This window comes from Chionomys nivalis, chromosome 18 (assembly GCF_950005125.1).
Source record: "Chionomys nivalis chromosome 18, mChiNiv1.1, whole genome shotgun sequence".
Taxonomy (NCBI): Eukaryota; Metazoa; Chordata; class Mammalia; order Rodentia; family Cricetidae; genus Chionomys; species Chionomys nivalis.
The window spans coordinates 15920247-15991485 of record NC_080103.1 but is presented as its reverse complement, the minus strand read 5'-3'; the positions used below and the strand labels follow the sequence as shown (position 1 = coordinate 15991485).

General features: G+C 47.0%; 1 protein-coding gene across 1 annotated transcript; it reads left to right on the top strand.

The window, feature by feature from the left end:
- The first annotated feature begins 25211 nt into the window (after positions 1-25211).
- Atp1a1 (ATPase Na+/K+ transporting subunit alpha 1) lies at positions 25212-53965 on the top strand. Its single transcript, XM_057793092.1, has 23 exons — positions 25212-25472; positions 34596-34706; positions 35465-35524; positions 37162-37365; positions 37913-38026; positions 38319-38453; positions 38571-38688; positions 39120-39388; positions 39875-40073; positions 40750-40859; positions 42726-42860; positions 43357-43549; positions 44740-44915; positions 45901-46037; positions 46969-47119; positions 48085-48253; positions 48370-48524; positions 48968-49091; positions 50270-50415; positions 50533-50663; positions 51133-51234; positions 53168-53259; positions 53612-53965. The coding sequence occupies exons 1-23, from the start codon at positions 25461-25463 to the stop codon at positions 53638-53640; spliced, it is 3072 nt and encodes a 1023-aa protein (XP_057649075.1). The 5' UTR covers positions 25212-25460; the 3' UTR covers positions 53641-53965.
- Positions 53966-71239: the final 17274 nt, after the last annotated feature.

Below are 71239 nucleotides of genomic sequence, written 5' to 3'. Positions count from 1 at the left end.
AGATTGTTTAGGGAATGCAGGGATGTTTCAACCCACAAAAATCAACGTAACGTACCACATTAACAGAACGATGGAGAAGGAAATATTTCAAGATCTCAATTGAGGCAGGAAAAAATAACAAAAATGAACCCAATCTCATGATAAAAGCACTCAGTAAACTAAGAGCTGGAGGAGACTAAGTCAACATCAAAGAAGCCTTACATGAAAACTCACAGCAAACGTCGCACTCAGTAGCCAAAGACTGACTTTTTTCTCCTATGATCAGGGAAAAAAGTTAAAGTGACCATTACTTGCCATTTCTTTTTAGGATCGTCTGGAAATTCAAGAAATGAATCGAAAGGCATCCAGATTTAGAAGGAATAAATAGAATAATCCCCTTCCAGAGCATATAATCTCAGTAGAAAACCATGAAGATTGAGCCAGTATTAGCCCTAAGCTATGAATTCAACAAAACAGCAGGACACAAAGTCAACATACAAAAAAAAAGAGTTGCATGTCTGTATACTAACAGTGAATAATCTATAAAAAATTGCATGGCTGGCAAGATAGTTCAGTGCGTAAAGGCACTTGCTGCTAAGACTGATGCCTAAATTCAATCCCTGGAACCTGTATATTGGAGGGAGAGACCCAGTTCCCCTAAGTTGTTCTCAACCTCCACATGTGTGTCATTAAACATGCATCCACACACAATCACATATAGCACATTGCACATACACACAAAAAAATAAAGTGCTAAAAATTTTTAAAAAGAAATTAGAAAGATCAGTAGCGTCAGAAAGAATAAAGTATTTAGGAATTCACTTAACCTAGGAAGTAAAGCATACAGTTGAAAATCCTAAGAACTAAGTGGAAATACAACCAAGTTCATGAAGTGAAAGATTTGCTGTCCTTAGGATATCAGTATAACCCCCCCCCAGAAAAAAAAGAAAGAAAAAAAAAGATTCAGTAAACAGTTCCTAGCAAAGTCCCAAGAATTTTGTAGAAATAAGAAAATCCACCCAAAATACAGAAGGAACTTCAGAGTTCCCTGAATAGTCAAAGCACACTGGAGGTGCCGTCTTGATGGGGAAGGTGTGTCACAGGAGTGGCCCCTGGATAGTCAAAGCACCCTGGAGGTGCGGTCCTGTTGGGGAAGGTGTGTCTCTAGGAATGGGTTTGAGTCAAAAGACTCCTGTCATTCCCAGTTCCCTGCCTCTCAGCTACTGCTCCAGCACCATGACTGCCTGCCAGGCCCAGCACTTTAAATGGAACAAAGATGTACGTGTAAAACTTAAAACCTCGCAACTGGGGCCAGCAAGATAGCTGGATGGATAGATAGATAGATAGATAGATAGATAGATAGATAGATAGATAGATAGATAGATAGATAGATGATAAATGTAACTAAAAAATTAAACCATAGATACTTTAGAAGAAATAATGAATCAAAAGCTTTACAACATTAGGTGGAGCAATGATTTCCTAATGTGATCTAATAGGAAAATGAAGCTTCTTAGGGTAGAGAGATGACTCAGCAGTTAGGAACTCTGGTTGCTCTTACAGAAGATCTAGGTTTCATTCCCAGCACCCACATGCTGATCCATAACCTCTTCTAATCCCCATTCCAGGGAATCTAGGGTCCTCTTCTGGCCTCCTTGGGCACTACACAAGTACGCAGGCAAAACACTCATACACATAAAATAAAAATAAATATCTTTAATGAGATTTCTTGATTTTTTTTTTTGAGACAGGGTCTCATTATATAGCCCTGGATATCTTGGAACTCACTATGCAGACCAAGCTAACCTTGAACTAACGGAGATCTGTCTGTCTTTGACTTCCAAGTGCTGAGATTAAAGATGTGTAGCCACATCCAGCAAAGCAAGGATCCAGAGTTCATTGCCAAGGTGGGCTCCATGTGGCAAGGTGGTCCAAACTAGCCTTGGGCTACACAGGAAAGCTTTGTCTCCACAGAAGGAAGATGAGGGAAGGGCTTGAACAGAAGTTGTGGGCTTCGCAGTTGTTTGCTTGTTTGTTTGCCAATGTAACACAAGCTAGGGACAACCAGGAAGAGGAAACATCAATTAATATGTCTCCATCTGATTGGCCAGTGGGCAAGTCTGGAGGGCATCATTTTGATGAGTGATTGAGGTGGATGGGCCCAGCCCACTGTGAGTGATACCACTTCTGCACTATTGAGCCTGAGTTGTCTGAAAAAGCAGGCTGAGAAAGCCATTGGGAGCAAGCCAGTAACACGTTCTTCCATGGTCTGGACTCTGCTTTAGTTCTTCCTTCCATGTTCCTGCCCCAGCTTTTCTTCATGATAAACTGAGTTATAAGAAGAAATTAACCCTTTCCTCCCCAAAATGCTTTTGATCATAATGTTTATCACAGTGATGGAAAGCAAACTAGGGCATTTCTCCCCAAAATAGATGTGCTAATGGCCAGAAAACACATTAGGAATGCTCAACAACACTAACAAATAGGAAAACAGAGATCAATGAGATGGTGCCTGATATCCATTGTGATAGCTACTACGAGAAAAGCAAATAGCCAAACACTGTCGGCAAGAACGTAGAGAATACAGAAACCTTGTGCACAGCTTGTGGGTGTGCACAATGATATGACAAGGTGACAAACAATGTGGCAGTTTCCCCCAAATTAGAAATACGACCATCACACTATCCAGGAAAAGACGTCTCCTGACCTGCCCAAGCTTGTGCTGACCCCCACCCCTCCACACACACACATACACAATAAATGAATATAAGGCAATATAATGAAACCGCGGATCTGGACGCTGATAGTTGATTAGCATGGAGCATTTCACATTACGTGTATTTGACCACACTAAGAAAGACCGAGAGAGAGAAGAGTCCTATTCCCTCCAGCAACAGTTTTGAAAGTCTCTTCTGTCTGATATTAGCTGCATAATTTACACTTCATTCTTATTGCTTCAGAAAACAAATTGCACCAACTGACTGGCTTCTACAACCAATTTGCTATTATACATTGTGGAAGTTGGAAGCCCAGAAGTCTGCTGATTTGACAGTCATATTCCTTGTGGAGGTTCTGGGAAGAACCTGTTGCCTTACACTTTCCAGCTTCTAAAGGCTGGTGCCTTGCTTGGCTTCCAGTCTCTTTCTCCATCTTGGTCAGCCACAAAGTACCTTTTCTCTCTCCTTCACCCCTCAGTCTGTCTGTCTCCCCATCCTTCCCTTTCAATCCCTGACCCCTTTGTTTTTGTTTTCCTGTCTCTTTCTCTTTGTTTGACTCTCCTGCCTCTCTCTTCTTGGGTTCTTTAATAAATAAATTTGATCAGCCTTAATGATCTAGGATTATCCTATACCTGAGGAATCCTTTGATTAATCACATCATTGTAATCATTCTGGCACATAAAGTAGCAAATTCTTAGATACTGGGTCTCTGGAACCTCTCGGACAATAGCCATCCTACTAAACCACTGCAGCTCTGTCGCAGTTCCTCTTTGCACTGTATACCCTGTGACTACTTGTGGTTTAATGTTTTGTTAAAACATAGTAAGAATCTAAGCCGGGCGGTGGTGGCGCACGCCTTTAATCCCAGCACTTGGGAGGCAGAGGCAGGCGGATCTCTGTGAGTTCGAGACCAGCCTGGTCTACAAGAGCTAGTTCCAGGACAGGAACCAAAAGCTACAGAGAAACCCTGTCTCGAAAAATCAAAAAAAAAAAAAAAATAGTAAGAATCCCCCCCCCGCACCCCACCACCCATGTCTTTCCCAGTGGCCACAACCATTGTTTAAAATGCCAAGCTTTAGGATTTGTCTTTATCCTGGTCATCCCACTCCGTATGCCTAAAGATGTCTCAGGGATAGTGATAGGGCATTGTGGGGACTCACTGTAAGGTAGTAATAGATGCTTCAGGAACGCTCACGGTGGGCCAAGGACCTGGCAGTTTCTGTAGATACGCAGTGTTTCTGTGTTCTCCGTTACTCTACACAGAACAGGATGTATCTCACAGTTTGGTGAAGGACCTTAGTTCTTACATGGGATCTACAGACCCGAGTAGTGGGATCCAGGAGTCTCAGTTCTCAGTCTTTAAAACTAGGATGCTGGTTTCACTAAATTCAAGCAACCTCTGCTTTCTAATGGGCAGAGTAACACTTGACACCACAGGGCAACATTGTTGCTCTCTTCTGCTGTAGCCTGGCCCTTGCCATGATCCTAAGGAGACACCAGAATGGCATATCCCCCCCCCCCCCCCCCCCCGTGACCATAGTTTATTTCTGGGTGATTGGACTTGGGGTATTTTTGCTCATTTATGTTTTCTTCATTGTTTTCATTTCCCCCCCCCCTGGTTCTCTGTGTGGGTTGGCTTTTCCTGATGAACACCAGGATATGTGTTTGATTACCAACTTGTCAAAGTACAGAATCACCTAAATCTAGGTGGGGAAAACCAAGAGGGAGCTTCTAGGTTGCATTAGATGGGGTGAAAAGATTCACCCCAAATGTGGGTTGCTCTATTTTATGGGCTGGGGTCCTGGACTGAATAAAAAGGAGAAAGCAAATGAGGTAGACGAGGTAGACTTGGCGCTCTGCTTCCTGCCTGCAGGTGCAGTGTGACGGGCTGCCTTGCGGCTCCCCACCATGATGGACTGCACCCTGGAACTGTGAGGACAGATACATCCTCCCTCCTTTTTCAGATACTTTTTCATGGCAATGATACAAGTTTTTCATCATAAAATTCACTGAGTTCATTGATCTTAGCGTATTGCTTTACCTATAAATGTATCAGTACAATCTAATTTAGGAGTACGGCTGCTTAGTCATTGAGCAAGCCTGTGCTGAACTTTTAAGAAACTGCCAAACTGTGGTGTTTTTTTCCCCAAAAGGGCCCCTTCATTTTACATCCATACCCACAATACACCTGTGTTTCAAGAGCGCTACATTGTTTTCAGTACATGTCTGTATGTGTCCGTGTCCGTGTCCGTATCCGTGTCCGTGTGTGTGTGTGTGTGTGTGTGTGTGTGTGTGCATGCGTGCATGTTGGCATGTGTGGAGTTCAGAGGTCATCTTCCTTAGCTGCCATCCACCTTGTTTTTTTTTTTTTTTTTAAACAGAGTCTCTCCCTTGGCCTGGAATTGGCTCCTCAAGCTAGTTAGTTCACCAGCCAGCCCCAGAGATCCTCCTGTCTCCTTCATCTAGCATTGGGACTACAAGCACATATGATCTGGGCATCAAATTCGAGACCTTGGGATTGCGTGACAAGAACTTTGACCATTTAAGACATTGTCCCAGACCTGCCCTTCCTATTTATCCTAGGGATTCTGGTTGGTATGAGCGGTTCTTCATTATGCATTGGTTTGCAGCTACCAATGGCTGATGAGAGCGAACATCTTTTCATGCCTTAATTGGCAAAATGCATTACTTTTATAACCATCCAAAGCAGGCTAGAGATGGAATTCAGTTGGTAATGCACCCATGTAGCGTGTGCAAAGCTCCCACATAAACACAGTTACAATGCTGCATCCATGCCTGTAACCCTAGCACTTGGGGAGTGAAGAAGAGAGGATCAGGAAGTCAAGATTAGCCTTGACTAAATAGGGAGTTTGAGTTTGTACATGAGATTCTGACTCAAAAACTAAAAAATAAAAATAAAAAACAATCGGCCCCAACACTACGAAATAAAAAGGGTTGGGTATCTATTATTGTATACAATCATCCCAATGCCTTTTGACCAACTGCAGTAAGTGAGGCTGCCTGTGTATGTGTTCCGCATTTCACTGATGCTGTCAAAGCCTTCAGCTAACTTCTGCAGTGGCCATATTGCACCAACAACTAAAATGAAATCTTCACCTAACTCACCATCCTGCAATCCTGTTCTCATTGACCACTGTGGAGCTGACCTTTCATTCTTAATTGAGGCATTGATTTTATTGTATCTAAGTGCTGGAGTTAGTGCTTAGCCCTACTGAATTTCACCCTGTCAGTTTAGACCCAACATTATCACCTGTAAAAATAATATGTCATCTCTTCTTACCCAGGTAATAAACTTATGTATGCCAGAAATATCCAAGAAATTTTTTAAAAATTACTTGTGTGTGTGTGTGTGTGTGTGTGTGTGTGTGTACTTTTGCATGTAAGTACCTTTAGAGGCCAGAAGAGGTCATCGGCTCTCCCAGAGCTGGAGTGGTTGTTGTGAACAGTCTAACACGGGTTTTGGGAGCCTGACTCAGGTCCTCCAGAAAAGCAGCAAGAACACTTAACCAATGAGCCATTTCTAGTCCCCAAGAGATAGATTTTTACATTTTCTTCCATTTCTGAATCAAAATGAAGTCATAATTTTTCATAAGTAACATAAGCACTCAATTATGATACATGAAAATCTGTTTGTTTGTTTTTTTAAAGTGTTTCAAAATTAAAACAAATGCTGGAGGTTCATACAACTCTAGTCTCATTTTTCAGCATAAGGACACTTTTTTTTTCTCGACACAGGGTTTCTCTGTAGCTTTGGAGTCTCTCCTGGAACTCGCTCTGTTGACCAGGCAGGCCTCAAATTCATAGAGATCTGTCTGCCTCTGCCTCCTGAGTGCTGGGACTAAAGGCATGTGCCACCACTGCCCGGCCAAGGACACATTTTTAATACATTGGAAATTGTTCCAGGCAGTCACCACCATTGACTTGGTCTCAGAGAAGAGCCACTTTTAATATTACTTTGTATTAATGAGGAAAGCAAGCATGTATACAGTGTCATTGAATTAAGACATGCCATTGTAGGACTTTTCTATCGCATTCTAAAAGTAGATTGCATTTAGTCTTTAACAGCTTCATACATGTACACAGTATATACCAATCATATCTATTCCTATCACCTTCCTCACATTTTGATTCTAACTTTACTCTCAAAGGGAAGTTTTTCTTGTAATTGTGGTAACTTATTGCCACTTTTACGCATAAATTTCTTTTTTAATTTTTTTGGGGGGTTTACTTATTTATGTGTATGGGTGTTTTGTCTGCATGTGTGTATGTGTACCATGTGCATGCAGTACCTGTGGAGACCAGAAGAGGTCATTATATCCCCCAGACTCTTGTTACAGATGGTTATGTACCATCATGTGGGTGCTGGGAACCAAATCCAGAGCTCCCTACAAGAACAAGTGCTCTTAACCACTAAGTTCATCAGCCTCATCTATATGAATTTCTTTGTCCATACTTCTTTCATAAGCTATCTCTTCCTTGAAGGCCCTGGAATCTTCTCAAACTGTTGCTATCATTTCTCAGCATATCCTTCTTTGTGTAGACTTGTTCTATGTTTGCTCTTTTTACCTGCTGTCTTGGTTTGCTTTTCTGTTGCAGCAATAAACACCATTACCAAAAGCATCATGGGGAAAGAAAGGGTTTATTTGACTTACAGTTTGTAATGCATCATCAAGGGACAGGAGCTCGACATAGGAATGTGGAGGCAGACACTAAAGAAGAGTCCATAGAGGATCACTGCTTACTGACTTGATCCTGGGCTCACATTCAGCCACCTATCTTACAAGGCCCAAGCAGGCCCGTCTCCCTAGAGATGGCACCACCCGCAGTGAGTTGGCTTTCCTACATCAGTTAGCCATACAAAAAAAAAAAAAAAGTCCCCAAAGACATGGCCACAGGCCAATCTGATGGAGACAATTCCTCAACTAAGACTCTCTAGTCCCAGGTATGTCAAGGTGACAACTAAACTTAATTATGACCCCTGCTCTCCTCAGCCCCTATGGTGTTCCCTGCTATAGCTCTAAGCCTAGTATATTTAAGTCTCCCAGCCCAGCTTGCCTGTGTTTGTTTAGGCAAATGTGCATTCAAAAGGGAATGTGTGTATGTCTGTTTTCAAATGTGTAAATCAAAAAGGAGCTATAAGTCCTGTTTGATTTCTTACTCAAACATTGTTTATGAAAGCTACCCATGTGCTGCCTGTAAATCTAATTTATATTTCTGCATGCTGAATTCTATTCCATCACACGCCAGGCGTGTTCATCTATATATACACTTTAGAACACATGCTCGCCTTGAGACATCATGTCTTGAACATCTCTGTACATTGACTATATTTACACATTCCTAGATGCCAGAGAAAATTCCCACAAAGAGGAATATTCAGCTTCTACCTATGACCAGATCCTCTGGGGGGATGCACACAAGGAGGAGATAGCTAAGTTAGAGGCTCATGCACATGTCACTTCTGTCAAATCTGCTGTGCCGCTCCCTCTGTAGGAGATCTTTCTGCCTTGCCACTCTTGGTCCTGGCTGGCTGCATGTGTTTTGCCAGGCTCATGAGGTAAAGCAGTCTCTCAGCAGTGCTCTGTGGCATTCCCCTGGGACTGCTAGTCAGGATGAACATCTCTTCAGAGGACACGTGACTTGTCTATTTGTGCCCATGTCTGTTTTGTATGTGGGGGGGGGATGCACATGTGGGAATCAGAAGTCAGCCCCAGATATCATTCTTCAGGTGATGTCCACCTTGCTTTTGCTGGAACAAGGTCTTGCAGTGGCTAGAACTTACTGATTAGGCCAGGATGGCTGGCCAGAAGATCACCTGGGTCCATCTTCCCTGTACTGGGGTTTCAATCACACACTGCCAGGCCCAACATTTTCACATATACTCTGCGGATCAAACTCGGCTCCTTGTGATAATACAGTATGCACTTTGCCGGTTGAGTTCACTCCTGTTCTTTGTAAGAATTCATTTTCTATCTTATTATTGCTGTTTGCCATAAATTCCCCGTGTGTGCTGCTGTGGGTACTTTGTAGCTTCCTAGCCTTGTAGCTGTCTCCCAGAGTGCCACCAGACATTTGTCACCATTCACTTGATCCAGGATGTCCTTCACTGGGTTCAAGTCTCTCATTTTTGGTTGTGAAATTCAACCATTTGTTTCCTGGAAGCTTGTGATTAGAGCTTTACTTAAAGATTTCTCTACCACCCCCGGGCAGACAGATAGCCCTATCTTTTCTTCTATTAGCTTTAGAGCGCTCCTTTTGTATTTTAACACCAATTCATCTTAAGGTTGTTTTGCTAAAAGATCAAGATAGTACTTCAACTGTTTGTTTTTTTCCCACACACACATAAAACTTTCTCCAAAGCATATTCCAAATAGCCTTTCTTCGTTATGGTTCCATTGCTGTGAAGAAACACCATGACCAAGGCAACTTATAAAGGAAGGCATTTATTTGGGGGCTTGCTTACAGTTTCAAAAGCTTGGCCCACGATCATCCTGGCAAGCAATGTGCAGCAGACAGGTAGGCATGGCGCTGGAGCTGACCGTGTACATCCTGATTCAGAAGCAGGAGACAGGGTGGGACTTAGGAAGGCTTTTGAAAGCTCATAGCCACCTCTAGTGTCATACCTCCTCCATCAAGGCCACGCCTACTCCAACACCTCGTAAGCTTTTTCAAAACTCTCCACCAACTGGGAACCAAACATTCAACTACGTGAGCCTATGAGGGCCATTCTTAGTCAAACCACCACACTCACCATCAACCATGTGCTTGGTGAGCTGTTCCTCACTGTTTTGTTAACCTCTTCCCTCGGGAAATGTACCAATGACAAACCAAAGTGCCATCCCACCAAAGTCTGACTTGGAGAGTTGATGACTTTATTTTTCCTAACAGAGCATGGGTGAGGGATTATTTATAGATCTATTAGTGACCGCAAAGTAGCCACATCACCACTCCTAACGTCAGTGATGGGTGACTTTCCCATAGCTGTCTACATGGAGTCACTCCCTTCCATTTTGGCCTGCCATAGGCTATGTACTCCCAAGACTACGAGACCATGTGCAGTTTGGGCAGAACCACATGCAGCTGGCTGGGAGGTCCCGGAAGGGAAGGCTGGAATCTCAGGTGACGATCCAATGAGCCACTCCAGCTCCTCCCACCTTTTCCTCCTATGGGGGAACATCTATAGTCAACAGACCTCATCTTGAACATCAGTGGTCAACACGCCTGATGTTGAACACTAAAGGTCAACAGACCTGTTCTTGAAGGTTTCTACACGTCACAGCTGACCCAACCAAGAGGACCCTGCTCTGTTGTGACGTCAGTGCTCGGCAGCACTAGCTTTTCGTGTGACTTTGGTTTGGCGATTCTCCACTGGTCTGTTTGTTCTGCACCTAAACTTTGCAACTGTAACTACGGCGTCATTCTCAAATGTCACATTCCCTTGAATGCCCCCATTCCTTTGTTCTTTCCTTTCAGAGTTTATTAGTCAGGAGCCTTTATTACTTCCATAGAAAACTTAAAATGAATTTATTGTAATTCCGCAAATTCCTGCCGAGAGATTTTGATTGGAATTGTAATGAAATCTATAAAACACCTAGGGAAAAATGCCACCAGAGTGATACTAAATTTCCCCAACCACTTACGTAGATCTTTTCTTCTTCCTTTGAATAAGTCAATGGAGTTTCAGTCCTGTATCTTGTTTTTATAATGCTACTAATTTAACATGTGTTGCCATTATAAATAATGTCTTTTGTATACACATGTTATATATGATCATACATGTATAACCTTATGAATGCCATGTGCTCGACTTAAACCTCTATGGCCTCTTCAGAGTTATATTAGAGGTGAGAACTTCAAGACATAAAGGATTCACTCCTTGTCTGTAGTCATTTTACCTATGCCGTGAACACATTCACTGTAGGTTTCTCGTGTGACCAGCGGCTCCAATGAAGCAAATCTTTACAAAGATACCTACCTGCACATTACACTTGACCTCGATTTTGCCATGATGTGACTCAATGCTATGTCCAGAAAAACAGGTAGAGAGCAATAGCCTGCAGGCCCACATGCTGGTGTCAGAAGACTTGAATGTGTTTCTCCCTTTGCCTTTGAGACAGCCCCTAATTCTACTGAGTGTCACCTTCTCCATCCCTAACATAGGGTAATAAGCCATCATTTTGTAGGGCTTGGCAAGGAGAGCCGGTCATGGTTGTTTGAATCTAAAAGCAACACATACTTAAATTAGCTACAATAAAGGGAAGAAAAGATTTGAGAACTCCCCAACTGTCCTCAATGATTGGAAATTATGGCCAGGCTTACTCTAGGCAAGGATATCAAGGACAATTAATGATGGTGTGTACAAAAATCATATCCAGTCATCAATCATGGCTAAAGAGTAAAGTTCCCATCTCTGTCGCTGAACTTTCTAGAACAGTCTAAGGAACTTTATTTTCTGGGACTCTGTTCTGGGTGAAGGAGGACGCTGCTGTGGGTGGTGAGACACTCTTCCTCTGCAAAGAGATAATTTCAGCAGAATCCCAAAGAGTAAAATGAAGTTAGCTGTACCGAGATGCAAACCGTATGCATATTAAAAGCGATATGCCCCTCTTATCCAAGAGGATCCGTTCCAAGACCCTCCGCGGATGCTTGCAACCCGGACAGCATCAAACCCCGGGTACATTCTTTTCTCCTGTAGGAAAATATTAATGATAAAATGTAACTTATAAAGCAGATATATAAAGAGATTACCAATAGTTAATAACAAAATAGAGCCTTAAAGCAATATCCTGTAATAAAAGTTATCTAAAGGAATGAATTGCTTATTTCTGAAATTTCCCATTTGATATTTTCCCATGATGACTGACCATGGGTAACTGAAATCTTAGAAAACGAAGAGGAGATTATTGCGGTTGAAATAAAAGGGTATCACTTTCCTTGCCAGCTTCCTCCTACTTTCCATAATGGAGGTGCCGGAATGAAGGCCCATTACAGAGTGTGGATTTATAAGTAGCAGGGTAGCATATGGCTTGCTGTGGGGGTCTCCCAGAAGCCTTCCTGGGGTCCCACAGCTGAAAGGGTGAAGGAAAGGCACTGGGATTAAGTCATGAGAGCCATGGTACCAAGAAAGGGACCGAGGAGATTTGAAGCACAGACAGCAACTCGCAGGAAAGACTCAAGGACGATATTGACTCCTTCCTCCAAGATGCCCTCCCTGACCACCTAGGAGCTTATCCACCTTGACCCCAGGGTACTCGGCATGCCATCCTGCTTTATGGTCGTCTTTGGGTTAAGTGATGTCGTCGTGCGTTTTTCTGCTCATTGGTGTTTGTGCTGTTGTCTCTCACCTCTGCGGGGCTGGAAACTGACCAGGGACCGACTCTGTCTTATTTCTGTACCTAGACCATAGCAGAGGGGACATTCAGTTTCTGTCATGGGGTAACAGCTTATAATTAGCGGCCTTCCTCTCTGCTGTGTCAAAACACCCAGGAAAGAAGGGCTTATTTGGGCTGTCAAGGGTGCAGCCCATGCGGAAGGCAGGTGATCACGTGGCTTCTCCAATCCGGAAGCTGAGAGAGCTGGCTCAGCTTGCTTCTAACCCTTTGTTTCTGCACCAGCCCTCTGAACCCAGGCCTCACTTAAGCCACTCTGGAAACTTCCTTACAGATGGGACCAGAGGTGTCTTATAGGTGATTCTAAAACCTACCAGGCAAAGAATTAAGATTAAGCACCACGTAGCAGTTTGTTTGTTTGTTTGGTTGGTTGGTTTTTTGTTTGTTTGTTTGTTTTTTGCTTCCTCTCACCTTAGAGTGACCTTCGTGGTGCAATTAAGGTCACAAGTTGGAGCCTGCTGTCAAACCCTTTGGTGGAAGAAACAATCTCTAGGTTAAGGGCTATCTACTTCCATCTGCCTGGAACTTTAGCCATAAGAAGTCCCTGCCGTGATTTAACACCCTGTGAATCCACACATTCCTGATTTATCTTTAGATAATTATCCCAGGCTAGGGTGAAGGCTGGGGAGAAATGTGAACCCGTGGCCTTGGAGGAAGGAGTAACCGCAGCAGGCCTCGGAGCTCTGAAGCCTGTTTATTGCACTGGTGGGAGGGGCCACGGGGACAGGTTCGTATGAAGAGACACGTGGTTGTTTTACTTTCATTACTGTCTCCTCTCCCAGTTATCATCATTTTTATTATAATTATTATTGACAGGGTCTTGAAGGCACCACGTAGTCCAAACTGGCCTTGAACTCACGACCCTCCCGCTTCAGCCTCTGGGGTGCTAGGATTATAGATCTATGACATTACAACAAGTTCTAGTTTTATCTTTTCAGGGAGAATAAAGAAAATGAATGCAGAAAGACGGCAGACAGCTAAGAAAAACTTTCGTAAAGAACTTTCAAGGAACCGAAACCCTAAACCCATCAATCGAACCAGTAGGGGGCGTTAAAGATAAAATCGCCACTGAGAAGTCGATGGGAAATTCAGTTACACCAATTATTTCGTGCTTGTTGCTTCCTTGTGAAGGAAGGAATGGACCTTTAAAATAAAATTGCCTTGGATTTTTTTTTCTTTCTTTCTTTCTTAATCTCATTCTCTGTGCTGGGTTTATTTCCATCTGTTGTCTGCATTTATTTTTAACTGCATTAGGTTTGGAAGTTCACTCCAATAATCCCAGGATTTGGGAGGCTGAGGCAAGTTTCCGACATGTCTGAGGCTAGCCTGGTTTCCAAAATGAGTTCCAGGCCACTGCGGGCTACATGGCAAGATCTTTTCCTAAACACTACTCCCCCGACCAGATAAAAGTACGCAAAAAGTCTTATATGATTTCCTCTCTTGCCTTTTTAAAAATCCACATTCTATTCCTTGGTTTATAAATATATAAAATGATGGTGTCAAAAATTGAATACTCTGGGACCACAAGTCTGTGCGTTTTAAACCATGTTTTATGATAGTCGGAAACGTTCACTATAATGTCTTCTATTTTTAGAAAGGATTGGAAACTAAAGGCAGAGAGAGGTCTTTATTTGTATTTCATTGTATTTAAAAATTATTATGATCGTTTGGGTCTATTACAGGTGGATTTTATTTGTTCTCGTTTGTAGCAGCAATTTCTCCACCATTTCTGAATTGTGCTCATTAAATCTCACCCTTAAAATTCAAAAAAAATGTTACTAAAACTACTCAGATAGTTTTGTGGGGAGAAAAATTGTGTTTAGCCGGGCGGTGGTGGCGCACGCCTTTAATCCCAGCACTTGGGAGGCAGAGGCAGGCGGATCTCTGTGAGTTCGAGACCAGCCTGGTCTACAAGAGCTAGTTCCAGGACAGGCTCCAAAACCACAGAGAAACCCTGTCTCAAAAAACCAAAAAAAAAAAAAAAAAAAATTGTGTTTAATCCATCTTTTGACATAGGTGGGGAATTGATTCTACCCTTCTATTTTAAAAGGGGCATACTGGGGCATTATAAAAATGCCCTGCTTATAATCACAGAAGAGAACAGAATAAGAATCTGAAAGAGAAACTGTGCTCCTGTGCTGACAGTGCAGATTTCTCAGGCCACTCGCACACTTGCAGAGACACTCTGTCTGGGTGGCCACCTCTGGAATGACTTCCTCTTTGCCCTGACTGTATCTCCAACACAGAAGAGCTTGGGCCCCCTCCTGTGACAATCCCCTAAGCTTAGCCAGGGGAGAAGAACCCTGAAATGGTTACCAGTTTTCAACAGTTTATCTGGCTGGGGCAATTTCAGACAGAAACGCTATTGCTGCCGAAGCAGCGTTCCCACGCGTCTAGATTACTAGATGCCAAAGTCAATGGCAGCATGCTCTTTTCTCTTTGTAGACGTCTTCAGAACAGAGACTGTGCCTATTCTTTTTCCAGGATTCCCAGACATATGTACTGGGGACTGCTCATGAAAATCCAATCCGCTTTGGGACTTTGTGGCCCTGAGTTCAGCCTTGGATTGTGGATATAGAAAGCAACAGTTCACTACTAATAGGTGAGATGAACTGTCCAACAAATGGATGGGGGGGAATCTGAATTTCGCCTTAGAAATCAAAATTAGCGGCTCATTTTCTTTCTTGTCTCATCCAAATTGCTCTTATTTGTCGAAATTTTTTAACATTAAAATATAACGCCAGGCAATGGTGACTCACACCTTTAATGCCAGCACTAGGGAGGTAGAGGCAGGTGGATCTCTTTAAATTCGAGGTCAGCCTGGTCTGCAGGAGCTAGTTCCAGGACAGGCTCCAAAGCTACACAGAGAAACTCTGTCTCAAAAAACAAAAACAAAAAAAATATACTTACTTAAACTACTTCCTCCCCCTCCCCCCCCCCCCGTCTTGTTTGTTGGTTGGTTGGTTTTTGCATGTAGCTCTTTTAATATTCGAAATACCAGCACCGCTATTTTCTTTGTTTGTCCCTGGCTCTTAATAAATAAAAATACATTAAAAAAAAAAAAGAAAAAGAAAAAGAAGTTACCTGGACCCACCCATGGAAATCTGGCTTTAAATGGTTCCAGATGGAACCGAGGTATCAGCATGTCGTGTTCAGTCTCCTCTGACAACTCTGATGCTCAGTTGGGTTTGAGAACTACCGATTTAAAACCGTGAATCTTTGCCTCTGTGACATATTTAGTAGCTGTGATTTATCTGATGCCAAGTCTTTGGTCAAGAATGCAACATCCAATTATAACACAGATCCCACGGGGAAGATCAGTTTTAGGATTTTCCATGTGGTTTCCAGAAATGTATTGTGGTGAGAAGTAAGTATTGTTGGGTATTTTGCATTTTTCCAATGTTTTAATGACCCCCCCAAAAGAAGTTCCTGGGAAACCTTGTTTTCTTGATGTTCATTGTGGGTGTGGGTAGCCCTTTTCCACAATCACAATATGGGTATCCTACAAAAACCAATCTTGTATTATTTGTGGGATATGGTAAGAAAACCATCCTTCAAACATCAAACAGGAATGGCCACATCGATGCTTGTGCTGAAACAGGGTGACTACATTGCTAAGAAACCAGCCCTGGTACTGGGGGTTCTGGAACTCATGGTTCCTTCAGTCTCCTCACACCTTGTCCATCAATTGGACCAACACTCAGCACCTCCCCCAGCCCTCCCATTTTCCAAAGTATATGATTTGATTTTTCTAGGCACTGGGCATGGGTCCCAGTGTGGGAAGATTGAGTCCTAGGCAATCCCAGACCAGAGAAGAAGCTGTTCTGCATCAAGGGAGAGGTTAGGCTAATGCATGCAACAGTAGCCAGAAACAGAGACTTAATTCTGTCCCTTTGGCAAGAGACAGGAGAGTAAAGAAAGATACAGCTAAAATGTGATTCTAACTCGGTCAGGACCCCTTTGGGGTTACATATCAGATGTTCTGCATATCAGATATTTACATTATGACTCATAACAGTAGCAACAATTGCAGCTCTGAAGTGGCAATGAAATAATTTCATGGTTGGGGTCAGCACAACATGAGGAGCTGTGTTAAAGGAGCATTAGGAAGGTTGAGAACCACTACTCTAGATGAATACTCAAGAGTCCAATTCATTTTAAGAAAGAAATTCATGGACTTAAAGACTTGAGGACAGGGGGAGGGAGAGATGGCTCAGAGGTTAAGAGCACTGACTTTCCTTCCAGAGGTCCTGAGTTCAATTCCCAGCAACCACATCGTGGCTCACAACCATCTGTAATGAGATCTGGTGCCCTCTTTTGGCATGTAGGCACACATGCAGCCAGAAGATTGTATACATAATAAATTAAATCTTAAAAAAAAAAAAGCTTGAGGACAGAATACTACGGATGAAGTAATATGGAGACATCTTTTAAAATTTAAGCAAGTGACCCTTGGTTGGATTAAGAAGGAGATCCGAGGCTTCAGGAACATCAGTGAGCCATCTGGGAGTTGGTACTGACCAGGCTAGGGTTCAAGCGCATCCCAGATCCACGTCGCCTCTCATCCCAGCTGCTGCCCTGAATATCCTCTTCAAGACACTCCTGTTGGCTCCTTCTGCAAAGGCAAGGCTCTGAAGAGCAGCTGAGCAAGGGCACTCAGCAGTGAGGGGCACCTCCCTGGAGCTGGGCCATGGGCCCAGGAGTCTTCCCAGGAAAGAAGCAGGGAAGGGACTCTTCCTGAATACATAGCTCACAGAGTTCTCACTGCCTCGGCCTCCCTAGTGTTAGTATTAAAGTCATGCCCCACCCTGGGTTTAATGATTTTATTCTCCAAATGTAGAAACCCTGCAAAGTATTTTTAACCTAATTTTACCTTGACATCAAGTTGAAAAGAAAAAGCTGCTTTATTGAATACGCTCCAGTTGAAAACTATAGTGTGTATGTATGGGTGTCTTAAGATAATAGCTCTATATGAATGAGAGAGAGAGAGAGAGAGAGAGAGAGAGAGAGAGAGAGAGAAGGGAGAGACAGTTCTAATTTTTTTTTTCTTTTTTTTTTTTTTTTTTTTGAGACAGTCTCTCTATGCAGCCCTGGTTCCCCTGGAGCTCACTATGTAGACCAGGCTGGCCTCAAACTCAGAGATCTGCCTGTCTCCAGTGCTGGGATTAAAAGTGTGTGCCACCACACCTGACTACCCTTTTTGCTGTATTTCCACTTTGTTTCGTATTTCTGAGATAGGATCTGGCTACTTAGCCCATGCTGGCCTTGAACTCACCCCTCCCTCCAGCCCCAGTAGCTACAGCTCTCCGGAGGAGAAATTCGGTTTTTGAGGTGGACTATATAAATACTCAGGCCATCATGGAAAATTCCATTTTAAAGGAATTGGATTTTTTCAAAAAAAAAAAATGCATGTTTTAGATAGCCGTCTTTTTTTCCTTTTCATTTTGTTTAGAAGCAAAACATTTCTGTTCTTGAAGCTGATTCTTTTCTACAGGGAAGGAAGCCACATGGCAGCTGGAAATGGAAAGGGTGGAAATGTCACTTTGTTCAGTGACAGCAGCAGGGAAACCATGTCAGCCTCATCCCATCCCCAGTAAGGAGGCGGGGCCAGGTTACTGCTGGTGGAAGAGTCTTACTCCACAAGCTCCACTACAAACAATCGAACTACCTGTAAGAAGAGCTGCGTCCAAAGCAGAGGCCCTCATCCAACCCAAGGACCAGATGCTGTCTGCGCAAGCCACCTGGGGGTGCCCAGCTCTTCCCTAGACACTGCTGATGTAGAGGAAACAGGCTGAAGCCCAAGGGCTTGCTCATGGCCACCTGAGTTCTCAGCAGTCTTGCTGCTTGCTTGTCTTGTCCTCACTAACTCTTCCTCTTGACATCAGCAATGCCACTCCATGTAAATACAAGATATTCTTGGCCCAGATGGCCCTGGCTGGGAAGCTGTACGGTTAGTTCTCTGATTCCTGTGTTCTTTAAGTGTGTGGTTCGGGGGGGGGGGGGGGGGGGAGGGGGCTGCATGTCTCAGAAGCATGTGTCCCTTTGGGGAACAGGAGTGGCCAGCGCCATAGGAAGCAGCAGAGGAGGGGAGGCTTGACTCCTCCCACCCACCCCCCTGGGCTGCCCACTCCTCCTCCACTATCCAAGAATTGCAAACACTGCCCTGGCTCTTCCTTCAGGGAGAGCAGGGTGATTTAAGCCACTCGTGTTTCTTTGACGTGGCTGTCCAAACAGGAAGCCAAAGGGAACTGGCTTTTCAGTTTTTGTTTTATAAGGCAGCATGGGGCTAGGAACAGGCAAGGCCAGTCGTGCGTGCTGTAATTCTCTTGTCTGCGGCCAGGAAAATCTCCCGGGCACTGAGGTAACTTGATATAAGGCCCTGTCACTACTCAGAATTTAAGGTCTCTCTGCTGCTCACGGAATGCCAGCGAGCCAGTGTTTAGAAGTCAAGGCAGGGTTTGTGCTGATCTTTCCATACCTGCCAAGAGCAGCTGATGGGAACCAGGTGGCCTGCTTCAAGCGGAATTCAATTACCCAGATGGCAACTGCTTCTTAATTCAAAACTTTCACAGCGCCTTTTTTTTTCCATTATGAAAAATGAGAGGGGAAGAGAACATATTGAGTTTGAGCACTTCTGTTTATGAGATTAGAGCCATAGGAGGGGAGTGTGTGTCCCTGGCCTGAAGCAGCTCCCTGCATCTCCAGCCCCAAGCACGATGCTTGCCTGGCATGGCGTGGCTGCGGGCTCCCGAAACAGAAGCCCCCGGCCTGTAACTCAGCTCCCTCGTGGGTCTGCTCTTAGGAAGCTAGAGTAGCTCTTATCAGCTAATTAGAGATTTTATTAGCAGATGGCATCTTTTTCTTCTTGGAAAAAGGAAAAATGAGGGAAGGTTTTCAATCACATTTGGAGACAACGTGACAATGTATTCTTTCCCTAAGGCTGTTTGGCATCAGCCCCTGCAGTGAGGACCCTGGGTTTTCAGGCCCTCACTCTAAAGGCGAAAATCTCTTGTCTGGACTGCAGCTGTGACGTTTTGGTGGCCGTATTCCCCTGGTCCTTAATAGGTTTAGCAATCACCAGCTCTTCGGATAGGCAGGGTGTTGGGTGACCTCTACCACCTGACTCAGCGGAGGCCAGCTGGCTGTGTGTCGCAGCTAGGTTGTTGGATGAGAGATGGAGACAGGGAGGGAGGGATGGAGAGCAGAAGTAGATTCTGTTCTCACTCCCTCCTCTTTCACTTCCACGTCTGCGGACCTTCTCAGGCCCTTATGTCTTCCAGGCTGAGCAGGTGTTTGGAATCAAGATAATTCTTTGCACTTTTAGAATCGTCACTAATGGTAGCAATGCACTAGTGCTTCACGTATATTGTGTCAGTGTTAAATTTGAGTCCCTATAGTCATACCGTGATATAGTTAATAAGTCATGTGACTTTGCGAATGCTGAAAACACTGTTATTGTGTGGGAAAGGCATGTGGTTGGGATACTATTTTGATCAACAGTTTGGGGTCTATTATCTCCACCACTACCACCGTCAGCATCTCCACCACCATCAGCATCTCCATCACCATCAGCAGCATCTCCACCACCATCAGCAGCATCTCTGCCCCTTCATCAGCATTCCTATCACCACCATCCATCGCCACCACCACCTTCATCACTATCATCGACATCTATAAGATCACCCTAATTATTGTCACCATCATCACTGTCCCCACCACCACCTATACGGTCATGTCTGCCATCAAATATCAAATGTCAAGTTGGCAGGGACCTTTCAAGAAAGTAAAGTGCTCTAAAATTCATTGCCACAGGGAACAAATATAACTTGTGCTCTTTGGGCAAACGAAGCTAAATTATTCATTAATTTGGACTCTTCTTTCTTTCTCCAGCCTCTATAATTCCAGCCTTTATTGTGAGATTGGTTGCCAGTTGGCTTAAGTTGTCTTTAGTCACTGCGGTTGCATTAAACCCTGGTTTCTGCCAATGTCAGCAACAACAACAGAAAGTCTTTAGTCTATTTGGGAATTTCACTTAACAACACATATCAGGAAACCAGAAAAAAAAAATGCCGTGTCTTCCCAGCAAATTGTGCTCTCTTTGGGGGCTAGGGAGTTGCGTTAACTGATTGCAAAAGGGATGCCCCAATTCCACCTTGTTTTCTCTTCCATCCTTAGCGATTCAGAAGGCTCTGTTGGGAGGAAATAGTAGATAATGGGGGTGATGATGGCAATTAAGAGCTACTGTATGTGCTTAAATAAATAAATAAATAAATAAAATGAGTAAGCCATCACAAAGGTATAAGGAGAAACAGACGTCTTGAGAGTCTGAATTCAACAGGACTAGGGAAACATTGGTGGACAGGGTGGCTATGGAAACCAAGCATGCTCTCTCTTCTGTCAAAAAAATCTCTTCAAAGCCACAGCACTTCTCAAAACCCTGTCACATTTCCCTGTAGCCTACAGAATAAAGTTCAAGGCCCTGGATAGATTCTAATTCCTCAACAGTTTGTACGCTACCACCTCCACAAGCTACCCTCTGCTTCTCTCCCTCTTGATCAAGGCTCTAACCATGACTGCTAACCCATCCTCCGGCAGACCAGGTTTATGTTCAGAAGAGTTTACCCACATGCTATGTTTGATATGCGTTTCCCTGCTCCTTCCAAATACACTCAGTGCTTCCTCGTCTGTGCCCTGGTGATGCTTTGCTGAGGTTCTCTCACCATGTTATTAATGTCTCCTTGCATGTCTTTCCTTCATGTTCAGTGGCCAGTTCTTCAAGGATGGAGAATTCCTTTTAGTCTTTACACATTAACATCAGGCACTGTGTCCGGGTCTATAATACGCCTAGAGATTCAATACTAGTTATTCTGGGGACGTTTGGTGTTTTGTTTTTGATTTTGTGGAAAATGGTTTGTATCTCTGTTGACTAATACAAGAGTATCAGAGTTATGGGTTAGACAAGGCTCTTTGTGAGAGAGAAAGTAAAAGAGAAAACACATCCTAGAAACTTCCTCATAAGAGGTCACACGTGGGGGGTCATCCATCACCAAAATGGCAGCCTCCTGGCTAAACATAAGCTGTTAGGGATAGTTTGAGCTGGTTACTATTTTCATGCCTGATCTACTTTTCTGTTACTTCTATGGCCATAACAAGAGCTTCTAGACTCTTCTAAACGAATGAAACTACTTTGAGATGGCTCTGTAGTCTCTCCTCTTAAGGTAGCTCTTTCTGAAGAAAATCTGTGCTCCAGTGTCTTGGCATGTCTAGAAGCATTTTGCTCTCCATAGGCCCAACCTCCACAGAACACTCTTGATTGTATAGAAGGTTTTCAGGACAATGGCAAACCCATCTAGCCCAGGGATGGCATTTGTTTCCTCAGGGCATGGCTTTGCCCTCCTGAAGGCATGCAGAAGTATGTGACAGTCGCCCATGCTGCTCTTCTTGACTCAGGACTTGCCCATGTGGAATAAGCCTGCCTGAAGTTGCACCCAGATGCAGACGGCTGAAAACGGAACTCTAGGAATGGACTGTTTTCAAGTCCCAGGCCCCTTCTTTGTTGCCATTTGATTTTTCCTTACTGTTTCCTCATGGCTGTTGAATTTTTAGCTGCAAGGACCCTACACTGTTTCATAGTGTTTGGGGTTGAGATGAGGGGAACAGAAGCGTTAGACGATAGGATCCTGATTTGTAAACTCAGGAACCAAAGTAGAACACACAAGAAACAGCGAAAAGACCTTTATACCGTTTTATTTTTCAAATGCTGCTCTTAATAAGAACAAATTACTTAAGTGACAGTTTCATTAGAAGTATGCTGTTGTAGTCGGCAATCATCTGTGACGGTTACCCATTATCTGCTGAAATTTCAACATTCCCAGAGGTAAAACTTGAAGTCTTTCCCAGCCATTAGTAAGTGAAGATACACCAAAGAACTTTCAAAAGATACATGGGATTTGGGAGGGAAGCTTAAAGGAACCGGAAGTCAGTTCTCTGTGCTTTTAAAGTAGGCAGTAATGAGTGGTAAAAGGGCTCAGTGGGTGCTTGCTGCCAAACCTGACAACTTCCTTTCGATCCTTGGTACCCACAAGGTGGAAAGAGAAAGCCAGCTTCTGCAGGTTGTCCTCATGGATGCGGTGGCATGCACCCTAAATAAAAATGTAGGTGTGACTTTTAAAATTAAAAGGCAAGCAGGCAACACTCCATCTGCTGTCAAACAGGAGAGAGGAAATGGATTTTCCATGGAGGGGTAGAAATAAGCTACGAGGAGCCTTCTCGTTGATAAACACAGTTGGCTTTAAGGCAAGTGAGGGGTTCTCTGGGGAGCCTGGGAACCGGTACAGCACAAAGAGGGACACTCATAATTGTTTACATGCTAACTCTAGGGCGAATGAGGCCAAGGAAAACCTCATCATCCCAAATTCCTAGCTCATTGATGTCCCAAATATTTGCTTCCTATAGAAAATGCTAATGAGCTATGGGCTCGGAGTCATCTTCTGAAGTCCTTAATTGCAACGTTGTGTTTATTCAATTCTGCAAGTGCTCACTCTGAGTGCTAATGTTCTTGGCTCAGAACACCGACTTGCATCATATTTTTCATGCATCTGCTGACTCTGTTCTCAGTGATTGGGTCAGCCCTCCTTAGCTGTGACCAGAGCCTGGAGGCATCCACACCATACTGGCAATCCTGCGCTCCCTAAAGGCTGAGTCTGATCCCATCCATTCAACGATGCTCAAGCTAGCAGCTACAAAGAGTTGATACATTTAGAAGCAGGAGGGGAGGTATTAGGTGGCCGGCTCTCTCTCCCATCATCCACAGCTGTCCTCTGTACCAGACTGTGAGTAGGAACTAGGAAGGATATCCAAATGTCCTGCCAGTGTCTGGAGGTCCAGTGTTCATCACTCCCTGAATCTCAGTTTCTTCCTCATAAAACGAGGAGCGTGTATGTCTTTGATGTCTAAGATTTCATACAGAAATCTCTCCAAAGAATGGGAGAGGGGTGGGGGTCCCTTTTAAGAAAAGACCTTCAGCCCTCTTCCCTGGAAAATGCTTCTTCTTACACCTGAGGCCTCCACACTTCCATACCTGTCTTTCACTTGGTTCTGTACCCACAGCCACAGCTCTGCATCTCAGCCAGGCAAGGAGTCTTTCTATAGTCTTTCCCTGCCTGGGAAGTTGGTTCTATGTTCAGACACCAGAGTATGAATGAAGTTCAAAGATGGTTTCAGTTTCCAATTTCAAAGCCAAGTCTCCCCAGTTTCCCACTGTTCCATGTGGAGCTGTGTAAGAACCCCAGGGCAGGTTAAAACAAAACAAAACAAAAAACCTATTGCATAGAGCCAAAGGCAAAATATAGGGTTTAATTAAAAGTTCGTACTTATTTTGCCTTTTCTCCACCCTTGAACACAACTAGAGATGCCAGGCCTCCTGAAAGGACATCAGCGACCCATAACTGCCAGCTAACAGCTCCAGAGACAAGACGATGCCTCAACCAATCAGGGCTTATTTTGTTGAAGAAATGGATGATATGAGTAAGAAAACTACAATGCAGGCTTGCGCTTTCTCCATTTTTGTTGTTGTGTTTTTTCCCATCAGGGTCTATGGGTAATTAATCTTAAATTAAGATCTTCTTCAAGCAAAGCCTCCCGCACAGTGGCAATGACCAGGCCACGACAGGAAGTAGCGAACACTCTATGTAACTAACAAGGCTGGGACTGCTGCTACGGACTGGGGGATTCTTCCCCCCAGAATCATGGTTTTGATTTCTACTTACAGTCCCTCTGCTCTCCAAGGCCTGAATTGATCAAGTCTATCATACGTGAGGAGATAAAAAGCTACATTTTCCTAAAAGCAACAGTTGCTTCTAAGAAGTGCTAAGCATTGTTCTGTGGAATAAATGATAACAGAGTGGCTGTTTGGGTGTTTCTCCTTCCCCTCCCCTCTTTTGCAAGCCCCACATCTTACAAAGAACTGACACGTGAAATTGATTGGTCTCTATCTCACTAATGAGTTAATGTTTCCCTTGCTTCTTATAGGAGTTTCCAGAGAAGGAAAGCGAGTTTCTCCTCTGAATCCTGTGCTTTCCCAGAGCGCTTGCTTTCCTGACATTGTTAGTAATAATAATAATACTTTGCTTTTCAAATGTTGAACTTCAGTCATTGCAGGGCCTGCTAAGCAGCCTGAAACTATAGAAATAAGCCCCACCCTGCAACTGCCAAGGGCTTGAGTGGAACAGTATCGGGGAGAGAGAGTGAAGGGCCCCTCTGGGTAGCCAAGGATGCCCTGCAGGAGGTAGGACTATGGGAGCCCCACTGGCAGGTCTTCAAAACATAGCCCCTTTGAATCACCCCTTTTACTAAAAATGGGCGTTCTTTTGGGTTTCAGGTTTCACTCCCTAAAAAGGAGAATCCCTCGGACAAGCAGGTTACCATTCCGCTCCTCTTTTCACAAGGTTTTATTCACACACGGCGCTGTGAATGAATTTCCTTACTGGCTGTATTTTCGGATAGTCGTTTTGGGGTCTTGAAGGGAAGGAAGTGTATGCGGCACGCGTCTCCACTAGAGTGGAGGACTGAGGGGTAGTAAGGGGACCCCGAGATAAAAGATGAAAGAAGCAAAGAGAAGACATCAAGAGCCTGGGGTGAACGTCTGCAGATGGACGCCGGCTTGCATTACGCATAAAGGAGTCCTCGGAGTCACGCAGCTGCAGTCCAACCCGGGCCCCTTGAGATCCCTGACGCTCTAGAAAAGCTAAGCTGACTGAGTGGGCTAGCCCAGGTCCCCTGCACCGCACCCACTGCGGTCTTTCCACGCTTTACTCGGCAGGCGGCTCACTCCAGTCTCCGCTGTCCCGCAAGCCGGCGCGCAGCAGCCCTCGCGAGACCCGGACACGCGCGCCCTGGGCTCCGGCGCCCTCCTGCCGGGAGCCCGGGGCTGGCAGCCTCTAGCGCGGTCCCGGCCCGACGGGGTGGGGTTAGAGACGGGGGTGGAGCCAGCTGGAGCCGGTGTCAGGTTGCTCCGGTAACGGTGACGTGCACGCGTGGGCGGAGCCATCACGCAGGTTGCATATTTTAGGAAGTGAGGAGGAGGCGCGGGCTCGAGCTGTGGCTGGGTCTGGGGCGCGGAGCCTCGGCGGGAGGAGGCGGACACGTGGCAGCGGCGGCAGTAGCGGCGGCAGTAGCGGCGGCAGCAGCGGCGGCCTCGGTCCGGGGCGCCAGCCGTCCTCCCTCTTTCCTCCCGCAGCAGCCCTAGTTCCCGCCTCTCGGCTCCCCCGGCCCGGCTCTCCCGGCCGGGAGCTGCTCTCTCTTCTTTCTAGTCTCCAACCACAGGACCCAGCGCGGGGCCCGCAGCGCAGCCACCATGGGGAAGGGGGTGAGTGTCGGGCGAGCCCGGGCCGCGGGAGGGGACCAAGGAGGAAGCAACTTGGAGACCGGGCTCTTGGCAATGGAGGAGCGGGCGAGGGGCGGGCGCTGAGCGCCGGCGGCGGGCCCGGAGGGAAAGCGCCCGGGGCGGCATCCCCGAGCCGGGCGCCTGCTCTGCCTGCGCCCTCCGGTCGCCCTCACCGCGCGCCTTGTGCTTCCTTTCTCCCTCCTCCCTCCGTGCCCAGGGGAAGGAGTGCTCCTCCCCTTCCCCCCGGGGAGCTCCGCCAGGGCCCCCTCGCGGTGGCGGTTCTCGCCGCGGCCCGGCGCCGGCGAGGGCAGCCTCCGGGTCGATACTCCCTTCTCCTGGAGGTGCTGGGGCTCGGCCAGCTCCCCGCAGAGGCGACCGCCCTCCCCACAAGGAAAAAAAAAACTGGCTTCCCTTTACTGTAGAGCCAGCCCAGCGAAACTGGTGCCAGGGTGTGACTTCACAACCCTAAGATAGCCTTTAAGGTATACTTTTGAGAGCTTTAAAATGGGCCACTTTCCATAATAGGGTGAGCCTTTAACGTTGGGGAGGGGTGTGTGAATTTATGTCAGGAGGTGATTCTTGAAGAAGGCCAGGCTGACCCTCCAGGGTCGCTGGGTATAGTCAGTCCGACAAAGGATTGGAGACAGGGCAGTTGATGGTTAGAAAAGCCATGCCTACCTCTTGCACTGCTGTCTCTCCCAAGAACTGTTCCCGAAGGGAATGAGGGGTCCGGGACACGACTACGTTCCCACCTTGATTACTCCTATACACCTCAGAAGAATTAACTCCTGACCTCAAAACAGCTCAAATCCAGAGGATAAAAATTATAACCCAAATAACCCCGAAAATTCAGTTCCTGGGGTGAAAAAGCACCAGTCATGAGAATACAGGTGGGAGAATCCACTCCATCCTCTGCTGGGTTGACCAAGCGGACAGGCTGTAGACACTCTGCAGGTCCTAAGGCACCTGCATACTGATATGGGGCAGAGGGAAGCCCGTTCTCTAGTGACTAAGTGGATTTTCAAGGTGATAATTACAAGACTTGAGCCAGGTAGCGGACAATAGGGATGGTGGGAGAGCCCAGTGTGGGCCTCGGGTTCTGCAGCCTCAGAGCCAAGAGCTGCCTGCCTGCCTGGCCCCACTTCCCGGGAAGGAAAGGGCACCATCCGACATACACCATCTAGGCTATTCCTATAAACCATGTATTCATTGTAACCCCCTTTCGTCTCCTCTCCCCACAAAAAGTATCTTTGTCAAGTGGAGACCTTGAGTGGCTTTTACAGAGTACAGACCGAAGCCTGTGAAGGTGAAGTGGCTTGTTCAAGGTCAAATGGTTGTTTGGTGACAACAGGTGCTGAACAACCTGTTGCTCTACAGCTTACACATCTCTTAATCGTGACTTTATGTGCAGAACTCTTCAGTTATCCTTCAGAAGGAATTGGCGTGTTTGTAAGAAATAAGCCAGGCAGATGTTTAAGTCAGCCATGCCGTAGGCCTTAGGTGAATCTCATATGCCCTGGAGTGGTACAGTAACAGTCCAACTGAGTATTTAGTGAAAGTTTAACCTAAGTTGTTTTTTTTTTAATGGATGTAAATAAATGTCTAGAGAAACAAAAGGTGTTTGGAGAACTCATAAATCAGATGTTAGGCTGCATGCATGCATTCAGGTATGCATGCATGTCTTTCGCAATGACTTACGATGACTGAACTGGTCAGAGGAATAGTTCATACTGAAACGTTGGGGTTTTTCCACATGGGGATTAAAAGGTGGGTGGCACAATGACTAAAGCCCTTTTGATAATTGGTTAACCAGGAAGCTTAATGGCACTAATTTTTAAGGTCACTGTGATCCCACTCCCCTTTTCCCAAGTGCCATCGGGCTTAGGTGTGGGCAATAGCCTCAGGTGTTTCTCTTCCTAGCTTTCAATGCCCGGGTCCTGAACATTTGGGAAGAAAGCGAAGAACCCAGCTTGCTGAATCATTCTTAAATAAAATGGGATTTTTCCTTTTTTCTTTGAGTGTTTCTGCCGGTGACTCGGCTTAAATCCTCAATGAGGCCTACCACCCACAACTGTTTAGCTCACCAAAGGTGGACATCATAATTGTTTAGTAATGCAGGAGATTTTCTGGGCTTTTGTTGTTGGTTTTGTTTTAAGTTTATAAAAGATGGGAAAGGAGAAGGTCTCCCTAACCCTTCACTGCAGTTCTGGGTTTGGTTTAATATTAACTTATTTACCTAGAAAAGAAATTCTAGTTTATGGGTAGTGATTTAAAGACCAGGCAGGGAAGAGGTTCAGGTTCAGGTCACACAAAGGGTACGTACACATGTCAGCAGAAATGCTGGTTGTATGGTGACTTTATCAGCTGCCCTTTTGGAGCTAAACTGGAAAGTGTGACTAACTACCCCACTAGCTGCTATAAAGCTGGTACTTTCGACTCAAAATACTGGAAGGCAGAGTCCTCCCAATGAAAAGTGCCCCAGCCCTGCCAGGAGCACTGGGGCTGGTCCTGGGAAGCCCAGGGAACAGAGCAGAGAGTGTAAGGTTGCTTCCACCTTTTGCCTGCCAGTCATACAGTGTAAGAGTATAACAGTTCCCTGCCTGGAAGGTTCTCTCCATCCTGCTGTAAGGCTGTATCATCTTGGCTGCTTGCTGTTTGTTAATTTGTAGCGTTCTCTGCTGGCAAGTTTGTAACAATGACTCACCTTGGGGTGGAAGAATAGGACTTGGGGAGGCTGCTCTATAAACCCAAGAAGATAGACAACACCCCCACCCCTCCCGGAAAAGCTTCATAAAGATCTGGTAGGGTGTTTACCCAGAAGAGGACTAAAGCTTAAAATCACATTTTAGAATAAGAAGCAGGTCCAGCGTTAAAGCAGAGACTTGGTACTCACCCTCCATCCCTGAACAAACTACAGCCTGAGGATTACTTAGCAACAAGTGCACAGATAAGTGACTCTCTGCACATCAGACTGTTCTTTTAAGAATAGCTCAATAATGAGAGGGAGGCATTATTAAACAGCCCTGAAGAACTGAGTCAGATTTTTGCTTCATTTGAAGACAAGCAGGGTTTTTGTTGTTTGTTTTTAAAGCAATCGCCCTGAAGCTTAGTTTCCAGTCAGGCTCGAGGTAGAGTCCTTGCCCTGAGGATCAAGTGGAAGCATCTATGCCCCATTTATAGAATGAACACCATGCCAGTGTACAGTGCAGCTACTGCTTCTGACTTTACTAAGTCGTTAGAACTGTGAGGCAAACAGACCTCTATAAACTGCTCTCCTTGAGTCCCTGGCCCCTTCAAAGCCGTGGAATAATTTTCCTTTCCCCTGAGAAACATAAAAGACAGAAAAGAATGAAAAACACTGTTAACTGCTCCTCCAAGGGAAGCATCCACTGCTATGACTGGGAACCCTTACGTTTGCCTAACAAGCAGATCCAATCTTGGATTTTCCATCGTAAGCTTTCACTTCCCAAGTGAGCACTTTAACCACGATCAGTGGTCATTTTTCAGTTCTTGAAAGTCTCATTGGGTAAGATGGTCATTTCTCAGCCGGAGCATCAGTGCCCAGGGCCCCCTGCCAGCCAGCAGGCCTGAAGAAGAAATCCGAGTGTCGGATCAGATGGGCTCACAGTAATCAGAGTGACTGGGTTTGGATAACAAAGCACTGGGCAGACTGTTTCTCCAGCCCTGCCAGCCCAGTCTAATTTCTCGATTGCTCTGAGAACATGTCTAGTGGCTGCTGATGTGAATTAGCAAAGGGAACGTTGTTACAGTGCAGCACCTTCAAAAAACGCCTTCGTTTTTATAGATTGCAGGGAGGGCACTAACCGAGTCAGGTCTGAACTGAACTTTCTCGCATTGCCTTGAATTGAGAGTGAGAGGAAGTGTGTTCTTTGGAGTCAGAGCGGCTGTTCTCTCCACGTGAGTCACCTCGTTAACTGTGCTGAGATCTGGTGTCAAGAATCCGTAAGACACCCTTAGCAGTTATTTGTTGGGTGTTTGGGATAACAGGTTCTGTCAGTGAGAAAAGAGGAACGCCCGCCCCCCACATACACACGCATTTTCACCCTCATTTGGTTTCATTTGGGTCCTGAGCCAAAGGATTCTTTTTTTTTTTTAATCCAACAGACCTCATTCTCTAGTCGCTTTGTGACTTGACAATGAAATATATCTGGGCATTGTCTCTTATCGGGTTTTATTCAAACCCCATTTAGTAGCAACAATCTCATATTCTCTGTTGGTGATCTGAAAAGTTGATTGATGATTAGCTCAGACTTTCTCTTTAGAGCCTTTATTATTTGGGGACTAGTAATCGTTGTCACGTTTTGTCTTCTGTGGGCTGTGGTGTTTGTCTTTCCAGTCAGTTATGCAGATGTTATTTAAGGCCTTGGGGCATTTGGGGTGCCCAGGCTCCGTTCGCATTCTCCCTGCCATGCTTTCTTGGCACCCACTGTTTCTCTAGGCCTTCAGTGCCTTGCTCTCTCCTATCCAGCGGTCAGTCTACTTCCTAGGTTTCAAACCACCTATTAAGAGTCCTCAGGACTTACCGGAAACTGATGGCCCCCTCTGCAGGGCTTTTTGATTCATTCAGGCCTCTTGGAGAAGTTGAATGTCCCACGGGTTTGGTGCTTTTAGTAAGTGGGAGAACGAAGTACATTTTAAGAGGAAGAAAATCTGAAATATAGTGATTCTTCACATACCTTCCAATGTTTATTTTGTCAAATGATCCTGGATACACTCTGGCAGGAGGGGTGGACCGGCAGGTTGTTAAGAATTCACTGGGGAGAAAGGTTAGGTAATGTTCCCATGGGTGGGGGAACCCAGTGGCGTGGAGCTGTGGTGGCTCCCAGCCTTGTGGCCGATGGGCTACAGCCCAAGTTTCTTTACTGAGCTGAGTTCACAAGGGCCTAGTGCTCTGGCCTTGCTGGAGTACAGTCCCCAGCTCGTGCATCTTCAGGAGTGAGGAGAGGCATGGAATGGGGGTACCCCCTTGGTTACCTCCTCTGCAGAGACTTGCTAGTCCTGGAGTGTCACTGTGAACTGGAGGACCATGCCTGTCTGTCCGCTGTCCTCCATTTGTCAGCCACCACCCAGGCCAAGCTGTGGTTCTGCTCTCCTGTCTCCAGCTAGAGAAGATGAACCTAAACTAAACCACATAGGCCCACTAGCAATTGGAAACATAGCACACTGGGTCAGATTGATGCTTTCTTTAAAATGAGTCCGAAAGCTGTTTCTATAGGAAGCAGGGAATGGCAGTAATGTGTGTAGTGGCTAGGTTATCACAGTGACCTTTGTACAGCGCTGTGCAGATGACCTTTACAGACAGAGCTGAGTTTGAAGGTTTGACATGACAACCAGGAAAATTAAAGGATGCTACCCCCCCTCCCCAATACTAACAGTTGGCCAAAATTGGGCAGAGCCTGCTGTAACAACCAGTCAGATCAGCCTGTCTCTGACTTCCCTGCCAAGGTGGAATTTGCCAAATTGAGTTTGAAGGTGCTGTCTTCGCAACCCTCTTGGCCAGCCGTTAATTGGGTAGCATTCAGGGCAGTTACTTTGCCATGTCTGTAACCCCTCTTGCTAGTCAAAAGCTTTTGTTTCCAGTTCTGGAAACAATTCAGAGGTTGTTTGATTGTTTGGTGGTATTTTCCAATTTGACTAATCAAACTCTCAGAATGCCTCCAGTAAGTTAACAGAAGTGACCGAGCAGGAGACTAAGGCTGACTGTTCAAAGACAGGTTGCTGCTGGGTGGACCTGTGGCTGCAGGGCTAGGGGCTAGAGTCATGACATGGGCCACAGTTAAAAGCCCATTCACTGACCTGGCTATGTGAGGTGGGATCTTGCCCTTCCAAGGAAGAACCCTTTGGGCAGTTTAGCGGGAATTTCAGAAATCTTGAAAAGGCCTCCTGAGCTCTCTGGCTGTAGAACCAGAGGTGCTGGTAGTGAGGAGAAGCCTTAGGAGGCCACCCTCGGTGCTCCCTGGGTGTTGGGAAGGTCAAAGGGCAGAGGTCATCTGCTGCCTGTGTAGGCCTCAAGTGGAAGGCTGCTGGGGAGAAAGGTTCTTATGAAAATTTCACTGTGTGGGTGGGTGGTGTGGATGTGTGTGCGTGCAGTATGGTATGTGTAGTGTGGTGTGTGGATGTGTGTAGCGAGAGATCGTCATATTTATTGTAATAGTTGGTAAATTTGAAGCTGTCATCTCCCTTCCCCAGACATAGTTCCTTCTTGTTAATGACGAATTAGCTAAAGAAGAGGAAGGAACATTTTTCACTCTAAAAGGTCCTGGGGATTTCTTGTTCCTGTGTTGTAAGGGCTGGTCAGCGTGTGTTTTCTCAATGAAATCTTGTTACATATCACGATTTGCTGTTCCTGTCCAGGATTTTTTTTTTCCGTCTCCAACATCCCTTTTGTCCAGAGCGAACTGTAGCGAATTTCCTTGAGAGTCTTTGGGAAGGTAGAGTCCGTAGGACACGCGGGTTGACATGAAACGACACAGCCAGCCTTGAAGTGTCACATGGAATATTTCTTGCTGTAACTTCCCAGTTCTTAAATTAGAATGGAAAAAATTAATAACGTTGCCTACTGTCTTTTAACCAGCTGCCCCTTTGAAGATGGCACAGTCTGTTGAATGCCCCATCCATGGTTTTCCTCAGAGACACTCAAAGAGTGCCACTTGGGGGAGTGTCCGTGGCGGGTGCTAGTCACTCTGCTTTTCCGTGGACCTGAGTGGGAAAGCAGTTAGCCTTTTCTGATTGAGAAAGGAGAAATGACATGCCCGTCGCCCAAACGAGTGGGAAGGTCAATGAAGTCCATAGAGGAAACACCTTACCACTCCCCTGCCCTGACCTTTGTTTTTAGTAGAAATAATAAGGACGGTGTTGTCTTACCCCCACACCACAAAAGCACACTTTTCCTCCTTTGGAATTGCAGTTCTTGGTGTCCATAGGAACCTAGGTATCTCTTGATTCACACCAGGAAGAACTAGCATTAAATTCTTGTTTTACTTGTGGGCAAGAACCGAATCGGATAAGCTGCCTATTTCTTTAGGATAAACATTGCCTACTGGAAAAATTAATATTTTGAAGAAGTAATTTTGCATGTCCCTTTTACAGATATCCCCATTTAAAACTGCCTTAAATAGCATGACTTTATAAAGGGGGTTGTCTATTGGGAAATGTAGACTCTCCAACTTTGCTCTTAACTGTGAAGGAGGAGGCGAAAACCCTGCTTTTGTGATAGGTGATAGAACTCTGGAAAGCGTCCAGGGCCGACTTTCACCCGTATCTCTCTCCTCCCTTTTGGAGTGGAAAATGTGAGTCTGAGAATAGCTGTAGCCTGCAGACAGGGAGGCTGGGGTCTGACACTGTCTCCTCTAAGTGTATTTCCATGAAACTCACTGAACTTGCTTAAAACTGTAGGCTGGATTTTAAAAACCAGTACAGACTGGCCACATCCACGAAGAAAGGGGCCCTGAGTCAGCGTCTCTGAAACGGCTTTAGAGGGTTGTGCGTTCCCATTAGACATGTGAAGGGATGGACTCATCTGTGAAAGCCCTCTCCTTTCCTTTTTATTTAACACGTGCAGTGATTTTTCATCTCAGCTCTGGCGGCAGAGCCACACTCAGGGAGGCCCTTAGAGCTGTGGTTGCTCTATAGCCGAGAGAATGTCAGGAATGTCTCAACCCTGCTCTACTCTGAGGAGATAAGATGAAGACTCAAGTGCGCTGCTCTCAGGGAAAAAGTCATCTGTCAAGTAACAGGGTGTTTGGATACATCTCCAGCACCCACTAATCTGAGCACGCTTTCTCTGGAGCCTTCCAAATTCAAGTGAATGCTGGATTTTGTGTGCCTCTTACTGTATGGTGACTGAAACACATGCTTTCTGGCTTTATTTTCATTTGGGACAAGATTATAATGTAGACAGGATAGTTCCCGGGTATTTGCTTGAATAGCTCTTAAATGTACCACTCAAAACTAGGACAGGGACCCATGAAACAATAGCCACAGGGCCCCTAAGCGATAGTGTCACCCTCTGGGAGGCAGCCTGCAGGGGAGACGTGCCTGCAGGGGAGAGGCCTCTTGCTCTGTGGACTGATTATTTGGAGTACCAAGTTCGGGTTTCGTGCAGATAGCTCAAGCACTTTAAACAGGGTGGGGGAATGGAATGATCTAAATTTAAACTATAGAATCAACATTTTCTCTAAAAATTCTTCCAGTTTTGAGAAGCGTAGGTGGATCCTGTGAATTACGCGATAACGCGCCCGCTTTTCCTGCATCCTGCTTATGTCAAAACATTTCCAGGGCCTTTCATTTGGGGGGAAATTATTTTAAGGTTACAGAATGTGGTGGATACTCCCCTTCCTTCTCTTTTCTTTTTTTTCCTCTCTTTGGTGTGTGTGTGTTATTTAAGAAAACTTTAGGGACTTTTAGACATTCACTTCTGTCTGAGAAGATGAAATGCGGTCAGTGTCTTTATGTGAGCACTACAGATGTTTAAACATCGCGCAGTGTCTTTGCAGTGAGAATTTAATCCCTGGAGTGATTGGCATTAGTGTATCATTAAATCCTCAAAAATGCTGCCTTAGGTTGACTGTCCTTACGTTGTAGGAAGGGAAATTGACCCTCAGGAGTTAGTGACTTCCCTCAAGCTTCCTTAACTGGTGGGGCTCAGGGCTTCCGCTTCAGTCTGTGTGATTCACAGTGCAAACACTTGTAGGTAGTGGACTGGCCTCGAAATTACTAATGGAAACGTGGTTTCATTCCTTCAGTGGGCAGAGCGGAAGACTGCAGAATAGGGGTTTTAACATAGTGACCATTGTTCACCCCAAATGCAGGTTGACCTGACAAGCTCTTTGAAGCCTGTTACAATTTCCCCATTGCTCCTCACCCTAGGATGGGCACAGATGCCTTGCGTGATGGTGGCAGTAATCCAGCATCGGTGGCTTTGTTTATGCACTGCACAGTATAAATTCAGAGGCTGTCCAAACCGACGTGTCCCTGCAGCCTCCACCCCCCCCCGCGACACACACACACACACACACACGAAATGCACAACCTTGAGTTTCCAGTTGCTGTACAGAGCTCACCCCTCCCTTCCCCCTTCCGTAGGTTGGACGAGACAAATATGAGCCCGCGGCTGTGTCCGAGCATGTCGACAAGAAGGGCAAAAAGGCTAAAAAGGAAAGGGACATGGATGAGCTGAAGAAGGAAGTCTCCATGGTAAGTGCTGGGAGGAAGATTGGGTTTATGATTTTCTTAATTAATTGCACCAAGCCGGGTGGTGGTGACTCACAACTTTAATCCCTTTAAGCAGTTGGGAGGCAGAGACAGGCAGAGTTTAGTGAGTTTGAGGCCAGCCTGGTCTACAAAGCAAGTGCCAGGGTAGCCAGGACTATTAAACAGAGAAATCCTGTCTCAAATAATAATAATAATAATAATAATAATAATAATAATAATAATAATAATAATAACAACAATAATAGCATCTCGCACTGTGAGTGTATGCTTCTGCACCTGCCCATCCGTCACAGGGCTGGTGTAAAAGTGATCACAGTGTTCGTTCCTTTGCAGTTTTCCTTCCACGGTTGTAGAGGTTGAAACCTCTAATTCTAAAAGTGATTAAAGAGTTAAACAGTTTCTCCATCCACTCTCCAAAAGCAATGGAAGTGTGGTTGGTACCCCAGTCTTTGCTTTCTATGAAGTATACTGAGCCCTGGAGAGCTGCAGCCTCTGTAGGCCAAGGAGGCTTTTATGACTGAGGTATCTAGTGTCAGCCTCGCATTGATGTGGCAGGTGATGGTGGACATCTGTCATCCAGCATTGACTGTCTCTGAGGAAGCCGTTAGATCAATGCTTAGCCTGTGTAGCTGTGGGAAGAAAGTTTCTCTGATGACTTAATGGGGATGGGTGGTATGATGCTTTTTTCCCTTTTGGTGTTGGGGTGTGTGCTTATTTTTTTTCTGTTTTTTTTTTCTTAGGACGACCATAAACTCAGCCTTGATGAGCTCCACCGTAAATACGGAACAGACCTGAGCCGAGTATGTCCTCATCCAAAGCCTGCCTTACCGAATTGTAGTTCCCCTGCTGTGTTTTGTTCCGTAGCGTCTGACCCTGGAAGCACTAACAGCCACCATTGGCTGAGTGACCACGCTGAACTTGGACTTCTATGCTAGCACTTCACTTCCTTGAAACCTCATGGGAGTGGACATTAGTGTCCCTGTTTTCTAGTGCTACAAACCAGTGCACTGTGAGCACCTGGTTTTGAAAGTGGTCCCAAAGCCAGGCTCCTTCCCTTTCTGTCTGTGTTTGCCTGGTTCATGGAGGTGTGTCAGAACTTTGGCACCCTGTTGTATGTGTACAAGTTTCAAAAATACCTTCCCCCAAAATGGGTTTTGTATCTTTGCTATCTAAGGGCTTTTGGCTGAGTTTTCTACCACCACTGTGAAACACAGTCTGAGAGGAGATGGTGTTTGCTCTTAGAGTCACAGCCAGTGGAGTGACTTGCGTGGGTGGCCTTTGGAACGCCTGCCCCTGGGCTCAGAGAGGGGCCTCAGCCCTACTCAGACCCTCTTGCCAATGCTGTGGGCCTGGCCATCTCTTCTCTAAGCATTTTACCCATTATTTCTTGTTTTCATTATATTCTTAGGTCAGCAGGCTATCTGGGACTCAAAGTCAGTTACCTCGGGTGCTGTGTGCCCCTTACTTACAAAGTCGGTTAGTAGTCTATGAGAGTTTATCACCAAATTAGGCAGGCTAGTTAAAGGTTCCAACCCAGTGCTTGGGGTGTAGATGGGGCTCAAATGTTGGGTCATTGTTTTATTAACCTAACAGTGAATAACCCAGCAGGGACTTGAGTCAGATGAGGATATTGAGTAATTCCTTGCTTTTCCTCTTACTGTTTTCTTTTTTCTTTCCTCACTCTTAATAGTTGACACCAATGTTAAAAATAACACAAACACCAAGCACATATAAACAGACACTTTAGACAGGAATGTCTTCTGTCTTTTTTAACCCGATATTTTGATAATACAAAAGTAACGCTGTTTTCTCCCCTTCATGTGAGTCTCATGTCTGTCACTGAGACAGGTTTTCGGGCCCGTTAGACCGTGCAGGCTGCTGTGCAGTGACCTTTCCGGTGAACACTGTTACTGACAGGTTGCCCGGGGGTTAGCTGAAGTATGCGTGTGAGTGAGCCCTTCGCTGCCAGGCCAGTGTTTCTGTTACCATTGTGAGCATGGAGTTCTGTAGTTACAGCTTGGCTGTTAACTCAGAAAGCGCTTGGATTCCTGCTCTCCTGTTGGTGGGCTTGCCCCTCCCCCGGATAGGATGAACGCACAGAAATCACTCAAACCAAACCGGTTTGTTAAGATAGATACCTTTTCTGTCTAAAACTTGGAAAAAAAAATCAACTGATTCAGATTTTCCATGGTTCCTGTTAAAAAGATTTTAAATGAGATCTTAGGGTATTACAGGTTCCTAAGGGAATGGGTTTTGTCTGCTGGAATCCCTTGCTTACTTTGGGGGAGGGGGCGGGAGTTAGGCAGGCTTTACCTGGCTCTGTAGCTGGGAGCCTGTTTCGCACCTAATCCTACGGTGGACTTCTTGTTATTAGGGGAGCGTGTTGTCTTATAAATACTGGTCTGGTCTGTCTGATGTACGCCTCTCTACTCCTCAGGGCTTAACTCCTGCGAGGGCTGCTGAGATCCTGGCCCGGGATGGCCCCAACGCCCTCACACCCCCTCCCACCACTCCTGAATGGGTCAAGTTCTGTCGGCAGCTGTTTGGGGGCTTCTCCATGTTGCTGTGGATTGGAGCCATTCTTTGTTTCTTGGCTTATGGCATCCGAAGTGCTACAGAAGAGGAACCTCCAAATGACGATGTGAGTCGTGTGGCCACGGGGGCACTGTCCCCTCCTAGACCCTTTCTCTTCCTCTTCGCACTTAGCCCTTCTTCCAGTCTGGGTCCCTCAGAGCTCTGGGTGGTAGCAGCTCTGCTGAGGTCTTGGCGTAGGTTGTGGCTGCCACTCGTAGGTGGCAGAACGTAGCTCTTCGCTAAGGTGTATTATACTTGCCTAGAAAAATTTCTTTAGAAGCACTTGGAAAGATAGTATTGTTTTAATAAATATAGCAGGAGAAATAGATTCACTTAGAATATTTGTAAAAGCTTCATCAAGTTAGTGACCAGAGACTGAAATTGATTTTATTGTGGACACACACACACAACACACACTGGTCCTCAGGCTCCAGAGAAATAAACGTGAAGATGTTACACACATACAAACATACATACCACATGCACACACACACACATATACCAGTCCTCAGGCTCCAGAGAGATGAACGTGCAGATGTGAATTTCCTATTTCTGCAGCCATGACCGCTCCAGATAGAGTTGTGGGGCTAACAGTCTTGTCTGCTTCCTTCCAGCTGTACCTCGGTGTGGTGCTGTCTGCTGTAGTCATCATAACTGGCTGCTTCTCCTATTATCAAGAAGCTAAAAGTTCCAAGATCATGGAATCCTTCAAAAACATGGTCCCTCAGGTACCTGCTGCTTTGTCCTTCCTTTTTGAGAGATTTGGATGGCTCTCACTACATAGATTAATGTGAAGTTAAGGTACTCTGGGTATGAAGTGATGCTGTCTAAGCAGTTTCTAGTGGGAACGGCTCTAGTGTAACTCTTAGAGCTGCAGTGTTTTATATAATGAATGGTATCTTTGCTGTAGGCTCAGGTAACTTGGGATAAGTTCACTTGTAACTTGGGTGTCTTATGTTGAACTTTACCCTTTCCTTGTTGGGATCCATCTAATGGTGTCAACCGTCTTCCCTTTCAAAGCAAGCACTTGTGATTCGGAATGGTGAGAAGATGAGCATCAACGCAGAAGATGTCGTAGTCGGTGATCTGGTGGAGGTGAAAGGTGGAGACCGGATCCCTGCTGATCTCAGGATCATATCTGCAAACGGCTGTAAGGTAGGTTGCCGGGAGACTTCTGGCTAGCTCTGCTCAGTAGGCAGAGAGAACTGAGGGTCGCAGTAGCCCGTGGTGAGCCCGAGTACCCACCCTACACCTACCTACTCTTACACACAGGTGGATAACTCCTCACTCACGGGGGAGTCGGAACCCCAGACTCGGTCCCCAGATTTCACCAATGAGAACCCCTTGGAGACAAGAAACATCGCCTTCTTCTCAACCAACTGTGTGGAAGGTAGGCTATGTCAGGCGCTCTTAGGTGTGACTTAGTATTTACTGTGGGTGTTGAGAGAGAGAGAGAGAGAGAGAGAGAGAGAGAGAGAGAGAGAGAGAAGATAAGCACAATTCCTCCTTTTGCTGGTTCTGTTCTGACAACTTTCCTCAACACAGACCAGAGAGGCTTTACCTGCTGCCAGGAAGGCCCAGAGAGTCCTCCCTTCCCCCCCACAGTGCCCTTTACTGATAGCAGCCGGCCAGCATGGCCCCAGCTCTCCTGGCAGTGTGTGGCAATCCTTTCACCAGAGATTCTGCTTTGAAACAGACAGCAAGTTATCCAGAGAGCTCGGCCTTATTAGGACAGAAGTCTATGCGTTTATATTCGGTTTCTTTTCAAAACCAAGCACATTCTCTGGCCTGGCTGACCGTTTCCCTTCCCCGACTCTTAAGGAACTGCACGCGGTATTGTCGTGTACACTGGAGATCGAACTGTGATGGGCAGAATCGCCACACTTGCTTCCGGCTTGGAAGGGGGCCAGACACCCATTGCTGAAGAAATCGAACATTTCATCCACCTCATCACGGGTGTGGCTGTGTTCCTGGGGGTCTCTTTCTTCATCCTGTCCCTGATCCTTGAATACACCTGGCTGGAGGCTGTCATCTTCCTTATCGGTATCATCGTAGCCAACGTGCCCGAAGGTTTGCTGGCCACTGTCACGGTAAGATGCCCGGGACAGCAGCAGTCAACATCACTCTGATCAGCTTGTGTGGGTGCAGGACTCAGCCATGAGCCTCTTGTGAAGAGTCTCTAACTTCTATATTTATGCTCTGTATTTGTCTGTTTAACCTTTTGTTCCAAATCACATGGTAAACTTTGACAGAGAAAACATCAGCCTAGGTTTATCAGAACCCCAAAAACATAGCATTGTTCTTAAAGTTATCATGTAAGTTAGAACAGGACAGTGGAGGAAAATAAAATCTTAGAGCTCATTATGGGGGATCCACTTGATAAATTTTGTGGTTTTGGGGGGGGGGGAATGGGAGGATGTTCCCACCATCCTCATGAGGTTTTACCATCCTGACTTCAGGAGAAGGTTGGGGAAATTGAATTTTAAACAAATTTCTTCCATATTAGGATGTAGTGGAATCTGTGTGGCACTGCCGCCTGGCTGAGTGACGTCCTCTCTTGCCTGCCCTGTCCATAGGTATGCCTGACACTCACTGCCAAGCGCATGGCCAGGAAGAACTGCCTGGTCAAGAACTTGGAAGCTGTGGAGACCCTGGGATCCACATCTACCATCTGCTCAGACAAAACCGGAACTCTGACTCAGAACCGGATGACAGTGGCCCATATGTGGTTTGACAATCAAATCCATGAAGCTGACACCACGGAGAATCAGAGCGGTAAGACTGGGCCACCTCACCCTGCAGCACCTGCTCACCTTGGGTGTGTGGGCACAGGTGTGCTGTCGCTCCCATGTGGAGGTCGGAGGGCAGCTTACAGGATGCAGGTTCCAGGGATCCAGGCCAGATTATCATGCGAGGCAGCAAGAGTCCTTTCCGTCTGAGCCGTCTTGCCAGCCCCACTTGCATTTTATTTGATTGATTGATTCATTGATTGATTAAGCTCATGGCAGTGTTTTTTAGTTTGATATTTATTGTTAGGTAAATTGTGTGTGTGTGTATATAAATTAATTTGCCCTATGCATGCGACTAAGAACCACTACAAGCTAATGTGTTTAAGGAGGAAGTGAGATGTATTAGTTTGGATTTTTGTGGGACTTCAACAGCATTCAGAGTTAGCCAGTCTTGGGGCTAGAGAGATGGTTCAGTTAAAGTATTTGCTGAACTTGTAGAGGACCTGGGTTTGATTCCCAGAAGCTATGTCAGGACAGCTCACACAGCTGCCTTTAACTCCAGTTCCTGGAGATTGATGCCTCTCACCTCTCTGAGTGCCTGCTTGCTCCTGGATACATCAGTTCATGCAGACACACACACAGAGAGAAACACACACATAAGTTAGTTAATTTTTAAAAAGTCAACACATCATTTTCCGGTCATGTCTTCTTGTTTCCATCAGGGGTCTCCTTTGACAAGACGTCAGCCACCTGGTTCGCTCTGTCCAGAATTGCTGGTCTCTGTAACAGGGCAGTGTTTCAGGCAAACCAAGAAAACCTGCCTATTCTTAAGGTATGCCTCAGAACTGCTCTTGCTTGTTTGGGGTGGGGGTGGAGGTGGAAAGGGTATCATCACCACGTAAGAATGGCCACTGTTCTTACTAAACAGCACCTTACCTTTGTGTGTAGAAAGCCGACCTTGCTGAAGAACGCTTGAGAGCTTTTGTGGGAATCTTTGCTCCGTTCAGCAAAGATTGTCTTGCCTGGAGCGCTGAAGTGCTTTTAGGGGCCACAATCTGTCAGTTGGGGAAACAGGGGAAATAAAGGGAAAAATCTGACCTGAGTGAGCCAGTGAGGAGGAGAGAGATTCTTGGTGAAAACCTGGGTGGACCAGTTTTACCCTTGTTCCTATGTTAGCACCTAACCAAGGGGGCAGGGAGACCGTGTCAGTGACTCTAACTGGGTTTGCATGTTCAGATACACTAGATTGCAGTAAATCCCTTAGGCCACTTGTGTGCTTAAAATAGCTCAGGTATTTCCCTTATCTCACTTGTCCTTAGCTTGCTTACTAATGATGCAAAAATAAGATCAAGCATAGTGTCGGCCTTCTGGAATACTCACGGAGTCTGTGACAGTGCCGTTCCTGAAGGACCGTGGGTTACAGATGTCAAGGAGCTGTGTGGGGCTCCCTGGGCTCCATCTGTCCTCTGGGAAGCTATTTGCCTGTGGGGTTCTCTGTATAAACGCAGTTGCCAAAGCAAGTACAGCTCGGATGAATCTGAGGTGGCTTCTCCTGTGAGGCTAGGTTTTGTTCATTCTTGGAAGGCAGTTTGCTTGGCGTTGGGTTGAAGCTGGTTTAAAAGTGATGTTCTTTGTCTAGGGAGTCACACTGAAGATGGCTGCTTTGTGCTTTGCCTTACCTCAAAGGAGGCATTTTTTATCTTTCCTGACCAAAAAAAAAAAAACCAAGGCGATTTTCAAGAGGTGTTTGAAGTAACCAACTGAGCTGTGTCAGTAGCATTACTAACCCCTCCCTAGCAAGGTTTCTGGGAGTAAGTTCGGTCTGTTCAATAGGCCTTTTTTTTTTTTTTTTTTGGTTTTTCGAGACAGGGTTCCTCTGTAGCTTTGGTGCCTGTCCTGGAACTAGCTCTTGTAGACCTTTCTTTTTTCTTAAAAGTGATCGTCACCACCACCCTTCTTACCCAGGCTTGCTGTCCTTGTGTGTCCCTTTGCTCACCTGAGGGTCCAGGCTTTCGTGTCGGAGGTCTAAACTGTTCACCTGCATAGAAGTTGTTTACAGGTACAACTGCTTAGTAGGACAAGATAGCTGCGTGACAGAGCAAGCAGATCGTAGAAAGCATAGGCATGTGTCCCCAAAGTGAAGGCAGCCACTGAAATGCCAGCTGACCGTGCTACCGCCTGAGCTGTGAGAGTCAGTCAGCCCAGGTGGTTTGTTTTTTCTACAACTGAATTAGGTTAAGAGCACGGAACCCTTTGCTTTGCCCTTGACACAGTTTGCCTGGCTCTGAACCCTGAGCCTTTCAACTTTAAAGTCTGGGCCAGTGAATGAGAGTAGAGTGTTTGCATTAGGGTGTTTTTTTTTTTTTTCCAGACTTAGAGCCAGCAATGTTCAGTTGTGAATAGTGTTGACTGTAAGGCTTTTTAGCAGGCCTGCGGAAGTGAAAATAGACTGAGCAGGTTAGGAGGGTGTGCTGGCAGCCATGCCTTCAGGCGCCCGTCCACCTGAAGCGGAGGTAGGTGGGGCTGGAGCTTAGACTTGCCTGAGTCGCTGTGAACGGCCAGGTTTGGGTCACTCCTTACCTGTTTTCTCTGCCACTGAGGAGACTGGAGTCCATCCAGAGTTCTTTCTGGTTCCCAGGCGATGCCTTGTGAATCAGCCTGGCCCAGGCATTAACAGGCGATGTCTCTCTGTTCCCAGCGGGCAGTCGCCGGAGACGCCTCTGAGTCAGCGCTCTTAAAGTGCATTGAGGTCTGCTGTGGCTCCGTGATGGAGATGCGGGAGAAATATGCCAAGATAGTGGAGATTCCCTTCAACTCCACCAACAAGTACCAGGTGTGTAGATCTGGGGCAGCCACACAAGGCAGGCTGGGGGAGGTAAGCTAGAGGAAGAGATGCTCTCCACTCGGGCTCTACAAGGTCTCCCTTTAAATTTGAAAGTCTCCTTTTATTTGAATATCATAGGAGAAATGAAACCTCTCTCTAGGTGCTGTTGGGGACCTTGGAGTTGGGGGCTGAAAGGCGGGGAGAATCTGTATACACAAGCAGTAGCCAGCATCTTGGTTCCCCAAGAGTTCAGGAGGGTTGCCTCTGTGAGCATGCTTACAGAAGATGCCTGTTCACATGTGAACTTAGACACAATACAGTGTTCGCTTCTTTTTCTTGTCTGTAGCATGCATCACGTATCATGAGATTATTTACGGGTTCAGAAAGGAGACCTTAGCTTGTTATACTAGCCTGTAAACATTATACTAGCCTGTCTTGGCTGGTTAGGAGAGCCTGGACTGCCACATGCCCCCACCTAATGTTTCTCCCTAAATAACCTTCACAGTTGTCCATTCACAAGAACCCAAACACGTCCGAGCCTAAACACCTGCTGGTGATGAAGGGTGCCCCAGAAAGGATCCTGGACCGCTGCAGCTCCATCCTCCTCCACGGCAAGGAGCAGCCACTGGACGATGAGCTGAAAGACGCCTTCCAGAATGCCTACCTGGAACTGGGAGGCCTTGGAGAGCGTGTGCTAGGTATGCAAGGAGCGCCTATGGCTACGGAGTACAGCTTTATCATAGATAGCCACAGCAGTTACCTATCTCTGTGTCCTCTGGTTCTTTCTGGGGCCCTCCTGCTGATGATGCTTTTTTTTCCTTATATTGTTTAAAGCAATGCGTGGTGAAGGCGTAATGGTTATATTGGGAGAGGGAGTCTTGCCGATTTGCTACTGACCTGTACTTAGACTCATGGCCTCGTGATGGTCAGTTCTGGATGTGGGGTGGGAGTAGGGGCTTTATTATCTGACCTCTTGGTTATGGCCATGGTCTGTAAGCTTAGTTAAAATCTGTTAATTTTTGGTGTGCCTAAGTAGGACCTGGGATGACTGTGCATGGCCCATGGGACTGACCACTCCACTCATAAGACCAGCAGCAAACTAAAAGCTAAGATCCTTCCTGTCTATTGTAGCTGACAGCTGTTGAGGCTTAGAAACCCATTTTGCCCACTGTCCAATGTATTTGGGCAAGTGGCACTCACAGTATTTTATGTATTGATAGCTACAAATCCATTATTGATTCTTTCTGGTGGGATAATTGAGAACCGATCGCTTGGTCAATTTCTCTGGGTCACACACCCTTTCTGAAAAGCTAACCCAATGTTTCTTTCCCTTGTCTGCCCAAATGAAAGATTAATTACCATCCTCTCTGAAGTCATTTTGCTTTTTGGCTTTCGCCAATCCCAAGATAGAAGGATGCAGTCTTCTTGAGCCTGCACAGCACTTCTTACCCACTGAGCATCACACGGTCCTGAAGGCAGAGTCAGGAGTGCAGTAACACAGGATGTCTGCTCTGCGTTCATCTTTAGAGCAGCTCCCATGAATGTCCATATTGGCGCTCAGCTAGATAGGAAGAGATGCCCTCAGTTTTCCAGATAAGGTAGCTTAGACATAATCACATAGGCGCTGGACAGCCTGATGGGCTGTTACTAAAACTTGTCAGTCCAGTGTTTCTCCACATGGAATATTCCTGTCCCTTGATAGTTCCTCCTTGTGGATTCTGTCCTTTAGCTATTTTGGTTTTGTTTCACTGACTCTGTATTATTCGTAAACTAGATTCTTCCACATGAAACATCTTGCTCAAGGTAGTCAGGGTGGATAATGGGCTCAGTGGTCCCTCACTGTCTACAGCACTGGAAACCCTCATGGGTGCCCTGCTGTCTTTTGCAGGTTTCTGCCACCTCCTTCTGCCTGATGAACAGTTCCCAGAAGGCTTCCAGTTTGACACTGATGAAGTCAATTTCCCTGTGGATAACCTCTGCTTTGTGGGTCTTATCTCCATGATCGACCCTCCTCGAGCTGCTGTCCCCGATGCTGTGGGCAAATGCCGCAGCGCTGGAATTAAGGTAGGGCCTAGGTGTTTCATGGTTCCGTCACAGAGCCCTACCTGTGACTGTTTCCCCAGATCTAGGCAGCTACTTTCTCTCTTGGCGTGCCTGTCAGTTTCCAGAGCTTTGGGTGCAGCCCTGAAGAATCAGATACTACTAAAATTCTGGATAAAGAATAGATGTGAAGTTGGGGGTGAAAAGCACCTTATTTTTGGTAAAAAGAAACAAATGATGTAAAAGAAAAGTCAAAAAAAAAAAAGAGGTTTAAATTTGGAAATGCAGTGGATGGTGCATCCCTGGTGTTCTCAGCCGACTTTTCAGTGACTTGTTCTCTGTCTTTTCTGGGCTCAATGTTGTATTGTGTTTACTGTGTTGTTTCCACTGTTTCACACTTACAAAAATACTTCATTGAGAAGCTTGATAGAAATAATTCTCCCAGTACTCTGTTTCTTTTAAAGGCTATTTTTCTAAATGTTAAAACAAGTAGGAACATGGGCAGGGGACATGACTTAGTGGTAAGGAGTTCTTACGCTCTTGCATGGGAGCTGAACTTGGTTCCCAGCACCCCACATCATGCAGCTCAGAGCTAGCTGTGCCTCAGGCTCCAGGGGATCTGATGCCTCTGGCTTCCCAGGACTCTTGCACTGTGCTCTCCCTCGCCCCCTGACACAGACTCGTGTAAACACAATTAAAATCTCTAACTGTTCTCCTTCAGAATTGTGTGAGTATGGAGTACTAACCAGCAGTATACAAACCTTTATCTATACACACCTTTGCCTATACACACTTTTACCTAGTCACACCTTTACCTAGTCATACCTTTACCTAGACACCTTTGCCTTAGTAAATTGGATTTTTATGTTTCTGTTAAAAGATGTGATAATATGCAATATGATGTGATCAGGTGTCATAGAATCTTGGTTTGGGGCTGTGGTTGCTTTTCTTAAATACATGTTTTATAATTTTGGTGAGTTGATGCGTATTGTCCGATTTCCTGTTTTAGGTCATCATGGTCACAGGAGACCATCCAATCACAGCCAAAGCCATTGCCAAGGGTGTGGGTATCATCTCAGAAGGCAATGAAACTGTGGAAGACATTGCTGCCCGCCTCAACATTCCAGTGAACCAGGTGAACCCCAGGTACAGCAGGATCTTAAATACCGTCTCTTCTTGGCTCTGAGCTGCTTGGTTTCTTGGCTTGAACCAAAGGAGTAGGAATGCACCTGTGACCTTGTTCAGAGGGAGACAGCCACACTAACCCACCTGTACTTGCTGTTCGGGGTGCTTGTTACAGTGGTGTCATGCAGAACTTGGAAGTGGAGGCTCAGAAGTGTTTGGGGTGCCTAGAACTGGAGAAGTCAGATAATAAATAGTCTGAACTAGCTTCTGGTTCAAAGCTGTTAGCCATTGGACTATTAGTGTCCAGTCAGTTTCTGGGTCCACGTGGAGAAAAATAAATGAGAAAGGACAATTGATCAGATAACTTAGACAGTGAGGACGAGAAATAGCATTAAAGTGAAACATGGGTACTAGAAGGCCAGTGAGATGGCTCAGGGTGAGGGTATTTGCCATGCTAGCCTCATGATGAGTTTGATACCTGCAGCACGTATGCAGGTAGAAGGACAGAAACAACTACAAGATGTTGCTCTCTGACCTCCACATGTGTGGTTTGGCATGCATTCCTGTGTAGACACATCATGCACATGTATTATGTGTATACACACAATTAAAAAGCAGATAGCTGAGACACATTAGTTTTGTCTTCATTCTGTTATTGGTCTATGGCTTTCTCACCCTAATTTGGGTTAGGAGAGGTTTTTCTCAGCTCTGCTGTTTCTAAAAATGTGTCGGTGTTATTTCAGTCTGTCTGATAGAGTTGGGGAGGGGGAGTGGGAAGCAGACCCGCCACAGGTGGCTGAGAGTCTTGAGTGGGCGAACTATGTGACAGTCTGCAAATCCTGAATGAAACCAGCTCTTAAGGGACGGGGAAGTCCTTTGGGGCTTGGTTCTGTTTCTGAGGTGCTGGGTGAATGGATGGTGACCTTGGTTACTTTCCTGATCCCAATTCTAGAGATGCCAAGGCCTGCGTGGTACACGGAAGTGACTTGAAGGACATGACCTCTGAGGAGCTGGATGACATTTTGCGGTACCACACAGAGATCGTGTTTGCCAGGACCTCTCCTCAGCAGAAGCTCATCATCGTGGAGGGCTGCCAGAGACAGGTCAGTGAGCTGCAAGGGTCAGGTCCCAGGTCCCCAGGTTCAGAGACAGGTCAGTGAGCTGCAAGGGTCAGGTCCCAGGTCCCCAGGTCCAGAGACAGGTCAGTGAGCTGCAAGGGTCGGGTCCCAGGTCCCCAGGTCCAGAGACAGGTCAGTGAGCTGCAAGGGTCGGGTCCCAGGTCCCCAGGTCCAGAGACAGGTCAGTGAGCTGCAAGGGTTGGGTCCCGGGTCCCCAGGTCCAGAGACAGGTCAGTGAGCTGCAAGGATCGGGTCCTGGGTCCCCAGGTCCAGAGGCAGGTCAGTGAGCTGCAAGGGTCGGGTCCTGGGTCCCCAGGTCCAGAGGCAGGTCAGTGAGCTGCAAGGGTCGGGTCCCGGGTCCCCAGGTCCAGAGGCAGGTCAGTGAGCTGCAAGGGTCGGGTCCCGGGTCCCCAGGTCCAGAGGCAGGTCAGTGAGCTGCAAGGGTCGGGTCCTGGGTCCCAAGGTCCAGTAACAGCAGAACAAAGTGGAGAGAACAGGCTCTTTGTGTCTGTGTGGCAGAGAGTTCCAGGCATGGGAAGAGTGACTCAGCCATGACGTGGTGATAGAAGCCTGGGGCCTGTCCATACTGTAGCCCGGAGCTAAGCCTCAGTGGACTCTCCAGGAGCAGCAGGATGGGGTCCTAGCGTCTTCACTCGAAGTGGAGGTTGCCAGGAAACCCTTCCCTAATTTATAACCATTATTGTACCTGCAATAATGGGACTTACCCAGGGCCACCTACCAGGGTCACTCCTCCAAGCAGTTTAGCTTAAATAGGGAGAATATGCTTGTCATTGTGGGTGGGACCTGTGTGAGCACTGGGACAGGATAGCTCCCAAACTCCGTGCAGGCTCTGCGAGCTAGGAGGGGAGCTATAATCTGCTGACTGCCTCTCCCTTTCATCCCTGCAAAGAAATGGGGCTTTATTAACCCTCTCCTCCTTCTCTGGGCAGGGTGCCATCGTGGCCGTCACGGGGGATGGTGTCAATGACTCTCCGGCTTTGAAAAAAGCAGATATTGGGGTTGCCATGGGGATCGTGGGCTCAGATGTATCCAAGCAAGCTGCTGACATGATTCTCCTGGATGACAACTTCGCCTCCATCGTGACTGGAGTGGAGGAAGGTGAGAGCACTTCTGGGGGGCTCCCCAACAGGCAGGCAGGGCGCCTCGACTCTTGCGTTCAGTTTCTTGTCAGCCCGTCTTCCTCAGCCGTACAATAAAAACGTCTTCCTTCCTAGGTCGTCTGATCTTTGATAACTTGAAGAAATCCATCGCTTACACCCTCACCAGTAACATTCCGGAAATCACCCCTTTCCTGATATTTATTATCGCGAACATTCCACTGCCCCTGGGGACTGTGACCATCCTCTGCATTGACTTGGGCACTGACATGGTATGTGAGTGTCATGGCCACACATGTGGTGGTAACATGTCCCCATGTGCTGCTGCCGGCTTTCATTGTTCCTAGGACCTGTAGGGCTGATGCATGAAAAGAAATTCTCAGAAAATATCCAGGTTTGTTCTAGCTTTGACACCATTGGCTCAGTGTCGGTTATCATCAGGACAGTTGTCCACATTGGCTTAGCAGAAAAGAATTCTCACTTTTGTATCCATTTACTCAAGAAAACACTGGATTCCCTAATAGTGTGTTCCGTGTGCTTAAAACAAACAGCAGCAAAAAAACAACCATTCAGAAAAAAAGAGGCCAAGGGACTCAGTGGTTAAGAGTGCCTTCCAACCCTCCCGCTCAACATTGACTCACATAAATCTTTTTTTTTCTTTACGAGGGAGCAAGAATTTTAATACCTATTCTCTGCCCCTTCTCACCTCCCCCAGGTTCCCGCCATCTCCCTGGCCTACGAACAGGCTGAGAGCGACATCATGAAGAGACAGCCCAGAAATCCCAAAACCGACAAACTTGTGAATGAGCGTCTGATCAGCATGGCCTATGGGCAGATAGGTGAGCCTTGCCCCTCTGTGCAACAGTCACTGGGAAGGGCCTGAGGGGATATTTTCTGTCTGGGATGAGCTGTGACAGGGTTCAGACTGGAGAGCAACAGATGAGGAGGCAGTGCAGCCATAGAGTCAGGCCCTGGGTTCAGTTCTGAGTGTGTAGTGAAGGGAGATGGGGACCAGACTGGAGTCTCGCTGCCGTGGGAGAGCTGGTGGTTTTGGGGGAAACTCTACTCTTTATGCACCGGGAGCAGCCTTCCTCGCAGAGCCCTGTGGTATCAGGTGCCTGGCTCTGCACTCCTCGACTCAGGCAGCTTTCCGTGGTGGTAGGGGAAGAGATCAAGTTCCTCTATCTCATTGGGATGGGGGATTTGGCACCAAATATTTGCTCGGTGGGTCCTCTCCAAATGATGGTTCTCCCGACCCTCATCTCTCACTGGTTTCTGCTCCAGCAGAGGGGCCAGCCATCCGATCTGGGGGATAGAAAATACAAATGCCTTCACTTTTAATGCCTTTCTCCTTCAAGAGAGCATAGAGAAAGCCACCATAAGTGACTTAATGTTAGCAGTTAGGTCTGTGAACACCTGGGAAGGGTAACATGGATTAGCATCTTACAGAAATTATGACCAACTTCCATGAGATAACTACTCATCACAGAGCAGTGGAGAGTGTCTCGCATCTTTGAGGAAGATGTAGTTTTGAGAGAAAGATGGCTCTGCTCTGGAGAACTTGGGGTGTCTTGTCTTGATTGGATGACAGGAGGAAAGGAGTGGCCATAAGATGTCTCAGGGGCTAGCAAAATGGCAATGTGTGAAAGTCTTGAAGTTGGGGAGAAACCATGAATTTTTTTGATTAGAAAGCAAGAAAGCTGATTTCTTGTAAGGTTTGTGCCCTGACGAAAGCAACGGATGGCAAGAGAAGTGAGTGTTTTGAGAGGAAGACCTCTGCCAACTCTCAGAGAGTGGAGAGGGGCCTTGAGCCCAGTGTGTCCGACATGCTCCCTCCCAGCCCTCGGGCCACAAGAGACAGTGGCTGACATGTCTTCCTGTGCTGTGCCTTAGTCAATCAGTGATCCAGAAAACCCACCCCCACTTCTGCCTTCAATGCCCTGAGGCTGCTAGGGTGATGGGCTGAAGAGGGGGGCCGTGGATGAGGGCTAGCACTCAGGTGGTTTTTCTAACACAGGTATGATCCAGGCCCTGGGAGGCTTCTTCACGTACTTTGTGATTCTGGCCGAGAACGGTTTCCTCCCCTTTCACCTGCTGGGCATCCGAGAGACCTGGGATGACCGCTGGATCAACGATGTGGAGGACAGCTACGGGCAGCAGTGGGTAAGTAACTGTTTACTGGGATGGAAGCCAGTGCTCCTCCAACCCTGATGACTGGCAGCGCTGCCACTAACCGTGTGGGGGAAGAGCCAGGTCTAAGGCACCTGCTTCCCCTTCCAGACCTACGAGCAGAGGAAGATAGTGGAGTTCACCTGCCATACGGCCTTCTTCGTCAGTATTGTGGTGGTGCAGTGGGCTGACTTGGTCATCTGCAAGACCAGAAGGAACTCTGTCTTCCAGCAGGGGATGAAGTAAGTTGTGGAGGGCACAGAAAAAAGAACCTGGTGATTTATTTATAAATGCATCTTCACAATAAGCCAAGCATCTGACACCCATGCCCGAGTTCCTGAACTTTCCACCAGGCGTGTCCAGCCTGCATCAAACTCAAGATACCTGTGAATAGAGCCCAACCAAAAGTTTAACTTTGCTTAAAGAGTTTTTAGGTTTTGTTTTTTGTTTTTTTTCCTCAATCCCTTCCCCCTACATATACCTGCAGTTCTCAGTCTTTTTGTAGATGACAAGATGTTGCAATGTCAGAATGCTGGACACACCCACAGAGTAGAATGCTCAGCCCTCCCCATCCGACCCATCAGATCTTGCTGAGAGCTGACATTTTAGGTGCTGATCTGCCCCCTCGCCCCCCCCCACACACACAGAGACAGCATTAGAAGGGAAATATGCATTTGCAACTTGTAAACGTTGGTCTCCCTTGACTTTTAGGAACAAGATCTTAATATTTGGCCTCTTTGAGGAGACGGCCCTTGCTGCTTTCCTGTCCTACTGCCCTGGAATGGGCGCTGCCCTTAGGATGTATCCCCTCAAGTAAGTTGGGCCTCTTGCATTCCAAAAGGTGCAGACATAGTTTATGTGGCTTTTCCCCTCGTGCTGTGTATGAGCGCCTGTTCTCGCTGGGCTTCTGACTGGTGTGTGTTAAGAGTTCCTCTGCACTGGAAGGTAGGAAAGCCAGATCCACCAGTAAACCAGACAGCAGATAGAGACCTGCCAGGGCCGAGGATTTGGCCCAAAGTGAGACTGCACAAGCTCTGGTTTCTTGAAATTGCTCAACAGCAAACTGTTGAGCCCTCAGGTCCTCTGCTGTCACAGTGCAGCTGTCCAGAGAGCTGTTCTAGACTTTGAAGGCTCAGGCTCGGGTCCTGTTTGCTTGCCCTAGTCACATGTCACCTCTTCACCTTCCTGGAGGCTCCAAAGGAGTTTGGAGAGGATCTGGGGTTCCTTTGCCCTCCCAGTCAGTCAGCCGTGGGTGGAACTGAGCAGTTAGAAAGTCGATCCAGGTCATTCTGTGTTCAGAAGCAAACCGGCCTTCAACGTAGAGAATGCCTTTGTGCTTTTCTTAGGCCTCAGTTCTTAACAAGCAGGGTTCACCAAGAAGTCTGACAGCCGGTGGAAACTTCCACATGTTTGCCGCTGTCCAGTGATGGTTGAGGTTGAGCAGCTACAACTTGATTAATCATGTTGAGCTGCAGAACATGGCGCTCTTCCAACACAAGAGCCTTTGAGAGCATCAGTCTCTTGCGTTCCACCCACTCCTGTCATTGCTCACACTCATCTGGACCATCTCTCACACTGGCCTCGTGCCAACACTTCCCTCCACTGATCTCATCTTTGAATCAATACCCTTTGGTCACATCAGATGTGTGCAGGCACAGTCTATGGTGCAAGGTGAGACTGGCATCTGGGGTGCGTCTCACGGCCTGTCCAAGTCCATGGTAGCTGGTTCACTATTACCCTCTCTGCTTATGTCTTTGGTAAGGATGGTCCCACCCAACCCATCACACCCAATAGTCCTTTGGGGCTGAAATCCTTGGAGTTATCTCCATGTGCTCTTGCCCTCCTGATCCTGGCCTCTCATATCTCTTTGTTGGCTTGCTGTTTTAGTATCAGGTTCCATAGTAGCCTGCAGAACATCAGATGTAAGAAATGCCCAGGTTGGATTACATTGGCCTGAGCCTTGCTGAATGGGGGAGGGAAGAAGAGGTCACAGGTTTCTGAACAGCTAGCTGGGAAGTCCCAGTGAGGAGGAGTAGAGCCTCAGGACTTTGCCACTTTCCAGGCACTTGGGACCTTTTGTGACCTGACTTGCTCCTGACAGCTTCTACTCGATTTGGTCAGTGCTCCTGCTCCTTTGAGTGAGGCAGTGAGGTCACCTTTTCACTCCTGTTTAAGGCAAATCTGGCAGGGCAGGGCTTCTTTTGTTTACCCAGGAGCCTGTAGTCAAGGAAGCCTGGTGCCTGCAGGAGGCTGCTGGGAGCCCATCTCTCTGCTGGGGACCAGGTGGCAACCTTTCCAGGCCTCTTAAACCTTTCTTGTCTGTCGGGGCTCTACTTCTCTTAGTAGTCCCCAGGTCTGGGAACTCAAAACACAGCTGGTCCTCCCAGATTCCAGGGCCAGAGAGCAAGTTTAGGGTCTGAATAAACTGGCTTTGACTCACACAGGCAGTTCTTTGTCTGCAAATGCCAGGGCAGGAGACAAATGCACTTGGGAGCTTAAGGACTTTGGGAAAGGAAGAAAGAAAATGTTTGGTCACTCCCAGATTGTCAGCAGAAAGTACAGTCGGCTCCACGCGATTCTTGGGGAAGCCGTTGGGCTTCCTTCATGAAGAGCAGCCTGGGAATGGCCCCATAGCTCAGGGTGGCAAGTCAGCTGATGGTTCTCTCATCGTTTGGAGACGTGCGCTTTCTCTGTCTTCCTGTGAACTGGTTCATGCGTCTAACTTGGTGTCTGATTCTATTTGCAGACCTACGTGGTGGTTCTGTGCCTTCCCCTACTCCCTCCTCATCTTCGTGTACGACGAAGTGCGGAAGCTCATCATCAGGCGGCGCCCTGGCGGTAAGTGAGGCCTCCTCTGCGGCAGGTCACAGCCGTGCCTTCTATATGGAGAACCAAATTAAGGCCCATACAGATTACGGCTTTTAAGACTTGGAAAAAGTATGAACCAAACATAATGTAAAGAAATCTTGGCATAAACCTAATAATAACACAGTATTCCTAGAGAGAGCTAATTCGCTACAACTGAGATCTCAGACACACGCACACACACACACACACACACAAACACCCCTACACATGTGCATGCACCTTGGACACTCACACACACACTAAGGATTTAAGGGGTCCCTGTCCGGCTTTTCCCGAAAGTGGACTCACTGTACGTGTCCCTCTCTCCCTCCCTCTCTCTCAGGCTGGGTGGAGAAGGAGACATACTACTAGCCCACTGCCCTGCACGCCATGGAGCACCGTGCCGCACACTGCACCCCCCCACCCCCCCTTTGTGTACTTCAAGTCTTGGAGCTCGGAACTCTACCCTGGTAGGAAAGCACCAAAGCATGTGGGGAGCCAGACGTCCTGGAATGAAGCATGTAGCTGTAACGGGGGGCGGGGGGAGGGCTGCCTGAAAACACCCTGTACAGGAACGACAGTGGGGAAGGTTTATATGTGCCTTTTTTGTTTTTGTAAAAAAGGAAAACCTGGAAAGACTGAAAGATTACGTTTTATATCTGGATTTTTACAAATAAAGATGGCTATTATAATGGAACTTGGCCTTGCGTCCTTGTCGCTCCTTGGGTACAGTGGTTGTGCTGATGAGCTGTGTGTGTGTTTCCACGTGTGGATCCCCAGGCCAGCAGCTCGTTCTCCCGGGGCTTGTTAGAAAAGGCAGCCCAGCCCTGACGAGGCTGACAGCATGGTTAATAAGCTCCCCAGATGACTGACACCCACATCTGAGAGCCTGGGGCCGAGAGGAAACTGTCCCTTCTTCGGATGCATGCACTTCCCTGTCCAGTTCTCCTAGGCACTGTCTGGTTACTGGAGCAACAGCGCCACCTGTTCTTGGTTATTGGCTGCTTAGTAGGGACACTTCACTTGAGTGATTTCCTGTCCTCAGTTAGCTGAGGCCTACGCAGATCTCAGTCCCTCAGGCCTTCCTGCTTGCCCTGCAAATACAGCGGAGCTCCGAGAACCTTAGACCCAGTTTATCTAAGAGGGAAAGCCCTCACGGCTGTCTGGCCTGTGTGCTCTGGTGCTCAGTCTGTGGAGTCCTCCCTAAATCAACGCCAGCAGCAGCCACGAGGCCTTGAGGGAAAGATGACCGGTTCCGGGTGTTTCAGGGTCATGTGGAACAGCATCTCTGCAAGGGCCTTGTGTCCTAAGCAAGGTTGCTAATGGCACTCTGGCTGTCATCGCCACTCCCCAGGAAGTATGACAAGCTGGCTGACCTCTAGTTCCAAATGGTGGCCATCATCTGCCAGATGATGTGTACTTTTCTGAGAGGCCTTAATCCGTCAGACATGTTTCTGGACTGTTCTGAAGTGTGTAGGGAAGCAAATGCCTCATTTTCCCCTACTGCTACCACCAGAGCTTCAAGACTGGTGGGTAAGGGGGACATCTTGGTCTGTCTCCTACCTTGGACTCTTTGCTGAATGATGCAAGCAAGTCATCCTCAACAAGAGGAGTCTCAACCCAGCCTGGAAACTGGGATGAAGCAAGCAGAAGACCCTGGGATTAGAGGGCTCTGGGCAAGGGCTGCTGAGAGTCTCTAGGGTGACTGCCAGGAACAAGTCCTCCCTGTGTGCTTAGATTGCCACAGGCCTTTCTGTCCCAACCTTGACCCTTTGTGTGTCTGTTTTCTGTCACTCCTGGGTGTTGGTCCATGAGAGTACACTATGATGATGAAGGTCACAGCTATTTCCAGATTTGAGTCAGCCCGGAACCTTGGGCCTTTTCTGGAAGGACAGCTTGCTGCCTCTGTGCTGTTTTAATTTGGGAAATACCTTCAAGGGAAACGGTCTCCTGAGCCTCCACCCTTGTCCACCAGAACCTCTCTGCCCTTTTCTGTTTCACAAGCACTTGTCATTGGATGAGCCATAGCCAAATAGAAAAAGCAAAAGAAGCTAAGTAGCCTGCGGTTCCAGGCAAGCAGATGTCCAAGTGTCCTAGCAGGTGGGCTTAACCAGCCTTGTGAAACTAAGTGCCAGGCTATCAGCCCTCCCTCTTTACACTGCGGGAGCCAATCAGGACTCTCCCTGGGACATCACAGAAACAGCTAAGGGTGACCTCAGTGACCAGACAACTGTTCCCTACAGACTTGCATTTGAACCTGCCCTGACCACCCTTTGCAGTGTTCCCCAAGGTTTCAGGCCACATTTCTGCTTGCTTTAAATGAGATAGTTCACCTGAATCTTAATCCTGAAAGGCAACCCTGTTGAATGTGCTCTGTCTGGACAGTGACGCCATCCGCCACTGTTGCCCAAGTCAAAAGCCTGGGGCTATAGAGACCTCTCCCCCCCCCCATGCTGAGGCAATCACCAGGGCGGGGGCTCCAACAAGGTGGCTGAAGACACAGGCTTTGTGTCTTCCAATAGCCCAAATTCAGGTATGGCTGTTGATTAAATGACTCCTTATTTATATACGTGTGCGTGTGTGTGAGTGTGCAAGTATATTTGTGTATATGTGTGTTTATACATATATAATATGTGCATTGTATAATTATACTATATATTATAACTATATAGTATTACATAGAACACATGCACACAATGCCTAAGCAGCCATGATTTTAAATTGGATGCACACTGGAGTCACTATCTCAAAGGGAAGAGCTTCCCTACCTCATCTGTGGCCAGGTTACCACCAGCCACAGCAGCCTCCATCACCAGCCTGTGATGGAGGGTCCCACCTCTCAACACTGAAGTTTGAAATCAGAGTTTGAGAATGAGCAGTGCCTAAAACTAGTTGGTCAAAGTCATTAAGAAGACAGGATCTACCAAGAGGCATAGAGGCGTCAGTGGACCCTGGACTGGCCTGGGTTCCAAAGGCTGTGGTCGATTTGGCTATCTCCTGTAAGAAGCCCAGCGGGTTTGGGATGGCCCACTGGACAGCTGACTTGTGCCCCATCCCCAATTTGAACCACAGTTCCCAATTTGTTACATAGTCACCACTGAGCTCTGCGCTCAGCTCCAAACCTCACAAAGGAAGTGCCTTTGTCCAGAGTGTCATGTAGCTCAGAAGCAAAGACAAAGGGCAAGTGGGGGAGGGGAGTGTCGTACTTTTCTCCCAATCACCCTGTGACTACCCTGAGGTGCAAACCTGAGACACAGCATACTGTGATGTCCAGTGGGACAGGGCCTCCTGTTGGGGACACACACACACACTCTCTCTCTCCTCTAGGAAGGGAAGTTTTAAGTGTTGTTTCCCCTCTCCTGTACATCTGGGGCGGGGGGTGGGGGTAGGATATCTGAGCAGGCACCGAGAAGTTGGCTTCTCAGCTTTCGATCGCAGCAAGTCACGGGCTCTTGAAGCCTCTACCTACAAGGTGCAACAGCCATTACACCTTCCTAGCAAGGCTTTTGTAAAGATGAAGCAAACTGCAGAAAGGGCTGGGCAAGTGCCTGGGTCTTCATAAGAGTTAGATAAAAGTTCCCTCAACCCCCATTTCTCTAAAGATAAAGCTGAGGGGAAGTGTGGTGCTCCTGTGTGGTGGAACTCGATGCTTCCTATAGATACACTTCTCACAGGCCAGGCCGTGTTCTAAGTAATAACACTGACTAGTGAAACAAACAAAAACAGGTTCAGAGATCTGAGGTGGCTGACAAGTCTGTCTCCCCCACCCCTACCCTGGACAGTCGAGGAGAGAGAAGGGCAGTACTTTTATGAAAAACAAAGAGCAAGGGAGGTTAGAGCTGGCATTAAGGCCAGAGCATGGAAAGTTTCTTGGAAACTGCGCACAGGCTGTTGAACAGTCACTCAAATGAATTTGCCCCCAGGAGCTGAGTGCTCAGGCTGTGACTTGCGTAGCTGGGAAGGAGGAAGGCAGGCAGCTGCAATCCGGGAACAGCTCAGTCAGCCTCTCCCGTGGGACTCAGGGGCAGTGTGCCTTGGCCGGGGCTTCCCAATGACCCTGGCAGGACTGGTACGTCCTACAGGTTACAGAGGATGGCTGTTCCCTAGCAGAGAAAGAGTGTAAAGTTTTGTTCTGTTGTTGCCATAACTGGTAATGGTAGTATCTTTTAAAAAAAAAAAAAAGTGGCGCATGCCTTTAATCCCAGCACTTGGGAGGCAGAGGCAGGTGAATCTCTGTGAGTTCGAGACCAGCCTGGTCTACAAGAGCTAGTTTCAGGACAGGCTCCAAAGCCACAGAGAAACCCTGTCTCGAAAAACCAAAAAAAAAAAAAAAAAAAAAAAAAAAAGCAAAACATGGTCATTCTCAGACCAGCTTTTTTGAAAAGCAGGGGTCCCTTCCTCTCCCCTCTTGCCTGCCCTCTCTGCCCCCTCCTTCCCTTTCCTTTCTGCGTTTAGGGCTCTGACTCAGTACAGTTAATCTGTGGGTAGGAAAGCAGAAATGTTTAAAGAGGCTGCTCAATATGCAAAGAATCCTTTTATAGTATGAAAAATAGCTCCATTTAAAACCGAAGGCAAGGTTGAAAACCTTTCATGGAGTGGCAGGACAGACAGGAAGGGGACGACTCCATCGCTGCCCTGCAGCAACTCTCTCCCTTCACTACGCGAAGTGTCACCTCTGCGTGTGTCCCCCTCAGCAGAACAGCGGAAGCCTCAATGTCAGGTCTTTGCCCCTGTGTATGTGTGCCCCACTGTAGTGTCTGTACTACTACATGTACTTCGGTCCTGCAGCACCTGTATTACCGGTACTACGGTACTACGCCTGTAGCATAGTCTGCATTACTGGATGGGTCGCAAGTCAGGCAAGGACTTGACTGAAATACACACACACAGAGAGACACAGGTCATCCTTGAAACAAGAACGCCGAGAATGCCCCAAGAATGCTCCTTTATGTGTTCCAGGGCAGCTTATATAGGCTCTCCTTGACTAACGGCCAAGCCCTAACTCTCAGCTGCAAGCCCACCAGAAACCACTCCCCTGCCATCAAGAACTTATGAGGGTCTTGTGCTCAGAGCAGCTACAAGCATAGGAAAACAAGTTGTTTACTGCGGCAGGCAGGGGGTCACAGGAAATTTGGGGTCTGGGGGTCCACAGTCCCCAACACCCCACCCACTTCCATTCCACAGCACTGGCACTAACGAGGGAAAGGAACCAGCGTCTATTGAGCAGCTGCCCCTGCCTCCAGCATGGCCCGTGCTATTTTATCTTGTTGAATTCCACCAAACAGATCCAAGTAGACTCTCTAAGTGAGGAGAAACTGAGGCCTAGAGCATGGAGTGGCTTGAATGGTTGAGGAAATATTGAACACTGTCAGTAGGACTTGGTTTTGACATATGTTCCATCTGGGGGATGGATCTAAAGACACCCCCATATTGCCCTTGGTGGTTTTACCCTAACATGCTCACCCTAAATCTGAACTCTGACACACTTACATCAACACAGATACTTGGAGGTTCAGTCATCTGGAGATGCGCCTAGGTGTGCTTGTTCCCCAAACAGCAATGATGACAGCATCCTGATAGTGGCTTAGTAAGCCGCATCCCTTTTCTTCTGTAGCAGCCAACTGGATCACGTTTCCGGGGCAACTGGAGGTTCAGTCAAGGGACTCTTCCAGGCAATGCGGTGTGAGCTAGCCTAACGCATGTACATCACTCCCAGGCTCTGCCACAAGCCCTTTGGGATGGTTTGAATGAAAATAGACCCCATAGGCTCATAAGGGGTGGGACAATTAGGAGGTGTAGCCTTGCTGAAGGAGGTGTGGCCTTGGTGGAGGAAGTGTGACGCTGGGGTGGGCTTTGAGGTTCAAGGGTTCCCAGGCCCAGAGTCACTCTCTTCCTGCTGCCTGCCGATTCAGATGTACAACTCCCAGCTCCCTCTCCAGTGCCATGTCTGAGTGCCGCCATGCTTCTCACCATGATGACAATGGACTAAATCTCTCAACCTGTAAGCCAGCCCCAATTAAATGCCTTCCTTTATAAGAGTGGCCATGGTCTTGGTGTCTCTTCACTGCTAGTGCAGTGCTTCGAATAGGTATAGACCCCATAGACTCAGGTGTTTGAATGCTTGGCATTATTAGGAGGTGTGGCCTTGGTGGAGGAAGTGTGTCACTGTGGGGGTGACATACTTCTTTCCCTTCTGTCTGTGGATCAGATGTAGAACTCTCAACTCCCTCTCCAGTGCCATGTCAGCCTGCATGCCACAGTGTTTCCTGCCAGGATGATAATGAACTCCACCTCTGAACTCTAAGTCAGCCCCAATTAAATGTTTTCCATTATAAGAGTTGCTCTGGTCATGGTGTCTCTTCACAACAATAAAGCCCTAACTAAGACACCCGTTCACACAAAGATATGCTCCCTCTCTATCTTTCCACCTGACTGTAATAGAATGCCTGACATGAGGGAGGGAAGGTTTATTTTGACTCCTGGTTTCAGAGGTTTCGACTCACAGCTGACTCCGTTGCTGTGAGCAAGCAGCAAAGATGTGGTCACGTCACTTGGAGTGAAGCACTTGATAGACCAAACCCACTTACCTCAGCTGACAGGAAACAGACTAAGGGGCCCAAGGCAACGTACAGTCCTCAACAACACACCCTCTGTGACCTCTTTCTGGAAGTTTCCACTACCTCTCCATAACACCATACTCTGAATCCATTCCTAGATTAGTTCATTGATGAAGGCAGAGTCCTCATGACCGAGATTGGGGGCTCTCAATGACTGGGTCCACATATTGACCTCATCTTCAACACACGTGTCTTTTAGAGGGCCACTTGTATCCAAACCATCACCAAACCCACCAGTTAGGCGGTGGAGGCAACCAAGGTGCTCCTGAGCCTGGGTTCCTCTTCCGCTGCACACTGAAATCACACAGAGAAATTTACCACTGGGGACGGAAGCCAGGCATCAGAACCCATTCAAACTTGGCAGGTGATGCCAGCCAGTGTGCAGTCAAGGTTAAGAGCCCTTGACTTAAGGTATCTAATCTACCATCATCAGCAACACCTGGGAACCTGCTGGAAAACATGCATTTTTAGCCATGCGTGATGGTGAACACGTGCAATCCCAAAACTCATGCAGCTGAGGCAGAAGGATGGCAATGTCAAGGCTGTTGTGGGCTCTGTAAGGAGTTCAAGATGCAGCCTGTGCTACATCCTGAGATCTTGTCTTGGAAGGGAGGGACGGAAGAAGGGAGGGAGGGAAACTCGCTTTTACGCTCTCTGTGTGATTCCAGTGCCGGTAGAAGTCTGAGAACCAGTGCTCTGGAGGAGAGGAAACCCCAAAACAGAAGGGAGTTGAGTCCCGAGCAGCTACTGGACAGGAGCCGTGGGAGCGCGTGTCAGTCACCTGAGTCCGCTATTATGTGGGCCAAGAGTCAACTTTGATTTCACCAAGCCGTTGTGCTCAGCAGCTAAGCCTTTGGGTGGCTAAAGAGAGACTGTAGAAGGTTAGGCACTGAGGACTGAGCAGTGGCGTGGGGGTTGGGGGCGGGGAGCTAGCTTGCACCAGCAGCAACTCGTTTCTTTTACTTAGCTTTATGAATTTTGCAAGCCAGCAAACTTCACCTTGGTAACATGAAATTGGCAAAGGTTGGAATAGTTACGCCATGGAAATTATCAAATACCACAGACTGGGCAAAATGGGCTTTCCACGAGAGCAGCTGTGAAATGCTGGCCGGCACACCGGTGGACTAAGCAGCTAAGCAGCGGAGAGTGGAAACACCGGAAGTGTGGCGAACCGCCGCTTGACTGCAATGAGCTCTCAAATAAATGCCTGCCATGAGACTCCTCAGCCCAGCACTCAGGCACCACTTGATGATATCCTGTGTGTGCAAAGTCCTGGTATTCCGAGCCTGTGGGAGCTAAGGCCCTCGAGGAAGCAGAGTGGGTGAAATTTCAGAAGCATCTTTCGGGTGAAGACGAGCTTAAGGGAAGCTGTAGAGACGACGTAGCCATGATGAGTACTAGTTGCTCTCGCAGAGGACCCAGGTTCAGTTCCCAGCATCCATTATGATAGTTCACAATGATCTGTAACTTCAGTTCCGGGAGATCTGATGTCCTCTTCTGACCCGCGAGGCACCTAGCACGCATAACATGTGTATGCGCGCACGCGCGCGCGCACACACACACACACACACAAATAATGTCTTATTAAAGTATTAAAGATTAGACTTTTTTGGCATGGTAGCACATGCCTTTAATCCCAGTACTTGGAAAACAGACAAAGGCAAATCTTTATGCATTTGCTTCCAGCCTGGCCTACATAATGCGTTTCTGGACAGCCATGTTGTACCGCCTGCCCTACTCCCTATCAAATTTATGATCTCTCCTTCTGTAAATACCATTTTACATATATATGCATATGAACCTGGGTGTTTGTGTTCATAGACAATGTGCTGAATCCACTTATTGTTGCCTGTATTCACGTCTTTAGGGCTGACCTCTTACGATGGAGCTTATCACTAGAGAAGGCTGTTTCTCTCTCTCTCTCTCTCTCTCTCTCTCTCTCTCTCTCTCTCTCTCTCTCAGCAGCCATTGGTAGCCCATAGCTCATTTTGGAGGCATGGGATCTTGTGAAATTTTCCTGTTCCTATTCCCATGTCAACTGGGCTTGGCATTTCGCCACCTTGCATACACTACGTGACTACCTTGTAAGTGGAGAGAGTGAGAAATTACAGGAGAGAAAACAGCAAGCTAGCCATAAGTAAGCCAAATGCTTACCAAAATGGGTATGACTGTGTGGTGACGTACCACCCAGAATTCTAATACATAGCCATCTAAACCTCCTGAGGGCGTAATTAATTACCTTAGTTCTAGTTAAATATTTCTCCCAAAAGAGGGCAAAGATCCACTTGTCTTGTTTAAATTGGGACTTTTGTTAATTATGCATCAAGTGTTTTGGAAAGCAGTGTCTTTTTATACCATGAAAGTAAATGTGTATGAAACAGAAATGTCAATCATTTGTTTCATTTCATTATTGTGTATGTTAACCGTGCATACTATTTTCACATAATCGCCACTTCTTAAACCCAATTGTACCTAATGTGATATCTTTCAATTAAGAATTAGTTACATTGATCATAACATACTTGTTAAATAAAGCTTAATACGCAATAAATGCTCGCCATGCCTTTGTCATGATACATTTAAAGTTCTGTTTTCAATAGACATATCTTGTGAATTTAAAACAACACCACCAACAAAACCCTATAAAACTAACCAACCAACCAAACAAGCAAACAAACAAGAAAGAATGGTTTAAAGACGGTTTCTCAGTCTTGGCCTTGCTAACATTTTTGGGTGGGGAAAGTCTTTGTTGATAATTTTCCTGTTGTAGCCCATGCCATCTGTAGCAGCGCCCTGGTCTCTACCTGCTGGATATTATTGGTCGTGGTGACTTAAGTTACCTCCTAGTTTTGGAGGTTCCAGTCACCGGGAAGCTGGCTCCAGGCTTCCGGACTGTGACAAGGCAGTACTTTGTGTTGGGAGGGCATAGAGAACAAAACTGTGTCCCTCATGGCCGGCAAGTCCCAGAGAGAGCAACATGCCAGTGCTACGGGGCCTCTTCCTCCTTCCCCTTACCACCTGGGTCCTCAGACTAGGGGTGGTGCTGCCCCCATTCAGAGCAGTTCCCCCGACCCACTGGTAACATCCCCACAGACACCCAGAGGTGTGTTTTACCATCTCAAGACTCTCAAGTTAAGAACGATCAGCGCATGACCTTCTTATCCACGCTGTGACCATGGAGGTCATCTTCCGCATTACCGGATGTGTGCTTAGAGAACAAAACCACCCTTTACTGAGAGCCAGTGGTTGAGACCAGTAGAGAAGATGAAGGGAGACGGCGAACATCCGTGATAGAAGCACTTGAGAGACAGAGGTAGGAGGATCAGGCGTGCACGCCATCTTTGAAGGCTTGAGGCCAACCTGGGCTACATGTGATCCCGTCTCAAAATGGAAAAGGAATGGGTGGGGAGATTGAAGAGACAAGACCCTTGTCATTCTCCTGAGAGAGAATTAAGCCTTGGCCATCCTGAACAATTCAGGGGGAATGTTTGGTTTGACCACCGTCACTTAGAGGCCATCTGTGGCTGTTAGTGTCACATGTATCTCTTCTGTTGTCAGTATCTCTGATCACCCCCTCCCTTCTCAGCACACAACACTCAGAACCTCCATCATCAAGTTTAGCCCTTGGCTTGGGGGTGTCCAGTGTTTCTCCTCCATCCTTCCCTCAAGGCGACATGGTGCAGTGACTGAGAATACCGGCTGGAAGGACAGACTAGATCCTAGCTCTACTTCCATTTAGAAGTGTGACTTTAAGATATTTAGCCTCCCTGGGCCTCCATTCCTTTGCTGACCAAGTGGAGAAAGCCCCCCCCCCCCCCCTTAGAGCACTATGGGGACAATACAGGTGGCAATCCACCAGCACAGACTGTTTCTCAGTAAATAGATCTTCTTACAGAGTTCCCTAGTGTCATAGGCCAGGGACACACAAGTACAGCCCCTGCTTCTCAGTGTGGTAGGGAAGACAGGGCCACGATCACGTCTCAAGGTGATGTGTGGTGAATCCATGAAAGGCTGCTTCCAAAGAAAGAGCTGAACTGTGGCCTGAGACCAAAAGGAAGCTTCTTGAGAAAAAGGGTGGGAGTTGGGAAGCCCTTGCTGGCTGCCTGCAAGGATCTTGTCACTTAGTCCTGGCCTGCCCTGCCCTGCCCTGTGTTGCCCTGCTGGATGTCCGAAGTGATGGCAGGAGAGGTGCTTGGAGGAATGTAGAAAAGCCAAGTATTTCTCCAGTTCTTTTTCCTATTTCTTTTCTACCATGCTGTGGTGACTTAAAAGAAAATGACCCCCAAAGGGAGTGGCACTATTAGGAGGTGTGGCCTTGTTGGAGGAAGTGTGTCACTATGAAGGCAGGCTTTGAGGTCTCATATTTGCTCAAGCCATGTCCAGTGAGTCAGTATACTTCCTGTTGCCTTTTGATCAAGATTTAGCCAGCACCATGTCTGCCTGTCTGTGTGCCACCATGTCGCACCGTGATGATGATGGACTAAACCTCTGAAACTGTAAGCCAGCCCCAATTAAATGTTTTCCTTTATAAGAGTTGCCGTGGTCATGATGTCTCTTCACAGGATTAGGAACACTAAGACACAGTCAAACTCCCATTCTGATAACTTATAGTTAATCCTCTCCATCCCCCATAGGGAGAGGGGAGAGGGGCTGAGGACCGCTAGGGCTCTAATCCAGGACCTCACACACGCTAGGCAAGTGCTCTACTTCTGCGTTACACTCCCTATCCTGACAAGTAACTATTCTAATTTCATATTTATCTTTCTAAAACAATGGACGTGTGTGTGTGTGTGTGTGTGTGTGCCTAGATGAGGTTATGTGAACCACATGTGTGCAGTGCTCTCAGAGGCCAGAAGAGGACATTGGATCCTCTTGAACTGGAGTCACAGATGGTTGGGAGCTGCCATGTGAGTTCTGGGAGCCCAGCTGGAGCCTCTATAAGAGCAGCAAACACTCTGAACAGCTAAGCCATCTCTCTAGCTCTGTTAATGCTAATCTTTAATTTCAATGCACTTTTTTCTTGCAACACAAATATTGTTCTGTTTGTGTGTGCTTTTAAGTTTCTCCATTAGAAAAGCCTTGACTGGACACAGAAGCACAGACCATAATAGAACAGACGTGTCAGAGTCACCGTCAGCACAGAGTGACTGCTGGCATGGTGTTGATCTTGTCTCATCTGTTTACGTCTTTCGGTCACCACTTCTTTCGACTTCATGTCACTTCAGCTACAAACATGTCCGCATGCTGCATTCCCACACATAGTAGAGTGTACGCCTAGCATGCCCAAGGCCCTGGGTTCAATCCCCAGTACTGAAAGAACAACAAAAAAAATTACTTTTTAGATCATAATGCAACATTTCCATGACTATGCTTACCTTATTGTCTTGCATACACCCAGCTACATCCCTTTTCTCTCTGTGTCTTTCAAATGATGGATCTCGCCCACTGAACCAGTTACAGACGGTCCTAGGGATTCGTGATGCATTGTTTGAAAATGAAACTTTAAGTCTCAGAGTCTTAGTCAAGTAGGCTAGAGAGCAGGAATGGAGGGTGACGGGGAGGTTTTCTAGGCAAGAATTCTGCAGAGGCCCACGGTGGGTCCCAGCCAATCAGATACTTCCCTCTCTGGAGGACGAGCACAGAGGGAGCCCTTGATAAGCTTCTGAGGCCTGGCTGTGTTACCTCCCACAGCTGTCCTCCCATGATGCCTTTCTGCGGAACTATTCCGGGAGTGAGGAGATCAGACCTCTTGCTTATCTCACCTCTGCCTGGGCTGTGTGACCCTGGGGGCCCCCAGAGCCTGCTAATTAGAGATGGTTGGGAGGATTATGGGACCCTGCCTGGCGGTAGTGCCCAGGTTTAAATTTAATATCCAGTCGTCTCAGGGCCAGGGTTCACCTTGATAAGTCCCCAAGACAAAGCAAGGAGGCCGATTGCTTTCAACTGAGCACTCAACCTCTGAATACCGTTTTTGTTTAAGCCCCAAGGCTGGGAACATTCCACAGGCTGGCAAGCTAGCTCTCCTCAAGGTCAGCCCTTCTCGGCATTCCTCATAGGAAACGTGTCCCACGGCTGGCTCTGATCCTGCCCTCTTGGCTTTGGGGGTACTTACGTAATTCTTAGGAAGACCTAGAAATGCAAGCATATGGTGCCCTCAATTTCCAGCACAGATGGGCTGCTGCGCATTTTTAGCTGGCGCTGATAGACGGCTTTTTGCACATATAAATACATGGATACACAAGGATATGCGCATGCGCGCACAATCTCCTGACTTGTGGCCACATTTACGCTGCAGTGTTTCACCTTTTAAAATTAAACACAACATCTGGAGCCACAGAAGGGGAACCACAGACAACAATCAGTGCATTCCTTAGGCTGAGTGAGTAGGCTGTGAGTGGGCACCACAATAGCACTGCCGATCCAGGCCCCTCTTGGGCTCCTAGCTCTGGTTTTGAGGGTTTGAGTAGTGTGGGACTTATCCTTGAATTCACGTACCAACGCAAGTCAAACACAGTTCTGCACACACAACAGCATCTATTATGAACATATAATGATTCAAAGGATAGGGAGGCTAGCAAGATGGCTTGGCGGGTAAAAGCGCTTGCGGGGAAAGCCTGATGACCTGAGTTCAAACCCACGGACAAAAACCAGCTGTGGTAGTGGACAGCTGTGATCCTAGCGATTCTATAGTCGGATGGAATGCCGAGGTGGGAGAATTACCTGGGAGTCACAGACCGGCTAGCCTGGAATGCGTAGCGTGGCAGAAACAGCAAGAGAGACCCTGCCCCCAAGTAGAAGGGAACAACTGACGGTGGAAAGTTGTCCTCTGAATCCCATGTGCATTCAACGGCACAAGTGTGAGTACAGAAGCTCTCCCCCCCTAAATAAATTAATAAACTTTAAAAAGAACAGTGTTCTCTCTGTTCTGAAAAAAAATCGAAGGTCTGGATGGAAGCAGACTCACAGTCGTGCGCCCTGCCTCTTTCTCCCTAGGACCTACCGCAACCTTCTCTTCACTTCGGAGTCTTTCTTTCCCAATAGGTAAAGTGGACAGAGAGGAGTGAGAGAGGCTGTGAGGATTAAGTGAGATTACAGGGCATTTGGCACCATGGCTACAAATAGCAAGGATCTTCTAAATGTGGCTGGTGGGTACTACAGTGAGCTTTAAATCCAAGGAAACAATCTTCCTCTGAACTGCAGAATCAATCTCTCTCTCTGTCTCTCTCTCTCTCTCTCTCTCTCTCTCTCTCTCTCTCTCTGTCTCTCTCTCTCTCTCTCTCTTTCATTTTCCTTTCCTTCTGTTGTACTGAGCCCAAGGGGATGCCCTGAGGACTGTTTTGCACAGACAGTGCCTTCTCTTTACATGCTCTGGAAACCCAGCCCATGATTCAACCCCACACCAAACGCTCACTTGCTGCTCTCTGACCCCCTTGTCTAATAAACACTATGAGGTGACAACTCAAAAGAAGCTAGTTTTTGACTGTACTTCTTTTGTGTCCCTTGCACTTCTGATTATCTCAAGCCTTGCTGTGCTGTGACTTCTCTTCTAGAGTTGGCAGACAGTGTGATGACATCCGATGATGTCTGTGCTTGACTGACAGAACCAGTGGCTATGAGGAGTGCTATGGGGATTACGGTATTAAAGTTGATCACATGATCCCCAAATTGGAAGGCTCTACTGGCTATCGTCGTCTCGAGGTCGTTATGAGGATCCACAGAGGGGAAGGGAGCGGCAGAAGAGAGTCAGAGGAACGCATGACCACAGAGAGTCCGGGAGACACAACACTCTGCCTTGAAAGTGGAGAGAGAAACCATGCGCAGAAAGTACAGATGGCCTTCCAACGCCGGAGAAGACAGGGGATCCAGTCCTTCTCCATAAAGAAAAGTGAGCCTGCTGGCACTCCACTTTAGCCCAGTGGGACACATGGCAGACCTCCAGCCTACAAGGCTGTACGCTGATGTGTTTGTGCTGTTTTAAGTTGTTAAATTTGTGATCATTTGTTAGCGCAGTAACGGGAAGCTCACACACAGACAACTAATAGCCAAAGCCCCAAGTGACTTCAAGCCTTTCTCCACATCAAGAGAGCCAGCATCCCATCATAGAAGACCCCAAGCCATTGCTTAGAGAAGGCTTCCTTCAAAATTCAAACACAATTCACGATTCTGAGATGTGCACGGTGTTATGCTGAAAATGCCTTTAAAATCAAGCCCTGACAAACACACTGCGTTCTGGAGACTGGAGCAGAGATTAGATGTCACACAGACTAGAAAACCTCAAAGGAGAAGTTGATTGAAAGAGGAGGTGACTGGGCTGGAGAGATAGCTTAGAGGTTAAGAGCATTTGCTGCTCTTGCAGAGGACCCTGATTTGGTGCCCAGCACCCACGTAGTGACTGGCACCCTCTTCTGGCTGCTGGGGGCACTGCACGCAGCACATGGTGTACAGACACATAGGCAGACAAAACACCCATACACATAAACTAAAAATAAATAAGCCACCAGCTAATATTTTTAAAGAAACAGGAGATAGCAAGAGAGTCTTTCAGATAGGAGAAAGAGAGAGAGAGATCTGGGCAGCCAGCAAATATAAGAGAGGATCAGAACAAGAGAGGAATGCCCTAGGCCTTCCTTATAAGGTTTACATTCTGGCATAAAAATTAAATTAAGAGCCAGGCGGTGGTGGCACATGCCTTTAATCCCAGCACTTGGGAGGCAGAGGCAGGCGGATCTCTGTGAGTTCGAGACCAGCCTGGTCTACAAGAGCTAGTTCCAGGACAGGCTCCAAAAACCACAGAGAAACCCTGTCTTGAAAAACCAAAAAAATAAATAAATAAATTAAGATCTTCACTTGTTTTCTGAAGCAAATGAGGATCCAAAAAGTTTGACAGAATATATCTTACAATGATATTCCTCACTGCAAAGTCAGTAATTAGGTAAACATAAGACACATAATTTCAAGCATAAACAAAACTTCACTTCACAGTTTGGATGTGTTTATCAGCTCCTTGTACCAGACAAAGTAGTCTTTATGGAGGCTAAGGAAAGACATAGAGAAACAGCTAACCAAGGAGTGTCTGTCTGTTTTTCCAGACCATTTTGACAAATGAATTATAATTATTAATAATTCTTTTAACTAGAGTCTTTAAACTTTTAAAAAAAAGTGTGTGTGTGTGGTGTGTGAGTTGATTCTTTCTTTCTGCCATATAGGGCCTGGGAATTGAACTCATGTCAACAGACTTTGCAGCTAACCTCTTTACCCACTGAACAATCTTATCAGCTCCAACAGAGTCTTAACTAAAGGTAAATAATCCAAAGGTACTTGACGATCCTGGGATGACACTGGAGATCTAAAAGATGAAACGGTTTCTTCACAATAGAGGCATGATTTCGCTAACCGGTAAATAAGGCAGGAATTTTCCATTCAGTTGAGAACGAGAGGGCAAACCAACGCTGCAGTCCAGGGTCTTGCGATTTAATCTTTCTTGCTACAAAAATTAACTATCACCTGGTGTCCAGTCAAGGTCCCTTCGGGTGCCTCTCATCACAAATGCGGAGATGTGTTCCTCTGGAAACCAACCCACCACTGCCGCATACAGAATTCTGTGTGGAAGGACAGCAGACCTTTCAAAGTCACAAACATGGAAAACAGTTTTCTGCTCAAAGATCCATCATTACTCTCTGAAGTTGACCAATATAGCTCTTAAGGGCTGGAGTGTTCGTATGTCAAGCAGAAAAGCACAAAGGTTTAACAAAGAAAACTCGCTGGGACTCAGCTGTACGGAGAGTAGGAACTGAGGGCTCTTTGGGCGTCTGTTAGTCCAGCCCCAACCCTTAGGCACTCCCAGGGACAGAGGTAACCTGCTCTCAGGGTGCTGGGCAGCCGCTGCTGGCTGCTGGCGTTTAGCAGTGTTGGAGCCCATCTGAGGAAAGGCCCAGGGAGACTCAGAGATGCCAGTGTGAAAAGTAAGCACAGTAGTCCTAAGTAAATTGATGGGATGAAGAAGTTTAAAAAACAGGATGAGGGACTGTAAAGAGGTGCACTGTTTTTACAATCAGATCTGGGGTTTCAAACTTGTCATGTTGAACAGCCCACCAAGTGAGGAAAACGCCTCGGCCGTCATTGACAGACTTCCAAGGTTCATTATGTATATGCGGGTGTTCCATGGAACCCTAGAGAGGAAGCCGATTATTATACTGTAACCACCTTCGCAAAAACGAAATTATAAAGAGACACTTGTGTGTCCCCCACCCTTCAATTATCAGACTACTGAAATAATAGACCCAAAGATTGGGGTCTCCAGGAGCCTAATGCTGGGGGGGGCGGGGGAAGGAAGGCTGGAGCTCAGGTGCCAGGCGGAGGAGGAACTTGCCTCCAGGGGAAGAGCTTGCCTCCAGGGGAGGAGCTTGCCTCCAGGGGAGGAGCTTGCCTCCAGGGGAGGAGCTTGCCTCCAGGGGAGGAGCTTGCCTCCAGGGGAGGAGCTTGCCTCCAGGGGAGGAGCTTGCCTCCAGGGGAGGAGCTTGCCTCCAGGGATGGTTCGTACACAGTCTAGCGTCTTATCAGGGCACATTTCAGGCCAGGCCAGAGCAGACACAATGATGGGGCAGCGACGGGCAGGATATCACTTTCAAAAAATTCTTCTAAAAGTCTCTTCTCTTGGTTTTTCATCATTACCTGTCTCTTCAAGAAGTTTATTGGGGATGGATGGCAGAACCTAGCTTGTTGGGGCTGGCAAGGCCTAACGTGTTTACCCTAAAAACTCTGGTAATTATATTCAATTCCAAAAGCGCTGACATGCCTTGGAGAGACAGAATCGCCCACAATCAGCTGAGGGGATAGCACTATCACCCGGCTACAAAGGCCGATGGTGCCGTGGGAGTCACTGAGGACAGGAGACACGCTCTGATGCTAATGCTCCTTCAGAGGCACAGAGAGAGTAGAGGAGCACATAGGAAGGGGAGGAAGGTGCAGTGGGCTTAGATCTGGAAGTAAGAGTGCGATTATAGGAGCAGAGAACACGGTAAGAAGAAAGGATGAAGGCAGGAAATTGCCTGGGTGTTTGCAGAAGCGTGAGTCACCTGAATGGCAGTGCTGGGAAGGGACACAGATCTACTGGGCAGTTGAATGCTGTTTTGTAGGAGGAAGGAGGCAGGACAACCTACCAAGTGCCTCTTAGATCCTCAGTCCATCCTATCCCTCTTTAACTCAAGGTGACCAGGAATGTACTTCTCCATAGAAATCTTAGACTTTGCCTCTCAGGTGGGACCACACAGTGAGGCATTTCCCACCCAACTTTTGGCACTTAGTATGTTTTTAAGGGTCCTCCAGTGAGCTAGGAGGTGTTGAGATTGTGTTCC

What these genes read in the sequence shown, in the direction of transcription:
- Atp1a1 (XM_057793092.1), top strand. An exon ending in ACGGAACAGACCTGAGCCGA is followed by an intron (nt 35,525 to 37,161) that starts GTATGTCCTCAT and finishes TCTACTCCTCAG; the next exon opens with GGCTTAACTCCTGCGAGGGC. An exon ending in CACCACGGAGAATCAGAGCG is followed by an intron (nt 40,074 to 40,749) that starts GTAAGACTGGGC and finishes TGTTTCCATCAG; the next exon opens with GGGTCTCCTTTGACAAGACG.